A 72,089-nucleotide genomic window follows, 5' to 3' on the forward strand; every position below is an offset into this window, starting at 1 on the left:
TATTGTATCTGTAATACCTTATTTAACAGTTTCACAACTTGCTTAGTGAAATAAGTATCTTTATCGATGGAGACTTTTTAGAAATGTCCCATGAGGCAAACATATTTCCTTATATCCTTTTACATACTGTTATAACATCAGCCTTCTTGCATGAGAAAGCTTTTACGCTACCAGAGAACATGCACTGAAAATAGCAATTGAATACAATTTCTGTATAAATGCTTAAATAGCCCATCAGGTAGCAGAAGTGTACATGAAGTTTGGATTGTCTTCTCAGGATTATATGTTTGACAAGAAAACATTGGTCTTAACCTATTTTAGTAATTTATTTTATAATAATCACCACACACACACACACACACACACTTAATTTATATTCTTAATTACCTAGTAGATGGGCCAAGAGATATTTCCCAATGCCCTCTGTAGATAGGGCTCAGAATCATCAAAAGAGTCACAGAACCTAGGGGCTAGGCCCAGCTGTATGTCACAATTACCCCAGTTGGCAGAGCCTTGATATGAGAGGGAAGTCACGTCACTTGGGTGCTGTGCACAATGATTTGTCACAATTATCTCTGCAAGAAAAGCCCAGGTGTGGGAGACACACCACCTGGTTGGTGAACCCGGAGATATGTCACAGTCTTCTGTGCGGGCATGGAGCAGCCAGAAGAGGAGAGTCACACCTCCAAAGTGATGGATGCAGAGATCTGTCTCAAGGTCTCCTGTGGGCAGGGCCTAGGCAAGTAACACAGAGTTACTGATGTCATATCTGGCCAGGCTCGGTGGCTCATGCCTGTAATCCCAGCGGTATGGGAGGCCAAGGTGGGCAGATCAGCTGAGGTCAGGAGTTTGAGACCAGCCTGCAACATGGTGAAACCCCGTCTCTACTGAAAATACAAAAATTAGCTGGGTGTGGTGTCACACAACTGTAGTCCTAGCTTCTTGTGAGGGCTGAGGCAGGAGAATTGCTAGAACCTGGGAGCCCAGATCACGCCACTGCACTCCAGTTTGGATGACAAAGCGAGAATTCATCTGAAAAAAAACAAAACAGTCCTATCTAAAAAAATTTTAGTACTGGCTGATTTAGCATAACATGTCAAAATACGTTGCCCATTGGAATACACATAGAGTATTTTTCTAATACTCAATTAATTCTTGTTTTGCCTGGGTTAATTATAAGAGTCAGTTTCTTAATTAGGATTCAAACAATGCTTACCTAGTCCAAACAATATGATCCCAAAATGATCAGAAAGCTGTACTCAACTTGTCTGGGCCCTTTCCATCTTTTCATGAACCTTCTTAGAGACACAGTACTATAGGATTTTGCAAGCTTTTCAGGCTTTTAGAAATGAAATCAGAATTAAACCATTAACTGTGGAAATGACTTAAATGATTATAAAGAAACAATGTAAAAAGTTGTTTGTATTTGTGGCCTATAATAATTTATCATAATAACCATAATTAAAATGACTAGCATATACTCAAGTATATTAGATTTTAAATAATTTCATAGGTTTGAAATCAATATTAATCACATATTTATTAAAATATAAGTTGATTGGGAGGCCGAGGCGGGTGGATCACGAGGTCAGGAGATCGAGACCATCCTGGCTAACATGGTGAAACCCCGTCTCTACTAAAAAATACAAAAAATTAGCCGGGTGCGGTGGCACGCGCCTGTAGTCCCAGCTACTTGGGAGGCTGAGGCAGGAGAATGGCGTGAACCTGGGAGGCGGAGCTTGCAGTGAGCCGAGATCGTGCCACTGCACTCCAGCCTGGGCGACAGAGCAAGACTCCGTCTCCAAAAAAAAAAAAAATAAGTTGAAGAAAGTCAAACATTTTTATTTTGTATTTTTAAATTTTTTCTATTGTTTGAGATAGAAATTTTTTATTTTTAAAATTATTCATTTAATTTTTTATTATTCTGTCACCCAGGCTGGAGTGCAGTGGTGCAATCTCGGCTCACTGCAACCTCCACATTCCAGGTTCAAGTGATTCTCCTGCCTCAGACTCCCGAGTAGCTGGGACTACAGGTGCATGCCACCACATCTGGCTAATTTTTTATTTTTTTTTGGTAGACTTGGGGTTTCACCATGTTGGCCAGGCTGGTCTTTAACTCTTGACCTCAAGCAATCTGTCCCCCTCGGCCTCCCAAAGTGCTGGGATTGCAGGTGTGAGCCACCACGCCTGGCCCAAACATCATTTTTAATTTGACAATGCTTCCTGTGTAATTTAACATATCAAGTTATTCTGTTTATTATTCTTCTAGATGCTGCATTGGCCCTCTGTAGCATCCAAAAGTTAGGAGTTAAAAAAAAAAGACAATTTTTAAGCTGAAAGTTGATTTTGGGAAGCCTGTAAAATATGACAAAGTGTTAAAATACTTTTTGATATTTGTCAGCTGTTTATGATTTTCAACACTGACTAGAACTACTGTGCCTGAAACAACTTTTTACATTGAAATCAAGTGACTATAGACAGATCTGCTAAAAAGACATTTTATTCTGCTTCAATTTAGCAAAATAGCTGAGTATATCTTGAAGTTGTCTCTTTTTCTTATTTTTTGAGACGGAGTCTCACTCTGTCACCCAGGCTGGAGTGCAGTGGCATGATCTTGGCTCACTGAAACCTCCTCCTCCAGGATTCAAACAATTCTGTGACCTCAGGCTCCCAAGTAAATGGGACTACAGGTGCATGCCACCACACCCAGCTAATTTTTGTATTTTTGGTAGAGACAGAGTTTCACCATGTTGGCCAGGATGGTCTCAATCTCTTGACCTTGTGATTTGCCTGCCTTAGCCTCCCAAAGTGCGGGATTACAGGTGTGAGCCACTGTGCCCAGCCATCTTTTGATTTTTACAATGGCAGAGCTGCTTTTCAAGATCCCAAAGTCAGAAGCAGCCATGGGGGACAAATCTTAGCACCACACATGGAAATCTCACATAGTGAATGCATCCCTCACCCTGAACCAATTGTTTTTACCCTAGTTGGCATGTAAAAATCAGCTGGGGGGTGATTTTAAAATCCCCCAAACACAGATTGCCACACACCAATTAAATCAGAATTCCTGGAGTGGAATCCAGGCAACAGTGGGGTGATCTAGGTGATGACAGAGTGCAGCCAAGCTCAAAGCCACTGCTGTAAACCTACTTTTAGGTGACCTAGTTGCAAATTATTTCTCAAATGAATGTAAAAATGTTTGCCGCTAAGTCGTGGCCTTTCAGTCTTACCAGAATTACCAAATTATTATTCTTTGTAGAACCAACCCTGCTATTGGTTTTGTTCCTAAATCAACCCAGCTCCGTATATACTGAGTGCACCCTATGTGCAACGCACTGTGCCAGGTGCCCTGGCATTAGTGATCATTACTGTTACAGAAAAATTTTCTGGATAAAAGATTGCATTTCCCCAAAATTGAAAACATGCCACATACCAAACTGAGGCAAACATGAAAACAGCTATGGTCTCACCCAAAGGTTAGGGCTTTAATACTCCCTTTGAAATATTAAAATCTGTATGATCATGTCCTGAGTGAGTCTGTTCCACCATAAAACAACAAAAACAAAAAATGCTACCAGTATTCTGAGATACTGAATTAGCATTTTGTGCAAATATGTACTATGTAATCTATTATCAATATATATAATGCATACAAAAATAAGTGCACAAAGCATTCGTTCATATAATGCTAAATAAATTGTTTCAAAGAATACACTTGTGTAATCAGAAAATAAAACTAGGCTGGGTGGGGTGGCTCATGTCTGTAGCACTTTGGGAGGCCGAGGAGGGCGGATCACTTGAACTCAGGAGTTTGAGACTAGCCTGTGCAATATGGCAAGATCCTGTCTCTGCTTTACAAAAATACCAGAAAAGAGAGCCAGGCTTGGTGGTACATGCCTGTGGTCCCAGCTGCTCATGAGGCTGAGGTGGGAGGATTACTTGAGCCCAGGGAGTAGAGGTTGCAGTGAGCTGAGATCACACCCCTGCATTCTAGCCTAGCCGACAGAGTGAGATCTTGTCTTTAAAATAAAATAAAATAAAATAAAATAAAATAAAATAAAATAAGCCTCATTCATGTTCGAACAATTGCTTTCTTTTTTCTTCTCCAACAATAACCATAATCTTAAGAGTTAACATTATAGATCAATTTTGTGTTCTTATTCAAGTGTTTTATTACAAAAACTTAAACATATGCAAAACAACAACAACAAAAATAATTTAATAGACCTGTCATGAAGCTTCAACAACTACTAATCTTGTGCCATTCTGGTTTCACCTATTCTTCTCTACTTCAGTCAGCCCTGGTCAACCCATTGCCCACCCTCCATTACTTTCTTCAGTTTTGTTTTTTGTGAGGTCAAACATACATACATTGAAAGGCACAAATCCTAACTAAAGATTTTAAACAAACAAACATACCCATACAACCTTCATATCTTTTAATAATAAATAAAATATTTTCCTTCTCTATTAATAGAATTTATAATAAAATGATAGAATACTTTTATTAGTCCCAGATAATTCCCTCCTACTTTTTTCAGACAATTTTATTCTCTACCAAGGCTATTTGATAATTTTTTTTTAACCATTAGTTCGTTTTTCCAGACGTTATACAATTTGTATTATTTTATTTCAAGCTTGTCTCAGCAGGTTTATGAGATTCATCCAGGGTGTGTGCTTCAGTAGTTTGTTTCTTTCTATGGCTGAGTAGTCTTCTCTTGTATGAATGAGCTACAATTTGTTTATTCATCTTCCTAGACATGGACATTTGGGTTGTTTTCTGCTTTAACCAATTATTACTAAAAGGTCTACGAACATTCTTGTACAAATACTTTTTGATATATAATTTAATTTCTTTATTAGCATTTAAGTGACAACTCTTTACATTTTTAGTGGTTTCTTCAGGGATAACCATATGCATCTTTAACATATCACAATCTACCTAAATACTGTACAATTGTAATAAATGTAAAATATGAATTCCTTGCTATTCATGAGCTTGTTACCTCCTTTTATTTTTGTGCTATTCATAAATTTTACATGTACACATTCTATATCTCAAAATAGTTACATTATAACTTTTCCTTTAAATAGTCATAAGTCTTATAATGAAATTAAGAGAAAATGGTATTTATAAATATTTGGAGGCAGATACTTTGAGCTATGTAAATACACTGTGTCTCCTTTAAATTTTACCCACAATTTCTGCATTCTTTTTTTTTAAGATGGAGTCTTGCTCTGTTGCCAGGCTGGAGTGCAGTGGCACGATCTCAGCTCACTGCAAACTCTGACTCCTTGGTTCAAGCGATTCTCCTGCCTCAGCCTTCTGAGTAGCTGGGAATACAGGCATGCGTCACCATGCCCAGCTAATTTTTGTATTTTTAGTAGAGATGGGGTTTCACCATGTTGGCCAGGATGGACTTGATCTCCTGACCTTGTGATCCACCTGCCTTGGCCTCCCAAAGTGCTGGGATTACAGGCATGAGCCATGGTGCCCATCCAATTTCTGCATTCTTCAATACATCTTATATACAGTAATTATTACTGTGGTGTCCTAGTAGTGATTTCGTATTTTGCATTATCCATCTACATTGATTAGTACTTAGAATTCTGTTAAAAAGATTTTTTTCTCTTTCTTCTTTCCTTTATTTCTTATATATTTTGTCTATATCTGCATGGACTCATGTATAGCTCTTTTATTCTCTAGGTTATAATCCAAGGGTATTATTATTTTGTTTCTCACATTGTTTCAGCTTGGGCTGCTGGAAACTCTTTCAGGTTGGCTTCCTCTGACATGTCTCTTTCAGTTGTTCATAAAGCACTTTTTAACTTTCTAGCTTTACAGAATACTCTACCTTAAGTTTGATTTTTCACTCCAGTCCCAGAATTATCTATTTGTCCAAGTAGTGTTGCTGCCTCTTATTAAAGAACAGTACATAGAAACCATAATATGAGAGCTAGCTGTTCTCATTAATAGTTGGGTGTTACTGCTTCTGATACCTCTTAGCAGACAGAGTTTGGAAATGTGCTTATTAATATACACACATATATAAACACATCTCTCTTCCTTTCTCTCTCTTTCTGTGTGTCTCCCTGTCTCTCAAGGAATAAATTATGAGACATGCATTTATCCAAATATTCCTGGCCAGGCATGGTGGCTCATGCCTGTAATCCCAGCATGTTGTTTAGCTCAGAATGATTCATCCTGACCCTCACAGCAGAACAGTCAGGTGGAAAGGATACACGTAATTATGGTCCCTATTGCTTTTTTTTTTTTTTGGAGACAGAGTCTCTCTCTGTCACCCAGGCTGGAGTGCAGTGGCGCAATCTCGGCTCTTTGCAACCTCTGCTTGCTGGGTTCAAGTGATTCTCCTGCCTCAGCCTCCTGAGTAGCTGGGACTATGAGCACACGCTTCCACATCCAGCTAATGTTTATATTTTTAGTAGAGGCAGGGTTTTGCCATGCTGGCCAGGATGATATCAAATTCCTGACCTCAGGTGATCCACCCACCTTGGCCTCCCCAACTGCTAGGATTACGGGAGTGAGCTACCACGCCCAGACAGTCCTTATAACATTTCTTGTCTGACTGTTCATTGCTAGTTTAGTTTAAAAAGTTGACCCTCACCCTCACCCTCACCCTCTCTCTCACCCTCTCCCTCTCCCTCTCCCCATGGTCTCCCTCTCCCTCTCTTTCCACGGTCTCCCTCTGATGCCGAGCCAAAGCTGGACTGTACTGCTGCCATCTCGGCTCACTGCAACCTCCCTGCCTGATTCTCCTGCCTCAGCCTGCCGAGTGCCTGCGATTGCAGGTGCGCGCCACCACGCCTGACTGGTTTTCGTGTTCTTTTGGTGGAGACGGGGTTTCGCTGTGTTGGCCGGGCCGGTCTCCAGCTCCTGACCGCGAGTGACCCACCAGCCTCGGCCTCCTGAGGTGCCGGGATTGCAGACGGAGTCTCGTTCACTCAGTGCTCAATGTTGCCCAGGCTGGAGTGCAGTGGCGTGATCTCGGCTCCCTACAACCTCCACCTCCCAGCCCCCTGCTTTGGCCTCCCAAAGTGCCCAGATTGCAGCCTCTGACCGGCCGCCACCCCATCTGGGAAGTGAGGAGCGTCTCTGCCTGGCCGCCCATCGTTTGGGATGTGAGGAGCCCCTCTGCCTGGCTGCCCAGTCTGGAAAGTGAGGAGTGTCTCTGTCCGCCCGCCATCCCATCTAGGAAGTGAGGAGCATCTCTGCCCGGCCGCCCATCATCTGAGATGTGGGGAGCGCCTCTGCCCCGTCTGGGATGTGAGGAGCACCTCTGCCCGGCCGAGACCCCGTCTGGGAGGTGAGGAGTGTCTCTGCCCGGCCGCCCCGTCTGAGACGTGAGGAGCCCCTCCGCCCGGCAGCCGCCCCGTCCAGGAGGGAGGTGGGGGCTCAGCCCCCGCCCGGCCAGCCGCCCCGTCCGGAAGGGAGGTGGGGGGTCGGCCCCCCGCCCGGCCAGCCGCCCAGTCCGGGAGGTGAGGGGCGCCTCTGCCTGGCCGCCCCTACTGGGAGGCAGGGAGCCCCTCTGCCCGGCTGCTGCCCCGTCTGGGAGGTGTGCCCAGCAGCTCGTTGAGAGTGGGCCATGATGATGATGGTGGTTTTGTGGAATAGAAAGGGGGGAAAGGTGGGGAAAAGATTGAGAAATCGGATGGTTGCTGTGTCTGTGTAGAAAGAAGTAGACATGGGAGACTTTTCATTTTGTTCTGTACTAAGAAAAATTCTTCTGCCTTGGGATCCTGTTGATCTATGACCTTACCCCCAACCCTGTGCTCTCTGAAACATGTGCTGTGTCCACTCAGGGTTAAATGGATTAAGGGCGGTGCAAGATGTGCTTTGTTAAACAGATGCTTGAAGGCAGCATGCTTGTTAAGAGTCATCACCACTCCCTAATCTCAAGTACCCAGGGACACAAACACTGCGGAAGGCCGCAGGGTCCTCTGCCTAGGAAAACCAGAGACCTTTGTTCACTTGTTTATCTGCTGACCTTCCCTCCACTATAGTCCTATGACCCTGCCAAATCCCCCTCTGCGAGAAACACCCAAGAATGATCAATTAAAAAAAAAAAAAAGTTGACTTTTGTTTATTGAAGCTGTATATAATGAACTTGCTAAATTCTTTATTACACTGGCTGGGATCGCCAATGGAATGTAATAGAATCAATAATAGCAGGCATCCTTGTCTTTTTCCTGATCTTAGAGGAGAAACGTTTAGTAGTTTACAATTGAGAATTATAATACCTGGCAAGGCACAGTAGCTCATGCCTGTAATCCCAGCACTTTGGGATGCCAAGGTGCATGGATCACTTGAGGCCAGAAGTTTGAGACCAGCCTGGCCAACATGGTGAAACCCCATCTCTACTAAAAATACAAACATTAGGCCAGACACGATGACTCACACCTGTAATCCCAGCACTTGGGAGGCCAAGGCGGGCAGATCACAAGGACAGGAGATCAAGACCATCCTGGCTAACATGGTAAAACCTCATCTCTACTAAAAACACACACACAAAAATTAGCTGGGCATGGTGGCAGGTACCTGTAGTCCCAGTTACTTGGGAGGCTGAGGCAGGAGAATGGCATGAACCCAGGAGACGGAGCTTGCAGTGAGCCAAGATTGCGCCACTGTACTCCAGCCTGGGTGACACAGAGAGACTCTGTCTTAAAAAAACAAACAAAAAAACCCCACAAAAATTAGTGGTACATACCTGTAATCCCAGCTACTTGGGAGTCTGAGGCAGGAGAATCACTTGATCCTGGAGGTGGAGCTTGCAGTGAGCCGAGATCATGCCACTCCACTCCAGCCTGGGTGACACAGCGAGACTGTCTCAAAAAAACAAAAAAACCCCACAAAAATTAGTGGTACATACCTGTAATCCCAGCTACTTGGGAGTTTGAGGCAGAAGAATCACTTGATTCTGGAGGTGGAGGTTGCAGTGAGCTGAGGTCACACCACTGCACTCCAGCCTGGGCAACAGAGTGAGACTCTGCCAAAAAACACACACAAAAAATTATGATACTTACTGTAGATAGTCTAAAAGTAGGTACCTTTTATTAAATTAAGTAAGGTGTCTTTCATTCTAGATTGTTACTTTTTAGAAAATTATGAATTGGCATTCAATTTTTTTTTTTTGAGATGGAGTCTTGCTGTGTTGCCTAGGCTGGAGTGCAGTGGCGTGATCACGGCTCAATGTAGCCTCTGCCTCCCGGGTTTAAGCAATTCTCCTGCGTCAGCCTCCCAAGTAGCTGGGATTACAGATGCTGCTGCCATGCCCAGCTAATTTTTTTTTTTTTTTGTATTTTTAGTAGAGACGGGGTTTCACCATGTTGACCAGGCTGGTCTTGAACTCCTGACCTCATGATCTGCTCACCTTGGCCTCCCAAAGTGCTGGGATTACAGACGCGAGCCACCATGCGCAGTGTTCAATTTTTAAAAATGCTTTTCCTACATCTGTTAAGATAATCTTGTAGATTTTTCTACTTATTCTGTTAATGCAATAATTTCATGAGCGGTTCTCAACCAAGGGTAATTTTTCTCCCTAGAGAGCATTTGGCAATGTCTGGAGACATTTTTGATTGGCTCAGTTGGGTGTGTGTCTGTGCTACTGGCATCTAGTGGGTAGAAGCCAGGGGTGGTGACAAACATTCTACAATGCACAGAATGTCTCCCCACAACAAAGAATATTCAACCAAAATTGTTAATAGTATTGAGGTGTGGAAACCCTAATTCACATAGCTTAATCTTTGAGTGTTAAATGGAACTTTTCTTTTGAAAATAAAAGCAACTTGGTTGTGATATATTCTTTTTATATATCACTGTATCTAATTTTGTAATTTGTTTATAATTTGTATATCTATGTTCATGAGAGAGACGGGCCAATAATTTTTCTTTCATGTAATGTCCTTGTCAAGTTTTGTCATTAAGAGTTCTTTTGTTCTCATAAAATGAATTAGAACATGTTCTCTCTTTTTCAATTCTCTGGAAGAATTTGTGTAAGATAGATGCACTCTCTGCCTTCCTTTACAATCAAACCTGCCTCTGGTGACCTTTTCAACTCCAGAAATCATTTATGTCCTTTGACCCTAAGACATTTGCTGAACCAAACAGGATTAGTATTTCTTAAAGATCAGAGCTCACTTGAGCCTACTGGATTTCTGCAGGAATGGAGACAGGTAAAGACTCACTTTAGCCTCAGGCTTAAGTATGTTTTTATTTATTTTTATTTTTTTAATTTTTGAGACAGAGTCTCACTCTGTCGCACAGGCTGGAGTGCAGTGGCACGATCTTGGCTCACTGAAACATCCACCTCCCAGGTTCAGGTGATTCTCCTGCATCAGCCTCCCGACTAGCTGGGACTACAGTCATGTGCCACCATGCCCAGCTAATTTTTTGTATTTTTACTAGAGATAGGGTTTCACCATGTTACCCAGGATGATCTTGATCTCCTGACCTCAAGATCTACCGTGTAGGCCTCCCCAAGTGCAGGGATTACAGGTGTGAGCCACTGCGCCTGGCAGTATGTTTTTATTTTTTATTTTTTTGAGACAGAGTCTCACTTTGTCACCCAGGCTGGAGAGCAGTGGTGCAATTTTGGCTCACTGTAACCTCCGCCTTCCGGGTTCAAGCGATTCTCCAGCCTCAGCCTCCTGAGTAGCTGGGATTACAGGTGTGTGCCACCACACAGGGCTAATTTTTATATTTTTAGTAGGGACGGGGTTTTGCCATGTTGGCCGGGCTGGTCTTGAACTCCTGACCTCAGGTGGTCTGCCTCCCTTGGCCTCCCAAAGTGCTGGGATTACAGGCATGAGCCACTGTGGCTGGCCAGACCTAAGTTTTATACTCTTGTCTATAGCACCTTGGGTAGGAACCCTATGGGAAGAGCAAGGCAGGATGAAGCCTTCCTTGGGATGCTGGCCATAACACTATCACAGCAGTGATGAAATCTTACCTTCAGCCACTCCCATCCAATGTGTCTTCTGTTGTTAACTAAATATTCAGCTCCTTTCTTGGGGTGGAATGCCTTTTAGTTTATTCTACACCTTGACTGTCACAGGGGGTCATTAATAGGGGAGAACACAGGTTTTTGGATGAGATAAACCTGGGTCAAATTCCAGTTTTGCCACTATTAGTAGAGTTACCCCTAACAAAACATTTAGCTGTTTACTCATCTGTGGAGTGGGAATCATAATGTCTACTTGTGTGGGTTAAGAAGACAAAAATTCATTAACCTATTTCCCATTTGCACTGAGAATACTCATGTTTCTAATCCTAATGTGACATCATATACTATTCTGTTACATTAGGATTAGAGACAAGTTCTGTTTAGAAATAACTTCACAAACAGTTTTTATATTTTATTTTCAAGATAAAAATCATTCAGATTTGCTTCAGCCTCAAAGAGGATGTTCATGTAAAATTAAATGAGCACTGGCAACCAGCTGCACCTTTTCTTCTAAATGGGAAATGTGTTAAGTGGTTTAGATGGCTCACAGCCTCAAAGGGCTGAAGACAGAAACTCTAGGCTCAATTTCCAGAAATGGCTCTCAACACCACACAGAGCTGGTCTATTAGGAGAAGCACTAAATCAGAAGATTGCCTTAGAGTTAGGAAGCCAATGATGAACTCAAGCCCACAAAATATCCTAATCCTGCCTCTTTGCTCGATTCAAAATCCCATTCACGTGCAGCTAATTGGAGAAATAAACATCACATTTGTTTTTTGGTTTTTTGTTTGTTTGTTTTGTGATGGAGTGTCACTCTGTTTCCCAGGCTGGAGTGCAATTGTGCAATTTCAGCTCACTGCAACCTCCACCTCCCGAGTTTAAGCAATTCTCCCACCTCAGCCTCCTGAGTAGCTGGGATTACAGGCATGTGCCATCATGCCTGGCTAATTTTTGTGTTTTTCTAAAAACAGGGTTTCACCATTTTGGCCAGGCTGGTGTAAAACTCCTGACCATAGGTGATCCGCCCACATCGGCCTCCCAAAGTGTTGGGATTACAGGCGTGAGCCACCGTGCCCAGCCCACATTTGTATCTCTGGCTGTAATCAAGTCTGTAAAACATGTTTTTTTTTTTCTTTCCAGCCTTTGCATGCTGGGAAGGGGTTGGAATTGTTGATGGGAAAGCCTATCCAAGTATTCACTACAGTTTATCTTATTTTCATTCCTGTTTTCTTCCATAGTTGTTTTGTGCATTTGTATTCTCAGGCCCTGCTAATAAATCCTGATTATTCTTGGTCAGTTATGAAAACTCTCTTCCTTTTACAGCTATTGGTAGTCACACGACCCAGTTCTGACCAGTGAGAGTAAAGGGAAGCCTGCTGGGGAGGCCATGGGTGGAGGATTCTGGGAAGAATTTTGCTTTCCAATAAAATAAACAGTTGCTGCTTATGCCAGCCATTTCCCTTTTGTTCTGCCTTGAATGTCGAGCTGCAACCACCACTATGTCAGCACAAGGCAACAATTATGAGGTTGATTGGCCAAAGAAAAGGCTGGCAGAACAGAAGTATGGAAGATCCTGAGCTCCTGTTGGCAATGGTGATCTGCCGAGCCAACTGGAATAAATGCTTCCTTCTAGACTTATTGTTACACAAGGAAAATACATTTGTATTGATTTAAACAACTGCTAGTTCTCTGTTATGGTAGCTGAAAGCCTTTTTAACTGATAGATAATTCTTCCCATGGCTGGGAGCGGTGCTGTAATCCCAGCACTTTGGGAGGCCGAGGCGGGTGGATCACCTGAGGTCAGGAGTTCAAGACCAGACTCAACATGGAGAAACCCTGTCTCTACTAAAAATACAAAATTACCCGGGCATGGTGGTGCATGCCTGTAATCCCAGCTACTCGGGAGGCTGAGGCAGAATTGCTTGAACCTGGGAGGCAGAGATTGCGGTGAGCCAAGATTGTGCCATTGCACTCTAGCCTGGGCAACAAAAGTGAAACGCTGTCTCAAAAAAAAAAAAAAAAAATTCTTCCCATTAGCAAGGTTATGGCTAAGCTGCTGATAATGTGGTCCATGAACAAGATTATCTAATTCACAAATAGACTTAAAAGTTTTCATATCCTCTCTTGGGGCTTAAAATTCATGAGATTTTCCCTGGGGATAGGAGGGGACATCTCCTGGAGGCTGAGAAGAGGGGCTGGTGGTGTGAGCAGGAGATACCTGTGACTCTCAATCTGATCTGAGAAGGCATCCTCAGGAAAGCAATGCCTCCAAGGCGTGGAAAGGATGAGAAACCAAGGTGTTAAGGATGTCTCTATGGGTCAGTAGAGAAGCTCACAGACATTTAGAAGATAGATAGAGCTGAAGACTGGGGATTTCTGACTGCACAACTGAGAGAGGTAACATTTGAGCAGCTAACATCATTGTGGCTGATCTGGAGGTCCTGGTGGAAGTTTCTAACCAGTAAAGAAAGGTACTGTCAGGCAGGTGGACAAAAGACACCAAAATAGAGAACAGAGTTGTATCCTTGGGACCAGGAAGTGATATTGGGGAGATGGCACTCAAGGGAGGTGACTCAGGTAGAAATGGCGTGTCCAAGTGACTCTGCCTCATACACAAGCTGTTCTCAGTGCTTATCTTATGATCTACAAAGTGGGATGCACTTGGGGTGAGGACAGCTTTGAGAACCAGGGATCAAGTGGAGAACTGTGTAATTTACAAACACCAACCTTCTTATGCTTGTTGTGTGCATCCACTTATTCCTCACTCATCCACATGGGCAGCAAGCACTGGTCCTTACTCTGTGTGAAGCTCTGTGCCAGGTACCAGATAAAGGAGGGGGAAGTTCCCATCTCTAAGGAAGCAAGGCTAGTCCTGGGGAAGCAGAGAGGTGAACTAACTTATTTTTGGGAGCCCAAAAGAGGGGCGCTCCTTGGATCTGAGAAGGCATCCTCAGGAAAATGATGCATCCGAGGTGTGGAAAGGATAAGGTGTGGAAAGGATGAGAAGCCAAGGGACGTATTAGTGGAGGGAGCAGCAATGAACAGGCTCAAGGGCAGGAAATATTCCAGTTCCCAACTGATCATGGCTGAAGCATGGAGTTCAGGGGAGGGTGTGAGGATGTGGACAGCACAAGAATGACAGGGCTGAGCTATAGCCTAGGGCAGGAATCAACATTTTCTATAAAGTTAAATATCTTAGGCTTTGTAGGCCTAAAATATTTACAATTTGGATCTTTATAGAAAATGTTGGCTGACTCTTTTAGGATCTTCAATCTGAGAATCTTGTTTCTATTGGTGTTAAGGATGTGCTCAGGTATCTTTCTATAAAGATACTCCTGCTACAGACCTTGCTGGGCCTTGGCTGCTCAATGCAGGCCTTGAGACATCCCTGTGGAAATGTATCGTGTTCCTAGGCAGGGAACAGAGCAACCCACCATCACATCGCCCATGCTAGCCATGACATGGTGGCCTCCTGTGTGTTGTTTGGAGATGGTGTGGGGGTGAGGACAGGGCATGACATGTCCTTATGTGCCCTCTAGATGCTGTACACAGGGGAGCCAGATATATAAGCAAATAATTAGCATGCATGGGCTATGGAAAGGTGCTCACGATGGATTGTGTTCAATAAAAAAACTGTAGGCTGGGCGCGGTGGCTCATGCCTGTAGTCCCATTACTTTGGGAAGCTGAGGCGGTCAGATCACGAGGTCAAGAGATCAAGACCATCCTGGCCAACATCCTGGTGAAACCCCGCCTCTACTAAAAATACAAAAATTAGCTGGGCGTCGTGGTGCGCACCCGTAGGCCCAACTACTCAGGAGGCTGAGGCAGGAGAATCGCTTGAACCTGGGAGGCGGAGGTTTCAGTGGGCCGAGATCGTGCCACTGCACTCCAGTCTGGTGACAGAGTGAGACTATCTCAAAACAAAAACAAAAAAACTATATGCAATGCATGCTCAGGGTTTTGTAAAATAAACGTATGGAAAAAGTTGTATCAAAAATGTCACAGTGATGGGTGGTCTCTGGGTGCTAATGAGGCTTAAGTCCCTGGAAAAGAACACTGGACCCCTGTCCTAGAGGACGGAGAAAGAATGTTCTTCCAAGATCATGGATTCTCCCATTGCTTCTCTCCTACTAACAGATTTAAAAAAATAATAATACCTAATATCACCATGTACTTATTATGAGCCAAGCACTGTTGCTAAGCATATTATATAACTCATTTAACCCTCATGGCATCTCTACCAGGCCTGATTCCAATGCTTATTGCCCAATGTTTCTCCAAGTGTGGCTGCATTTAGGGGAATGTTTTCCTCCTTTGTAGGGTTTGAAACTGTTCTTTATCTGTGAAGAGATATTTTCTGACTTAACTGACTGATATTTTCTACTTTTTCTGCAATGTCCAGCTATCTTTTTTCCACTCGAAAAAAGAAGGCAGGCTTGCAAGTTTATTTTTGTCATTATGCCAAGAGGTATGATGTACGGACCTGGGAAGTCTTGTGGAAGTGTAGAAGACAGACTGGTTCATACCACTTTAGGAAACTGGAGAAGCCACCCACAGAAGGTGACCTGAATTTTAAAGGAAGTGCATGAGCTCACCAGATGAAGGTAGAACTTTTGTGGCCAAGGTGTGACACTGTACTTGGGACACAGTAAACAGTGAATACAGGAGTCACATGGTGGGGAGTGCAGGAAGTGAGACTAGGAGGGGGCCAGGGACCTGGTCACAAGGGTGTGGATGCTTAGGAGCTGGGGTTTTTCCAAGGGCCAGTTGTGGTGGCTCACGCCTGTAATCTCAGCACTTTGAGAGGCTGAAGCAGGTGGGACCTGAAGTCAGGAGTTCGAGACCAGCCTGGCCAAAATGGCAAAACACTGTCTCTACTAAAAATACAAAAAAATTAACCAGGCATGCTGGTGGTCACCTGTAATACCAGCTACTCACAAGCCTGAGGCAATAGAACTGCTTGAACCCTGGAGTCGGAGGTTGCAGTGAGCCAAGATGGCACCACTACACTCCACCCTGGTCAACAGAGTGGGTCTCCATCTCGAAACAAACAAAAAAAAAAGCACAGCCAGGTGAGGGATTGTTTGGGGTGCTGTTTTGGAAGCTCAAGCTGGTGCTTCATGAAGGGCAGGCAGCCTGGGGACAGAGAGGCCAGTGAGAGGCAGGAGCAGCAGCCCAGGCTGTCACTGAGGAGGGGACAATGTGGCAAAAATGGAGAAGTGCATAGGAATCTGGAAGGTCCAGACAGATGTGGGTTTCCCCACCTCCTCTCCCCACTCCCCACTCACTTATTAGCTGTGAACCCTGAGTGAGGCACTTCCCTCTGAGCCTTTATGACTTAGCCAAGGTGACAACTAAATGGGAAAAGTGCCTGAGTGGTGACCCATAGTAAGTAGGTGAAGTGGTAGCTTATTTCCCTGCCCTGTTGAGGTGGAAGCTGGTGACCAAGGGTTCCCTCTGAGTGACCCAGCTGGTGGCAGGGAAAGTCTGAGGCTGCTTGTTCAGAGAGGGTCACCACTATGCATGGGCAGCATGGCAGACTTGCTGCTGGGACAAGTGCTGGAGGTGAGAGACCTGGAGGGCTTGGTCTCTGATGGCTGAACAAAGAAACGAACAAAGAAAAAAGCCAGTTGAGGCAGAGGTTGCGGAGAGCTGATGTTGCGCCATTGCACTCCAGCCTGGGCAACAACAGCGAAACTTTGTCTCAAAAAAAGAAAAAAGAAGAAAGAAAACTAACACAGGAACAGAAAGTCAAACACATGTTCTCACCCGTAAGTGGGAGTTGAACAATGAGAACACGTGGACACAGGGAAGGGAACAACACACACTGGTGCCTCTAGGGGGATACGGGGTAAGGGGAGAAACAGCTAATGCATATGGGGCTTAAAACCTAGATGACGGGTTGACGGGTGCAGCTAACCACCGTGGCACACGTATACCTATGCAACAAACTCGTACATTCTGCATATGCATCCCCAAACTTAAAGCTAAAAGAAAAATAAACTTTTTCACATTCTTCACCATTTGTAGGGTTTATTTTCCAAACGAATTCTTATATTTAGTAAGAGTTGAGTACTGGTTGAAGGCTTTGCCACATTCTTCATGTTTGTCGGGTTTCTTTCCAGCATGATTTCTCATGTTTAGCAAAGGTTGAAGACCAGTTATAAGCTTTGCCACATTCTTCAAATTTGTAGGGTTTCTCTCCAGTATGAATTCTCTTATGTCTAGTAAGGTGTGAGGAACAGTAAAAAGCTTTGCCACATTCTTCACATTTGTAGGGTTTCTCACCAGTATGAATTCTCTTATGTCTAGTAAGGCTTGAAGAGCTTTTATAAGCTTTGCCACATTCTTCACATTTGTAGGGTTTCTCTCCAGTATGAAGTCTCTTATGTTTATTAAGGGTTGAAGAGCATTTATAAGCTTTGCCACATTCTTCACATTTGTAGGGTTTCTCTCCAGTATGAATTCTCCTATGTTTATTAAGGGTTGAAGAGCAGATATAAGCTTTGCCACATTCTTCACATTTGTAGGGTTTCTCTCCAGTATGAATTCTCCTATGTCTAGTAAGGGCGGAAGAGCATTTATAAGCTTTGCCACATTCTTCACATTGGTAGGGTTTCTCTCCAGTATGAATTCTCTTATGTGCAGCAAGGTGTGAGGACTTCCTAAAGGATCTGCCACATTCTTCACATTTGTAGGGTTTCTCTCCAGTATGAATTCTCTTATGTGCAGTGAGGTGTGAGGATCTCTTAAAGGATCTGCCACATTCTTCACATTTGTAGGGTTTCTCTCCAGTATGAACTCTCTTATGTTGAGTAACGGTTGAGGACACACTAAAGGCTTTCCTACATTCTTGAGATCCGTAGGGTTTCTTTTTAGTATGAATTATCTTATGCCAAGTTAGGTGTGAGGAACAGTTAAACGCTTTGCCACATTCTTCACATTTGTACGGCTTCTCTCCAGGATGAATTCTCTTACATTTAGTAAGGTTTGAGGACACACTACAGGCTTTCCTACATTCTTCAGACTTGTGGGGTTTCTTTTTAGCATGAATTATCTTATGCTGAGTCAGGTGTGAGGAAGAGTTAAACGCTTTGCCACATTCTTCACATATGTAGGGCTTCTCTACAGGATGAATTCTCTCACGTTTAGTAAGGTTTGAGGACACACTAAAGGCTTTCCTACATTCTTCAGATTTGTAGGGTTTCTTTTCAATATTAATTACCTTATGCCGAGTTAGGTGTGAAAGTATACAAAATGATTTGCCACATTCTTTACATTTGAAAGGTTTCTTTCCAGTATGTCTTGTCTTGTGTGTATTTAAATTTGAAAATTGAAAGACTTTCTCATCTTCATTACATTGATGAAGTTTGCTCTGGGTAGTTGTCAAACGTTGGTTAAGTCCATTAAAACCTTGTTTGTGCACCTTACACTCATCTACACTTTTACAGACTTTTCTTAATGGTAAGTTCTCATGTTCACATTTATCATATCTCCTCAGTATCACTTCAGGGAAATAATATTTTATGTCTTGTTCCGGGCAGAGGTCTTTGGCAAAATGAGAACAGATAACTAAAAGAAATCAAAATAACAAATTACTTCATTTACTAGATTCAGGCGAATATACTTTACAAATCTACCCTATAAAATTATACAAACTACATAAGCAAGATGGCAGAGCAAATTACCAAAGGCTCTGATTTTTAAAATAAATATACACATGTAACATATACTGACCAAAATACATTTGTGGAAAATTTATAAATGAGTTAAGTGTGTGCAGTGCCCCAGGTGAGTACAATGCAAAGAGCCATAGAGAGAGAGAAAAAAAAAGTCAGTTACCTTTACCCAAAACAGGTCTTTTAACTCCCCAATATAACATAGTGCCTTTAAAAGTAAATTGCCAACTCCTGGTTTCTGTTTTAAAAGTCAAGAAAAATACTGGCACATACATCCTTATTTCTCATTTCTATGGGTCTTTCCTGACACTGTTTCTTGTCTCCCATGACATAAAGTGCTGAAAGAAATGATGTTATACTTTGGCATGACAGTTTCAGTCTGATGAGATCGAAGGTAAATGTTACAGCAGCAGAGAGACTGCAGTATCACAGACAGGGAACAGGTGTAACAAATGGGTAGTACTAAGAAGAAACAGGAATAAACTCTTTTAACTAAAATATAAACACACACTTTTAGACAAGAAACATCCTAAGAACATGTTTGAGAGTCTCCTAGAATCTTTAGCAAAGACAATTGGTTTCAGACTATGACAGGAGAAAGCAACATTATAAATATTGTGACAGGTAGCATTTTTATAATGTCCAAATCTCAATCAAAGATTACAGTGTATACAAAATATTAGGGCAACATGGCCCCATCGTAAAAATTATCAAATTTTCAGAAAGCAGCCACGAAAAAAGATGTATAGATTAATTTAAGGACTGTAAAATAAAGTGAATAATACTAAATCAGTGAAACAGAAACAGACAACTGTTGAAAATCAGACAAATAATAACACCAAAAATATTGAAAATATCAAAAAGCAAACTGAATAGGTTAAAAATAGAAAAAGAAATAACTGAAAAATTCTAGTAGTGAGAAAAATGATATAAAAAAGTTCAAATAACAAACTAGTATACACAAGATATTTATAACACATATATAAGCACAATTTCAAAAGTCATAGACGAGAATCTTAGAAGCTGCAAGACAAAAGTGATGTATCATTTATAAGCATAGTCTTATATGATAACCTGTGAATTTATCAACATAAATTCTATGGGCCAGAAGGAAACTGTGTGATGTCGTCAAAAGTCCTGGAAAAAAACAAAAACAAAAACCTAACAAGTGAGAATAATACCATCAGCAAAAATGTCCTACCAAAAAAAAAAAAAGAGGAAAGAAAAGACCTTCCTAATCCTGAGAAAGTATGTTGGCACTGCACATACCCTATATATCAAAGATGCAGAAAGGGTTCTTTCCCTGAAAAAAACATGATGCAAAAATACAACACATAATCGTAAGAAAGTACATAACTTTCTGGGAAAGACATGCACACACACAAAAATAAAATTCCTTAGCATTATCATAATGGTGCAGAAAACATCTTATTCTCTAAAATGTGAAAGATAAAAGCATAAAAGTTATTATAAAAATGTGTTAATGAATATACAACACAAAAAGACATAATTAGCAATATGAACAACAAAGTTGAGGGCACATGTAATGAGGAAGAACTTTTGTCTGCAACTGAAGTTAATTTTTTACCAGACTGAAATACATTGTTGTATCTTTTAGAGGTTTTATATAATCCCCGAAGTATCGCAAAGTAAATATCCGTATAGATACACAAAAGAAAGTAAGAAATAAGTGAAAGCATATCAATACAAAAATTAAAAAGACACAAAGGAAGACAAATAGAGAAAATGAGGGACAAAGATATAAGAATTGAAACAACAAAATTAGTAAGTTTTTCTCTTTCATAAAATTATTTAAGTATATATAAAATTAACTTTCCAATCAAAAGACATACTTTTAATAAAAGGATTTTAAGAAAATAAATTGACAAGATACAACTTGCCTTTCTACAAGAGTTAGTTGAGATCTAAGGATAAAAATTACTAAAAGTGGAAAGATAGTAGAAATTCCATGCAAATATTAAAATGAGAACAGAAGAAGTCAAAATAATATTACACAAGCTACATCTTATGTCAAAAACTGTCATATTTTATAAGATGTACTTGAAGTCAAAGCTCCAAAGAGACAAAGAAGGACATTAAACAACGATAGATTCATTCACCTAAGACAAATTTGTATATGCAAGTGTGTGTGTGTGTGTGTGTGTGTGTGTGTATGTGTGTGTGTATCTCACATTAGGGTCCCCTATATAAAGCAAATATTGATAGAACTGAAGAAACACAGAAAGAGCAATAAATTATAGTAGGATATTTTAATACTTCACTTTCTGTTATGACAATAAAACAAGACAAAATATTAGTAAGGAAACAGAGGACTTGAAGGCAGTATAAAACAATTATTCCAAGTAGAAGTATAGAGAACACTCCTCAACAAGATCAGGATACACACCCTTCTCAATAGCTCATACAACATTCTCCTTAATAGAGCACCTGTTAGGCCAAAAGAAAAGTCTTAACACATTTTTTAAAACTGAAATTTTATGGATTACTTTCTCTGACCAAAATGGAATGAGTATTAATAGAAGAAACTGAAAAATTCACAAATATACAGAAATTAAGCAACACACCCTTCAGCATGCTCTTACTGAAAGGTTCAAATAATTAATATTGTGAAGACTTTCATACTGCTCGATGTAATCTACGGATTTTATGCAATGCTTTTCAAATTTCTCATTGCACTTTTGAATAGAAACAGCAACCCCAAAAGTATATGGAATCTCAAGAGACAATAAAATACTCAAGAATCTTCAAAAAAGGACATAATATTGGTGGCATTACAGTTCCTTAAAGTACATTAGAGGCCAGGTGCAGTGGCTCACGCCTGTAATCCAAGCACTTTAGGAGGCCAAGGCAGGCAGATCATGAGGTAACGAGTTGAAGACCAGCCTGACCAACATGGTGAAACCCCATCTCTACTAAAAATACAAAAATTAGCTGGGTGTGGTGGTGCGCACCTGTAATCCCAGCTACTCAGGAGGCTGAGGCAGGAGAATCACTTGAACCTGGGAGGCAGAGGTTGCAGTAAGCCAAGATTGCGTGCCATTGTACTCTTGTACTCTAGCCTGGGTGACAGCTATCTCAAAAAATAAAAGCACGTTGCAAAGCTACAGAATTAAAACAAGGTAGTAGGAGTATCAAAGTGAAAAAGTAGACTAATCAAATATAATGTAGCACATATATAAACATTCATACATATGGTGATATGAAAACTCATTTGCATACCCATAATTATTGAAACACTGTTGCTGAAAGCCAGTAGGTAAAAACAATGCAAATTTTTGTCAGCAAATTATCCAGTAGATATAATTTGAAATATGAAAGTACTAGAATATAACCCAGGTTTTGAAAAGCAGAAAGTATTCTAAAAACTAAAAATAAGGCTCAATGACCTTTTCCAAAAAAAATGAGCCTGCTATGGGTTTGGAGAACATAGACACCCGAATCATATTATAGACCAACTAGGCTTAACAGATGCACACAAAACTTTCCAGTCAAAGAAAAAGGCTCTCTCCAGTCAAAACCACAATATTCTAATTTGTACCTGGTATATGCTGTTCAAACACATACCAGCTCTTATTAAATTTATCGGCTGGGTGCAGTGGCTCATTCCTATAATCCCAACACTTTCAGAAACCAAGGTGGGAGGATCACTTGGGGCCAGAAGTTTGAGACCAGCCTGGGCAACATAGTGAGACCCTGTTTCTACAAATAATAAAAAAATTGGCCTGACCTGGTAGTGCATGTCTGTAGTCCCAGCTGTTTGAGAGGCTGAGATGAAAGAATCACTTAAGCCCAGGAAGTTAAGGCTGCACTGAGCCAAAATAATGCCATTGCACTCCAGCCTGAGTGATGGAGGAAGATCCTGTCTCAAACAACAACAAATTTAAGATGACCAAAATTATACACTGTGTGTTTTCTGACCAAAACTCAATGAACCTAGAAATTAAAAAGCAAAAGTGAAACAGGTAAATCCAAAAACAAAGGAAAATAAAACACACTCTTCAACATTTTCTTGCTTAGGGTTCAAAACATTTAATTTTTCAAAGATGTCAATAAAACCTACAGTGTTCAAAAAATAATGTTGAAAACTGGATTATTAGCATTAATAAATTTGGATTATTTCCTTGAACAATATACAAAATATATTTTAAATAAAATACTTAATACATTAAAAAATAATTAACAAATCTCTTAGAAAAAATATAGGGGAAACACATGACATTGGGCTTGGCACCATTTTCTTAGATACGACATTAAATGCATAAGCAACAAAGAAAAGAACAGTAAATCTTAACTGCACTGCACTTCAAAATTTCTGCACATCAAAGAAAACATTCAAAGGAGTAATAATGCCTCCTAGGAAATGGGTGAAAATATTTGCAAATCATGTGTGTTAACGGTTAATATTCAGAATATATAAACAACTCTTAAAACAGAACAATAAAGTTGAATAATTTGATTTAGAAATAAAAAATTGAACTAAATTTTCATCAGTAAAGATACACAAATGGGAAAAAGCATTTAAAAGGACATGCAAAGTTAACAATTTGTAGAGAAATGCATAAAAATCAGAACGAAAAACAAAATCACCTCGTAGCCATTAGAATGAAACTATAAATCTTTTAAACTCCAAATCTGTTGATGATGCAATGAAAATGAAACCCATTCTTATTGTTGGTGGAAAACAAGAATGCAACCAATATTTTAAAATGTTATAAATGATCTTCGAATAACTAAAAATGAAATTATTGAATACAGCATCTCATTTATGAATCTATATTTGAAATATGCAACACAGGGCCTGAAAGAAATATCTGAACATCCATGTTTACTGTAGCAGCATTCACAAAAGCTGAAAGGCCGAGGCAACCCAGATCTCTCTTGATTTACAAAAACATGAAAAAATGTAATGTATATACAATAAAATATTATTCAGCCTTAAAAAAAATTGTCACATTTTAAGATAAACTTTAAGTATGTCACCTGAAATAAGCCAGTTACAAAATGATGAATACTGTATGATTTCACTTGTATGAAATATCTTAAGTAGTCACACTTATATAAACAAAAAGTGGAAGGGTGTTTGTCAACAGCTGCTGAGAATGTAAAATGGGTTGTTGTTACTTAATGGGTATCGAGTTTTAGTTTCACAGATGTAAAATTTCTAGAAGTCTTTTGCATAACAATGAAAATACACGTAACGTATCTGAAATGTACAGTTTTCTTTTGAGACAGGTTCTCACTCTGTCATCCAAGCTGGAGTACAGTGGCACAATTATGGTTCACTGTAGCCTCAAATTCCCAGGCTCAAGTAATCCTCTCCCCTCAACCTCCCAAGTAGGTGGGACCACAGGTGCAAACCACCATGCCTGGGTTATTTAAAAAACATTTTTTTTTTATTAGAGACGGGGTCTTTACATGTTGCCTAGGCTGTTCTCAATATTTTGGGCTCAAGTGAGCTGCCTGTCTTGGCCTCCTCAAAATCCTGGGATTACAGATTTGAGCCACCATGATGCCGGAGCCTGAAATGTACACTTAAATGGATTTCAAATGGTAAATTTTATTTTATGTGTTTTTACAACAATTTTTTCAAACAAACAAACAAAAAAACCCTAAAAACATAGAGAACTATAAGTCTTTTAAAAAATTAACCTCAAATCACAGAAGTATTTCACACAAAAGAAATACATATTCATGGCCAGGTGCGGTGGCTCACGCCTGTAATCCCAGCACTTTGGGAGGCCGAGGCAGGCAGGCAGATCACGAGGTCAGGAGATCGAGACCATCCTGGCTAACATGGTGAAACCCTGTCTCTACTAAAAATAGAAAAAATTAGCCGGGTGTGGTGGTGGGCGCCTGTAGTCCCAGCTGCTCAGGAGGCTGAGGCAGGAGAATGGCATGAACCCGGGAGGTGGAGCTTGCAGTGAGCTGAGATCGTGCCACTGTACTCCAGCCTGGGTGACAGAGCGAGACTCTGTCTCAAAAAAAAAAAAAAAAAAAAAAAAAAAATACACATTCATCATTAAATACAGGGTAAAAATAAGACTATTCTCATGACTACTCACTTAGACAAGATAAACAACCATTGCAAATCAGCTAAGAAAGAATATATACAAGATAAGCCATAACTGAAATTGAGGTTATATTGATAAACACACACACATATATAATCTGATTATGATAAGACATATGGCTGATTTATCTACTATTTAAACCCCACATTGACTTAAAGTGTACAAGTGGAATTGCAAATTGTCTAAAATTATAATACATAAGTAAAACCAAAAAACACAATAAACTGATGTTAAAAAATAAATAAACTACACTGGCAGGGCACAGTGGCTCATGCCTGTAATCCCAGCATGTTGGGAGGCCGAGGCAGGTAGATCACAAGGTCAGGAGTTCAAGACCAACCTGGCCAACACAGTGAATCCCCGTCTCTACTAAAAATACAAAAATTAGCCAGGCAGAGTGGTGCATACCTGTAGTCCCAGCTACTCAGGAGGCTGAGGCAGGAGAATCGCTTGAACCTGGGAGTTGGAGGTTGCAGTGAGCTGAGATCAGGCCACTGCACTCCAGCTTGGGCAACAGAGTGAGACTTCGTCTCAAAAAAAAAAAAAAACAAAAACAACAACAAAAAAACCCTACAAAACAACAACAGAAAACTAAACTACACTGAAAAACACACTAATATGTAAGTGCCAAATACTACTAGGAGAAATGTTTATTCATAAAATCTAGTAAGCAACATTGGTGTACCATTAAAAAACAATTTAAATACTACTAGGAGAAACGTTTATTCATAAAATCTAGTAAGCAACATTGGTGTACCATTAAGAAACAATTTGTAGAGTTAACTATAATATTTGACTGTAACTGTGTACTCATGAAAGGCAGGTATTTTGAATCATTGGCATGCACTGTATGGAAGCAAAATTTCACAGAAAATGCAGTATAATCATAAATAGAAGATTCTAATGGGAAACTTTTAATAAATAAGCATTTTTAAAAATGAGTTAATTTTTATGTTTTACATATATGCTATACTTAGACAAAATGAAACTGCTGTAAACCAACTTAAGAATAGCCTTACATTATTAAATAAAAATTCTATCTCACAATATAGTTAGAACGCTTGATATATAAAACTCATATTTGGGAATATATTAGGTTATTATTTAGATATAGGCTGAAGAAAGTAGGTAAAATCCTGTAATTCCTTTTTCCCTGCAGCAAACTTAAATTTATAAATAGCTATTTTAGTAAATATTGAGTGACTACTAGTTATCTAATTTGCTTCAAACATAACATGTAAATGCTGGCATATTGTCCTAAATGTCTGAATCTAAAATTACATACAAATTTAAAACAGAAAACAGAGGTAAAGGCCGGGCACGGTGGCTCACACCTGTAATCCCAGCACTTTGGGAGGTGGAGGTGGGTGAATCACCTGAGGTCAAGAGGTCAAACCCCATCTCTAAATACAAAAATTAGCTGGGCGTGGTTGCAGGCGCCTGTAATCCCAGCTATTTGGGAGGCTGAGGGATGAGAATCCCTTGAACCTGGGAGGCAGTGGTTGCAGTGATCCGAGATGGCAACACTGCACTCCAGCCTGGGCGACAGAGTGAGACTCCGTCTCAAAAAAAAAAAAAAAAGAAAAAGAAAAAGAAAATAGAAGTGAAAACATATAGGGAGAGTGACATCAGTAAGATAAAGAAATAAAAATAAAAGGTGCCCTATTTACTTATCCCCCAAAGGCAAGAAAATTTGTCAGCCATCCCTGACAAAAATGCTTTTCTGAAAGAGCCAGGTATCATGGCTCACACCTGTAATGACGACTACATGGTACATTAAGATCAGAGAATTTCTTCAGGCCAGAACTTCAAGACCAGCCTGGGTTATGTAGCAAGATCCCATCTCACAAATAAGTGCCTTTAAGAGAGCTTTGAGATACAGGCAGGGAGTCGTGAAACTCTGCTAAAGCCCAGAATTGAGCAGTGTTCCTTTTCAGAGGGCAGGTCCTAATTCAGGGGGCAATCTCTGGGACCTCTGTTCTTGGCTCCAGATCAGGAAATGGCCCACTCAACTTTGTCCCACTGAGAATTCTGAACTTACTCTGTAATCATCCCAAATTCCTCCCAGCCACAGTCTGGGAGAGGTCCTGTCCTTCCAGAGGCCTGGAGGAAGACACCCATTTATAGCCATGCAGCTGGCCTGCAAGACCTTGGCCTTTACTGTGGTCCCTGAAGCAGTTCAATGACTCAGTTCCAGCTCGCTGAGCCACGGTACATGGGCAGTTCTGCCTACGTAGAACCACACAGTGACCTGGGGAAATGCTCTCTGGTTCTTAGTGAAAGCCATACTCTTCCACATCCCAATGTAAGAGGCCCAGCATTTGCAGACCCGACTGCAAAAACCTGCCCTAGTGTCTCCCCTACAGAGCAAAGTCCTGAAGGACAGTCACTCTGTCCAACAATAAAATGAGAATTACAACTACCCAAGCCCCTTGTAATGAGCCAACTAAAGGTGGACCCTAGTGAAGACCCAGCAGCCTTGTGATCAAGCTACAGCCCCTCTATACTACAAACCCAGAGGGCATCCCATCACTCTGAGGGCCCAACAAAGAGGACTTTTACCTCTTGAAAGCAGTTTCTAAAAACTTGAAGGGGTGTTTGCTCCTTCAAATTCGCAGACACCGATGCAAAACTATATTGTGCCCATTGTTAGTGCTTCTATTTTAATATAGCACTGGAAGTGTGTGGCAAAACAATCAGTCAAAAAATAAAAATATTCATTGAAATTGAAGACAAACAAGTAAAAAGTTGCTGTTCATGGACTATATAATGTTAGATATAAAAAACCACCAGCAGTATATTAAAACCTTTCTAAACTAATAAATACACTCAGTAAATTAGCAAAATATAAAATTAAGATACATTTTATGGTTCCATATACATAAAACAAACTGATAAAATTGAGGAAGAAAACAATCTGATATACAATAGCATTGAAATAATAAATTTCTGAAAACAAATTTAATGAAAAAGGTTAAAAATCTTTACAATTAAACATATATTAAAGAAATTAGAAGACACATAAATTAAAAATATTTCATGTCTATGGGATTGAAAGAATACTGTTAAAGTGCCATATTATCCAAAGTGATCTATAGATTCAATAAACTCCCTATCAAAATTCCAGCAGTATTTTTTTCACAGTAATAGAAAATAAAATCCTAAAATTTGCATGAAACTACAATAAACTTTGAATAGCAAAAGCAATCTTGAGAAAAATGAACAAAGCAGAGGGACATCCTACTTTATAATTTCAAACTGTATTTCAGGACTATAGCAATGCAAACAAGATGAAATATGCAGAAAAAATTAAAAACAACAAAAAAACCATAATGGAACCAAAATCACTACTCTCACACATTTCAGACAGGATGCAAAAAGAGAACTTAAAAAACAGTTTAACACAGTTTCTCAAAATTATGCAGATATTTGTGTGTCCCCAAAAATAATGAAGACACGGTCAAATCGGGCAGTCTCTTACATGCCATAAAGAGGACTTTGGCTCTCACTGTAAACTTGAAGGAAGTTCACTGAACGGAAAGTAGAATCCTCAGATAATTTTAAAGCATAAGACAGAATATGCCCCTATGTGACAGAAAAATTTAAAAAACAAAAACAAAAACAAAACAGCTTTCAGAAACTATTTCTTTTGGAATAGAGCTTCCCAAATTACATTTTGAAAACTGGTTTTCAGCCGGGCACAGTGGTTCATGCCTGTAATCCCAGCACTTTGGGAGGCCGAGGTGGGAGGATCACCTGAGGTCAGGAGTTCAGGACCAGCCTGGCCAACGAGGCGAAATCCCGTCTTTGCTAAAAATAGAAAAATTAGCCAAGCTTGGTGGCATGCCCCTGTAATCCCAGCTACTCGGGAGGCTGAGGCAGGAGAATCACTTGAACCCAGGAGGCGGAGGTTGTGGTGAGCCGAGATCGTGCCACTGCACTTCAGCCTGGGAATAAGAGTGAAGCTCCATCTCAAAAACAAAAAACAACAACAAAAAAAAACTGGCTTTCTCCTTGACCTTTGGGCCTCTCATCTGTGCCGTCTGTTGTGTTAACTTTCACCTACCTGGGGATTCATCTACCATCTTGTGTCTCTTCATATTGCAGGGATATTTTTCTTTCTCTAGACAGGTGATTAAATCTGGCTTAGAGACAGCAATACCTGTTTTATTAAAAATAAATAACATAAATCTTGCTCATATTCTGTAATTACCAACTTAGTAATGTGCTCAGTAAAGAGAATGTAATCGAATATTACAGTAAATTAACCCCAAAATACTGATTTATAACAGAAATTTCTAAATATTCAGAAAATATTTTAAATCGTAGGTTTTTAATTTCAGTAACCAGTACTACTAAATCAAAAATTGATGGTGGCAATCAGATTTTAAGGTGTGGGCAACAATATTTTATGCCACTAAATTTCTGGAATTACCACTAATCTAGATTGAAGGATACAGATCAGCTCAGGAATGTAGAAAGCTCAGGTCAAGATGAAAACATAATGAAGAAATTCTTTTTTACATGGACAAATCCCCAAGATTTTCTTGAAAACAAGGATCTGAAACTCATTTGTGCAAAGCAAAAATTACAAAAAAAATTCTACAAAGAAATGAAACATTTAGGGTATATTAGAAATTATTACCCTCACCTAGGAAGACCAGGTTTCCGTAGTTTTCTAACATCACATTTCTATACAAATTCTGCTGTGCTGTGTTCAGGCATTGCCACTCTTCCAGAGAGAATTCTATGGCCACATCCCTAAATGTCAATGGTCTCTGAAAACAAATCACACACAATACACACACACACTTTTAGCAAGTGACCATGGGCAGAATTTCAAATTTGACTCAAGGGGAAATGACAGAGTAAAGAGAACTGGTTCTGACTTACAGGAGTGACTAAACTTATCCAATAAAATAATTTTCAACACAGAAATATTCCCTAATGTATTCTCTAATCTGAGAAAAAACAATGGCATAAGATCCACAACATCGGTGTATATATGATATTTTTCTGAATAATAAAGTTTTAAATTAGAGGCATGAACACAAACATGTACATTTTTTAGTGCTATATTTACACCATACAGAATAAATTGTGTGTATTTTTCAGATCAAAGAGACGTGCTGAGTTAGCAGGTACCTCTCAAATTTTAATGTGTACAATAAAGCTGAAAATCTTGTTAATGCACATTATTTTCTCAGAGGATCTGGAATGAAGTTTGAGTTCCTGAATTTCTAACAAGCCCATCAGTAATGCCACATGTTTTTGGCCCAAAAATACTACTTTGTCAAATATCCAGTAAGTATTTTTCCCGGTTTTTCTGGCCTGTAAACAAAGATGACAGCCTTCATTTTCTAAAGACAGATATAAGCAAAGAAAACCTAAGAAGGCCAGCCACGAGATTAAATATGATGATTCATGCACATCAGCTGCATAAAGATACTTAACGATAAAAGAAACATAATTAACTCTACAGTGAAAAAATCTGTGAGAGAGCTCTTTAAGCAAGTCAATCATTAACATCAAGTGCACTAGGACAAATTTTTATGATGTGCTGATACACGCAGAAAGACACAGCATCACTGCTGTGATACTGCCACTCCAGAAGCAAATTATAGTCTGAATTTAATCATAAAGAACCATCAGTTTTATGCGAAGTTCAAGATACAGATATCTCCCATGTTCTGTAAATTTTAATAGTGATTTTAAGTAGTCATTCTAAAGTACTCTAGAGAGCAGGTATCTCCTAATATTTTTTTTCTAGAACTTTCTGGGTAATAAATGCCATCCAGTTTAAATAAGCATTTTCTTAATACTGTTCCACATAGAGCTAACAGAAAACACAGATCAAACCTTAACATTAAACGTCCTCCACCTTTACTAAGAACCCCAGCTTTTACCAATAGGAATATTGAGTATCCAAACCTTCCCATGTTCAATAGCAACGAAGGGAACATTTTTAATGATTTTAAAAAGTAGTTAAACTCACTAGAGAGGAAAAGCACAAGTAGAAAAGTAAAAGTTTGTCTGGGCGTGGTGGCTCATGCCTGTCCCAGCACTTTGGGAGACCGAGGCGGGGGGATCACCTGAGGTCAGGAGTTCGAGACCAGCCTGGCCAACGTGGCAAAACCCTAACTCTACTGAAAACATAAAAATTAGCTAGGCATGGTGGCAGGTGCCTGTAATCCCAGCTACTCGGGAGGCTGCGGCAGGAAGAATTACTTGAACCCAGGAGACGGAGGTTGCAGTGAGCCAAGATTACACCACTGCACTCCAGCCTGGGTGACAGAGTGAGATCTTGTCTCCAAAAAAAAAAAAAAAAAAAAAAAAAAAGGCACAGCACAGAGTCCCTTACACTCAGCACTCCTGTCTGTCACAACACAAATATTTCTGGTATAAATAAAGACAAGCAATCTCCATCCTAAACTTTCATATTATTTGCTGGCTCTTTAAAGTTTACAGAGGAAACAGAAGGCAGCAATGTCTCAATGAGTCTGCATTAGAAAAACAACATGTAGGCTGGGTGGTGGCTTATGCCTGAAATCCCAGCACTTTGGGAGGCTGAGGCGGGCAGATCACAAGGTCAGGAGTTCCAGACCAGCCTGGCCAACATGGTGAAACCCCATCTCTACTAAAAATACAAAAATTAGCTGGGCGTGGTGGTGGGCGCCTGTAATCCCAGCTACTTGGAACTTGGGAGGCTAAGGCAGGAGAATCGTTTGAACCCAGGAGGTGGAGGCTGCATTGAGCTGAGATCGCACCATTGCACTGCAGCCTGGGCAACAGTGCAAGACTACGTCAAAAAAGAAAAAAGAAAAAAGAAAAAAAAACCACATACACATGTACTAATGCAATGTTTTCTTAGGAGGTAGTATGTGCTCAAGAGTATGTTACAAAGCACTGTGTTGGGAATAACACATTATATGATTTAATCCTCATAACACCCTGAAAATTGGTACTAAGAGATGAACAATTCCCAAAGTTTAGATAAAGAGCCTGGCATTTTTATTTCTTCTTCTGTTTCTCTATTATTGGTTTTTAAAAAACTGTAGAGAATAAAAGCTAAATATAGAAAAGATAGGGGAATACAGAAAGGAAAAGTTTAATGTAGTTTAGAAAAATTTTTATTGTGTTTATATTTAATTTTTGTGACTTGTGGAACAACTACTGGATCTGCAGGAATAGAAAATAAGTTGCTAAATGGAATGTCTCTGCAAGCACTAGTTTTAATAGAAATTAAGACCCTAAAATACGTACTTTATTTTTCCTATTTATCTGCTTTTGGGTTTCAGGAAATCGTGAGCACCAGCTCCAGAAAGATATCAGAATTCCCGAGAGATGAGCCAAACTCATCTCTTCTAACCAGCTCTGTGAGGCAAGACTCCAGGGCTGGGTCAGATCTAATAAGGCCTCCAAAAAGGGTGAATCCGAACAGAACTGGAGTACACAGTGGACCCTATATGGAATTCTGTTCTCTATGCCACAGGGGTATTTCCAGTTAGCTACAATAGCCAAGTCTCTGGATCTGCTCTTGAATTCTTGGACATCTGAATTTCAGTAGACATGGGATTCACACATTTAAATAGTAACCTCGGGCACCCTGTGTGCACTTAAAAGAATGTTTATGAAGAAAAAAGCAGAAGAGAGAAAGTGTTTTAAAAAATCTATGGGTGCACATGAATTTTAAAGCAAGTCCTTAGAGACCTATGAAGAGACTTCGATTCTGACACAGTAATACAACACCCCACAGACACTATTAGACAAATCATTGAGGCAGAAAATTAACAAAGACATAGGACCTAAACTCAACACTTGACCAAATAGTCCTAATAGACATTTTAAAAACTCTCTATCTAAAATCAACATAGTATACATTCTTCTCATTACCACATGTCACATACTCTAAAGTTGACCACACAATCAGAAATACAACAATTCTCAGCAAATTCAATAATCCCCAAATCATACCAAATGCTCACTTAGACCACAGCTTCATAAAGATATAATTCAATACAAAGAAAAACACTTGAAAACACACAATTACATGAAAACTAAACAACTTTCATCTGAATGACTTTTGGGTAAATAATGAAATTAAGGCACAAATCAAGAAGTTCTTTAAAACAAAAGGGAACAGTGATACATAGACTCTTTCCAACACAGGTAATGTGGTGTTAAAAGGGGAATTTATAGCACTAAATGCTCACATCAAAAAGTTAGAAAGATCTCGATTTAACAACCTAACATCAAAAATAAAAGAATGAGAGAAGCAGGAGCAAACCAACCCCTAAGCTAGCAGAAGACAATAACCAAAGTCAGATCAGAACTGAAGGAGACTTAGACATAAAAAGTCAGATAAAAGATCAAGAAATCCAGGAGTTAAATCTTTTAAATAAATTAATAAGATAAACCACTAGCAAGATTAGTGAAGTAAGAAGAGAAGATTCAAATAAACACAATAAGAAATGACAATGGGATATTACCACTGACCACACAAAAATACAATTAACTATTGAAGTCTACTATGAACACCTCTATGCACACAAACTAAAAAATCTAAAAGAAATGGATAAATTTCTGGACAAACACATCCTCCCAATATTAAACAAAAAGAAATTGAAGCCCAGAATAGAACAATAACAAGCTCCAAAATTGAATTAGTAGTAAATAGCCTACCAGCCAAAAAAAGCCCAGGACCACACAGATTCACAGCTGAATTCCACCAGATGTACAAAGAAAAGCTGGTATTATACTTCCTAAAACTATTACAAAAAATTGAGGAGGGACTCCTCCCCAGCTCATTATATAATAAGAGCCATCATTCCGATACCAAAACCTGGTAAAGATAAAGCAAAAAAAGAAAACTTCAGGCCAAAATCCTTCATGAACACTGATTCAAAAAAAACCAAATGCAGCAGCACATCAACAAGCTAATCCACTATGATCAAGTAGGCTTTATTCCTGGAGTCAAGGTTGGTTCAACATAAACAAATCAATAAATGTGATTCATCACTTAAACAGAACTAAAGACAAAATCCGCAAGATTATCTCAACAGATGCTGAAAAAGCTTTCAATAAAAATTAATATCCTTCATGTATAAAACCCTCAACAAACTAGGCATTGAAGGTACATACTTCAAAATAATAAGTTATCTGTGACAAATCCACACCCAGCATACTGAATGGATGCAAGCTGGAAGCATTCCTTCTTAAAAACTGGCACAAGACAAGGATGTCTTCTCTCACCACTTTTATTCAACAGAGAATTGGAAGTCCTGGCCAGAGCAGTCAGGCAAAAGAAACAAAAGGTCCAAACAGGAAGAGAGGAAATAAAACTAACGCTGTTGGCAGATGACATCATTCTGTATCTAGAAAACCTTCTAGTCTTGGTGGAAAAGCTCTTTAAACCAACAACTTCAGCCAAGTTTCAGGATACAAAAGAAAAGTATAAAAATCAGTAGCATTCCTGTACTTCAACAACATCCAAGCCAAAAACCAAATAAAAAACACATTCTCATTCACAATTGACACAAAAAGAATAAAATATCTAGAAATACAGCTAACTAGGGAGGTGAAAGATCTCTGTGACAAGAGTGGTCATACTGGCCTGGCAGACTGGCCCTCATCTACAATCCCAGCACCTTGGGAGGTGGAGATGGGTAGGTAACTTGAGGTCAGGAGGTGAGTACTGGCGTGGCCAACATAGTGAAACCCTGTCTCCACCAAAAAAAATACAAAAATTAGACGGGCATCTTGGTGCACGTCTGTAGTCCCAACTACATGGGAGTCTAAGGTGGCAGAATCACTTGAACCAGGGAGACGAAGGTTAGGGTTAGCCGAGATGGGGCAACTGAGCTCTAGCCTGAGTGACAGAGTAGAACCTTGTTAAAAAAAAAAAAAATGGCCATGAGGCCCAATGAAATTTAATTTCATTGATTTTATGCTATTTCTATCAAACTACCAAAACATTTTCTTTTTTTTGAGACAGAGTCTCGCTTTGCCTCCAGGTTGCAGTGCAGTGGCAGGATCTTGGCTCACTGTAACCTCTGCCTCCCTGGTTCAAGTGATTCTCCTGCCTCAGCCTCCCAAGTAGCTGGGATTACAGGTGCCTGTCACCACGCCCAACTAATTTTTATATTTTTAGTAGAGATGGGGTTTCACCATGTTGGCCAGGATGGTCTTGATCTCCTGACCTTGTGATCCGCCCACCTCAGCTTCCCAAAGTGTTGGGATTACAGTCATGAGCCACCGCACCTGGCCCCAAAACATTCTTAACAGAACTAAAAAACACTATTTTAAAATTTACGTGGAACAAAAAAATGCCCAAATAGCCAACCAATCCTAAGCAAAAAGAACAAAACTGGAGGCATTACATTATCTGACTTCAAACTATATTACAAGGCTATAGAAACCCAAAGCAGCATGGTACTAGTACAAAAGCAGACTCATATACCGGTGCAAAACAACAGAGAGACCAAAAATAATGCCACCCATTTGCAACCATCTGATTTTTGACAAAGCTGACAAGAGGAATGTGGGAAGAATTCCCTATTTAATAAATGGTGCTGGGATAGCTAGCTAGCACTGTGTAGAAGATTGAAACTGGACTGCTTCCTTACACCATATACAAAAATCAACTCAAGATAAATTAAAGACTTAAATGTAAAATTTAAAATTATCAAAAAAAAAAAAAATAGGCCGGGTGTTGGGGCTCACACCTGTAATCCCAGCACTACAGGAGGCCAAGGCGGGTGGATCAACTGAGGTCAGGAGTTTGCGACCAGCCTGGCCAACATGGTGAACCTCTGTCTCTACTAAAAATACAAAAATTAGCCTGGCGAAGTGTTGGGTGCCTGAAATCCTAGCTACTCGGGAGGCTGAGGCTGGAGAATTGCTTGAACCCAGGAGACAGGGGTTTTAGTGAGCCGAGATTGCACCATTGCACTCCAGCCTGGGCGACAGCGCGAGACTCCATCTCAAAAAATAAGATAAAATAACTTAAATTTATAAGAAAAAACTACCTTATTAAAAAGTAGGCAAAGGACATGAACAGATGCTTTTTAAAAAAATACACATACGTGTGGCTAAAAGCATATGTAAAAAATGCTCATCACTAATCTGTAGAGATATGCAAAGAAAAACGACAATGAAATACTATCTCACACCAGTCAGAATGGCTATTACTACAAAGTTAGAAAATGACAGATGCTGTCAAGATTGTAGAGAAAAGGGAATGCTTATTCTCTGCTGGTGCTTAGTTCAACAACTGTAAAAAGCAGTGTGGCGATTCCTCACAGAACTAAAAACAGAATTACCACTTGACCCACCAACCTCATAAATGAGTATATGCCCAAAGAAATATAAGTTATTCTGTCATAAAGACACATGCATGTTCACTGCCCCACACTATTCACATAGCAAAGACACGGAATCAACCTAAATGCCTATCAATGGTAGACCGGATAAAGACAATATGGTATGGCTGGGCGAGGTGGCTCATGCCTATAATTCCAGCACTGTGGGAGGTCAAAACAGGTGGACTGCCTGAGTTCGAGTTTGAGACCAGCCAAGGCAACATTGGGAAACCCCATTTCTACAAAAAATACAGAAAGACAAATTACCCAGGCATGGTGGCATGCACCTGTAGTCCCATCTACTTGGGGAGAGGAGGTAGGATTGCACGAATGCAGAATGTTTTGGCTTCAGTGAGCCAAGATTGTGCCACTGCACTCCAGCCTGGGTCTCCTCCCACAATAAAATAAAATAAAAATTTAAAAGAAAATATGGTACATAAACATTATAGAATACTGTGTGGCCATAAAAAAAGAACAAGATTATGTCCCTTGCAGCGACACGAATGGAGCTGAAGCCCATTATCCTTAGAAAACTAATGCAGAAAGAGAAAACCAAATGCATGTTCTCATTTATAAGTTAAGAGCTAATAAAGAAGAAACAAGAAACAAGAAAACATGGACACAGGCAGGGCATGGTGGCTCACGCCTGTAATCCCAGCACTTTGGGAGGCCGAAGTGGGCAGATCACCAGAGGTCAGGAGTTCAAGACCAGTCTGTCCAACATGGCGAAACCCCGTCTCTACTAAAAATACAAAAATTAGCCGGGCATGGTGGTGCATGCCTGTAATCCCAGCTACTTGGGAGGCTGAGGCAGGAGAATCACTTGAACGAGGAGGCAGAGGTTGCAGTGAGTTAAGATCGCACCACTGCATTCCAGCCTGGGTGACAGAGTGAGACTCTGTCTCAAAAAAACAGAAAGGAAAAGAAAACATGGACACAAAGAGAAGAATAACAGACACTGAGGCCTAGTTTAGAGTGGAGAGTGGAAGGATAAAGAAGATCAGAAAAAGTTGGGTGCTATGCTTAGTACTTCTGTGATAAAATAATATACACCAAATTTCCATGACACAATTTAATCTATATAATAAACTATATAATAAACTTGCACGTGTACCCCTGAATCAAAAATAAATGTTAAAAGGTAAAAACTCCATCAGTGGGGGAAAGTGCAATGTAGGTGGAAGAACTGGTTTGTGCTATTTATTTCTGGGTCCATGCAGACCAATGAGATTATGAACAGGAGGCCCAGAATCCTAGGTTGGTGGAGAAAACAGGTTGCTGCTGCAGATTCAGTGTCTGTGTGTGGCGATATGCCAGGAGACTTATAGACACTTTGTGAGTTTTTGGCAAGAAACACTAGAGTCAAAAATGCCGTGGTGAAGTTCGTGACAGTGGTGCCTAGTCCTGAGAGGGATGTGGACATGTCAATGTCTAGGATGTGTGTTTGTGAGTGGGTGGGACGCCTGTGGTGGCAGCTATGGGAAAAGGGGGACTGTCATCAGAGCTCCTTTCCTTTAAGTTTTCATCCTCTCTCACCCTGGGAGAAGACCTGGAATCACAGGAAAATGGGCAATAGGACAGCCTGTGTACAGGAGAGCAGAGCCTTCATTTTCAGACACCCAGAGTTTGGTCCAGGACAGGATTCCATGATATCTTTTCTCTGGCACCAAATCTGTAGTTTGCTGAACACCAAGCAATTCTGCAACACCAACTCATTGTCTAACATTTGAATTCTGACACTACCCAGAGTCAGCACAGATCCTGATTCCAGGCTTGGTCTCAATACACTGTCCTCACTGCAGATGCCAGTTACAAACCCCTTGTTCCCATCTGTGTTTGTAAGCTACTGTTTAAAAATTCAGAACTCATATAAGCTACCGCGAAGTTCAATAATTTGATAAAGTTACTCACAGACCTCAGCATGTTTACTAGTTTATTATAAAAGCTACAACCCAGGAAAAGTCAAATGGAAAAAACGTATAGGACCAAGAAAAGAGCTAGGAAAAAATGAAGGTCATAGATAACCCTGGAAAATAGTTGTGATTAATAAAATTATCCATCCATCGTGTGCTCCAGGAACAGCTTATGGAAAGAAACACCCTTCCCATTATGACTTAGATGGTGCTCTCTTTTCTTACCTATCACATAGCCAGACAAACACTCCACATTTTCTCCTTGTTCTCATAAAAAAAGGGGCCAGGCGTGGGTGGTAATCCCAACACTTTGGGAGGCCGAGGCGGGTGGATCACCTGAGGTTGGGAGTTAGAGATGAGCCTGAACAACATGGAGAAACACCATCTCTACTAAAAATACAAAATTAGTCAGGCGTGGTGGTGCATGCCTGTAATCCCAGCTAGTTGGGAGGCTGAGGCAGGAGAATCGCTTGAACCCGGGAGGTGCAGGTTGCAGTGAGCTGAGATCACACCATTGCACTCCAGCCTGGGCTACAAGAGCGAAACTCGGTCTTAAAAACAAACAAACAAACAAACAAACAAACAAAAAAAACCTGAATTTGTCTTCAGTGGTCGAAAGAAAACACTTATAAATCGAACTTCACTTAAGTTTATCTACTTCCCACAGCCTCCTGAACTTTTAGCTACCTTCAGTTTGAGTGAACATATAACCCCATTTTATATCCCTCCTAAGAACATGCTGACTTCAGGGTAAAACATTCTCTGATCTAAAATCTGATTTTTTTACCCTCCACTTGCCATTGCCATCCCAACTTCTTTTTTTTTGAGACGGAGTCTCGCTCTGTCACCCAGGCTGGAGTGCAGTGGTGCGATCTCGGCTCACTGCAAGCTCCACCTCCTGGGTTCATGCCATTCTCCTGCCTTAGCTTCCCAAGTAGCTGGGACTATAGGCGCCCGCCACCACACCTGGCTAATTTTTTGGGTTTTCAGTAGAGATGGGGCTTCACTGTGTTAGCCAAGATGGTCTCAATCTCCTGACCTCGTGATCCGCCTGCCTCGGCCTCCCAAAGCCTCCCAACTTCTTTCTAATTTTGTTTGCTCCTCCCTATGAAGAAAGCCCTTGTCTGCCTAAACTTTGCAATCCTTAAAGATCTTATACTTTACTTCCTCCTGTTGCAATACCCCTTTGGACACTGAATTTTCTTACATAAATCTAACTTTATTTTTAAAAGTCTAGAAACTGCCTCAAAACAGTAATAACTTCATCTTCAGTAAGATTCTCCCAGTCTCCTTTTATCTTAACCTTACTAGCATCTGCCTGTGGGCCCCCAGCTTTCCAGGGCTCTGTAGCTTCCCTTAGGATTAAGGCTTCTTTTATGGCTGGGGTGAGCAGGCTGGGACTTCTGCAGGGGAGGCTCCCCAGAAAGAACTAACTGGGCCTTTAATAACCTCCTTTTGCAGGCTCAATATTAGCCTTTTCTCGGAGTCACTGGGCTCAAGCTTTAGTTTCCACGTCAGAGTTACACACTTGATTTTTGAAACTAAGTGTTTGAAATATTCAGCAAAACTACTCAAACATAGTGTTCATATAAGGGAAAGAAATTATAAGGTGCTTATTTTTTTGTTGTTGTTTGAGACAGAGTCTCACTCTGTCACCCAGGCTGGAGTGCAATGGTGTGGTCTTGGTTCACTGCAACCTCTGCCTCCCAGGTTCAGGCAATTCTCCTGCCTCAGCCTCCCGAGTAGCTGGAGCTACAGGTTCGCGCCACGACACCTGGCCAATTTTTGTGTTTTTTGTAGAGACGGGGTTTCACTATGTTGGCCAGGCTGGTCTTGGACTCCTGACCTCATGATACGCCTGCCTCCGCCTCCCAAAGTGCTGGGATTACAGGCGTGAGCTACCAGCCCGGCGTACATTTTATTCCTCAATGAGAACAGCAAAAGTATCTATTCCTTTCAGATAATGTTTATTGTTGTATTATTTCTACTAAAAATAATATAGTAAACAATTAGTCATAGGGAAACACTTGTAGGAGGTACCAAGTTTCAATTCATGAAATTTATCATGAAACTCAGAAATCAAGATAACAAGATATAGAACAGAGATAGCTAATGTCACAAATTTACCCTGCAGAAAGATGAACTGACGTTTTTATCAATCTATGTAACTCACCAATTATCTAAAACATTTTTCTCGTCGAAATGTACTCATTTTCTACAGCCAAAATCGAAGAGAGATTTTCCCTATTATTTTCCTTGGTAGCACTCTAAAACCTGAGCCATGGAATTCTGTTTGAAATCACCCAGTCACAAAAAACACACCTAAGAAAATTTCTAAACTCACTCTGGGAAAGAATAAGGCAAATAAGAATTTTTAACATATAAAATATATGATTAGATATTAATATTTTTTTGAAACCCACCACTTTTATATCCTTTGTAAATATTTTTGAACCTTTCAAGCTCTACTAATAAAATGTAATTTACAGTTAAAAAAATTGAAATCGGCAGGGCATGGTGGCTCATGCCTGTAATCCCAGCACTTTGGGAGGCCGAGGCGGGTGGATCACCTGAGGTCAGGAGTTCAAAACCAGGCTGGACAACATGGTGAAACCCCGTCTCTTCTAAAAACACAAAAAAATTAGCTGGGCGTGGTAGAGGGCACCTGTAATCCCAGCTTGAACCCGGGAGGCGGAGGTTGTGGTGAGCCGAGATCACACCACTGCACTCCAGCCTTGGCGACAGAGTGAGACTTAGTTTAAAAAAAAAAAACAAAAAAACTAATATATATATAAAATTGAAGTCAATATAAGTGAATAAATCTTTTCAAGGTGACAAATCCAACGAGTGGCGGTGCTGATCAAAAAACAGATGTGTCTGACTCATGTGTCAAGTCATGTCATTCAATCACATCAGAGATTTTCCCACCCATCCTGCTCACTTAAGTGCTCAATAACCAACCTTCAGGAGACACTGCACTATGTTCCAGTGAGTACCCCAGGAGCATTTTACTTTTGCAAATTCTTGCAGCGACTCTCTGGTGTCAGTTTTTGTTTTGTTTTGGATACTATTTTTTTCTTTCATAAATCTTAGAAAATCCAGGGGACACAAATTGTTTGTTTTCCCCTTAATACCAGCATCTGATTGGCTGACAAGCAATGTGTCTCCAAGATATGAAAGCTGGGTTGGGTGAAGACAATGTTAATGTCTCAAGGGGTTACTTTTTTAAAGGAAGAGCACACCAGGAGATTCCTGTCAGCCCCAGGGCATCCACCTGCTTCCTTGAGAGGCTACACTCCATACCTCAGGCTGTCCTATGAAAGAAAATGACCCAGGACCTGAGATTCCCTAGACACTCTAGCAGACATAGCCGTGGCTGATATCTTGGTTTATTCACAGGCAGTACTGAAACCCAGGACCAAGAAAAAAACTAAAGGGTGGTTGAGGACACATCACCCAATAAAGCTTCCCACCACCAAAAAAAAAAAAACCTTTACCCCAAAGCATTCTCGTAAGAGCTCTGTGCGTAGGGAAGATAAAAGAAAAAGAGGCACAGAGACTTTTCACAACACAGTGTCAGGGGTTATTCTTTGCTGTCTTCTCATGGGAAATATTTACAAACAGAAAAGGAATCTTTTAAAATGTGCCATCCAATGGTTTGTAAAAAAATAATTAAAATACAGTATTGAAAATATACACTAAACGACAAATAGGTGACAATGTGAACTAGGGAAAGGAGGCTGGCATTTGGGATTGTCAGAAGGAACTGGAAATTTAGTATTTTACTTCAAGTCTGAGTTAGGCTGGAAGAATGGGGGATGAGGGGTAGACTTGAGACCGCACGTGGGACACATTTAAAAAATTCAGGGGAAAAAAAATCAGTCTCCTGTGGAGTGTGTATGCTCAAATGTATATATTTTTTTTTGTGTAAATTTTTGTAAATTGCATTGGGGAAAACAAAATTAAGGCTTAATCAACTAACTGTAAATGGTCAATTAAGCTCTGATTACATAACCAGAAAATTTACACGCTCAAAGTGGAAATTAAGAAAGTACGTGACTGCCTATAGTCCCAGCTACTCGGGAGGTTGAGGCAGGAGAATCGCTTGACAACGAGAGGTTGCAGTGAGCCGAGATCGCGCCACTGCACTTCAGCCTGAGTGACAGAGCAAAACTGTCTCAAAAAAAAAAACAACAAAAAAAAAGAAAGTACGTAACTGTACCTAACCGATTATTGAATTTGTTTTTTTTTTTTAACATGGACCTTATAAAAGTCTTTCCTTCAAGTTCCTCCCATGAACCACAAACTAAAACCCATAGCTGGGTACTCTACAATTTTTGAGCCACTCTTTGATTAAATTCTTTAATATTTTTGCGGTGACTCCATAAATTTTTAATAGATGAAAAGAGGGACTAGGAACCCCACCGACCAAAACTCTTCCCATTCATGAACCCTCACCCGAGTCGGGATTCTCCCCTGACTACCCTCCCGTGATCACTGCACAATCGGCCAGAGACAAGGCGCTGCGGCCTGCAGAGCTGCCCAGAGAGGCCTCCAGGCCAGGGGACCGTCACTGGGTCACTGCGCAGGAAAGAGACAGAACGCCCAGGGTCCTGCTGTCAGCGCAGCCGCCATGTTATGGCGGAAGGGGACTGAGACCGAGTTGGGCAAGAAGTCGGGGCGCAGACTGTGGAGCTGACTGACGGGAGACCCGAGTCCCACCACAGCCGCTTCCCACCAGTTCCAATCAACTCCTTCCCTTTTCTCAGGATGTCGGACCCGGCACTCTCACCATTTCTAGGCTTCCAGGGGGTCCTGGCATCTTAGCTGTGGATCTCCCAATACCTGCAGGTCACAAGGTCACGGAGACTGGGCCTCTGAAGACTAGACTTAGAGCTCCAGGGGCAGCGGGAGACAAAGGCCCCCATATTCCGGAAGCTGTCCTGCCCGCTCCAGCTGAGTGCCTGATTGGAGGGTTTCCAGCCCAGTGTTGCTGATTGGATAACGCTTAAATCCCCGCCTCCTCAGTTCGTGATTGACAGAAGACGTGACCAAACGCTGGGCTGAATGAAGAAAGAGTGACCGCCTAAGCTGCAGCCTGCTCAGGAAGGGCTTCCTCCCTGAGCTGAGCCAGGCCCGCCCCAGAGGGTGTTTGCATGTAATCTTGTGTATAAGGTTATATGCATTTATAAATAATATACTGTGTGGCTATTCACAAATGAAACGTTATAATAATAATGATTTTGAAATTTCAGGTTTTATAACCTTCCTGGCTTTGAGAAGGCAGCATGAGGTTTTTTGTTTTTCTTTGTTTTTGTTTTTTAAGACGGAGTCGCTCTGTTGACCAGGCTGGAGTGCAGTGACGCGATCTCGGCTGACTGCAAGCTCCGCCTCCCGAGTTCAGCCATTCTCCTGCCTCAGCCCCCGGAGTAGCTGGTACTGCAGGCGCCCGCCACCGCGCCCAGCTAATTTTTTGTATTTTTAGTAGAGATGGGGTTTCACCGTGTTAGCCAGGATGGTCTCATCACCTGACCTCGTGATCTGCCGGCCTTGGCCTCCCAAAGTGCTGGGATTACGGTTGTGAGCCACAGCGCCTGGCCGAAGGCAGCCTGAGATTTTTAAAAGGCCATCTTCTGAAATAAAACGTGAGCCACATATGATTTTAAATTTTCTAGTAGCCAAACTTTAAAAACAAACAAGAAACAGGTGGAATTGTGACTTTTTTTTTTTTTTTTGAGACGGATTGTCACTCTGTCGCCCAGGCTGTAGTGCAATGGCGCCATCTCGGCTGACTGAAAGCTCCGCCTCCCAGGTTCACTCCATTCTCCTGCCTCAGCCTCCTGAGTAGCTGGGACTACAGGCGCGTGCCACCATGTCTGTCTAATTTTTTGTATTTTTAGTAGAGACGCGTTTCACCGTGTTAGTCAGGATGGTCTCGATCTCCTGACCTCGTGATACGCCCGCTTCAGCCTCCCAAAGTGTTGAGATTACAGGCGTGAGACACCGCATCTGTCTGTTGTAACAATTTAATTAAAGCAATATATCCAAAATATTATTTTAATATGTGAGCAATGTATAATTATGAATGAGATATTTATTTATATATAACATATAATTATGTATCTATATATTGCATTATTCTATGTATTTTTATCCATATTATATATAGATATTTTTATCTATATGTTGTATATATTTATATTTATGGAACTAAATCTTTGAAACTAACTCTGCATTTTACCTCTCTTGCAAATTGCAGCTCAGACCAGCCACATTCCAGGCACCCAGGAGCCACACATGGTCAATACCTGCCACATTGAAGTGCAGCTCTGTTGTCAGGTCTGTGAAAGGCCTGAATATCCCTTTTCTTCCTGTTAGGAATAACGCTCAAAATCCTAAGGAAATTGAACACTCGAACAAAGGATTCCTAGCAAAGCAATTTTAGTTCTGCACAGAGGGGTGCGTTCTTGGCCAGTCGCCATGAGAGCACACCTGAACAAAGGGGCACAAGAGCCTTTATTCCTGACACAAGTCCTGCCCCTGTACCCTTTCCCCATTGGCCAGGGTCGAGTCGTACAATCTAAACTAATCCTGGTTGGCTAAACATTTGATTTTTTTAGATAAGGTGGGCATGCAAAAGAACGCAGAGAGGAAGGGGAAGGGGTGTCTGCATTGAGCTAGAAAGTTAGTCCGTCCTCTTTCCAGATAAGGGAAGAAATGTGAGCTGGTACTGATAATGCCTGGTACTGTGGTGTGCCTGGGCATCTAACAAAGGCAGAAAGGAAAAAGGAGAAAAAGGAAAAAAAGGAGTGTGTGTGTGGGTACTATGAATTAAAGAATAAAAGATTGATCAGGCTATTTGAAGAGAAACCTCATCATATCCCACATGCCCGACATGAGGGAACAGCCTCTTTCTACTAACATCTGTCTTCAGTTCCAAGGGTGGAACAGATAGTGGTCATAGAAAGAGCAGAAGGTAACAAGAATAAAATAACCACAGGTAGACCACTGAAGAATGATGGGGCCACAGGAGAACAAAATTCTATGTCTTCAGACCTGTCCACAGTATTGACCTCCAATTTTTAGATATGAAGAAAATAGATTAAAGGCAAACTTTGGCTATTTGGCCTTGGCCATCATGGTCAGGCTCTGGTTATTGGTTTTTTCCTGTGGTGCGGGGGACTGTGTGCATATAAGCACCAATCACATGCATACATGTCTACAAGTATTCCTGCATTGGTCAACATTGCCTTACAAGAGATTTAACTTTAAATCGGGAAAAATGTCAGTACCTTTAGGGTGCCCACTGTTAGAAGGTGACTAGTAATCAAACTGTCTTTAAATCTTGGCACCCAATCTGCACTGGGTGCATGTATTAGTTAGGTATGGCAGCATAACAAATCATCCAAAACTTATTAGCTCATAATTGAGATGGTCAGCCATTTAGGCTAGACTCAGTGGGGCCATTCTTCTGTTCCCAGCTGAGCTCCTTCAGACATGTATTGTCAGCTGTTTGTTGACTAGGCAGCTGTGCTTCTGGGAGTGAGCTTCTGCTTCAGGATCTGTCAACAGGGGCACCTTGCCACTCCTCCTTGTGGTATCTTATCCTCTAGGTGGCTAACGTGGGCTTTATTTATGGAGACAGCAGCATTCTTAAAGAAAAGCAGAAGCATTCAACAGCATTTGAGCCCAGGCCCCAAACTAGCCCACTGTCATGTTCACAAGTATCTAATGCCTTGAGCAAATAGGGCCAGCCAGATCTAGGGTTGGGAAAACAGATTCTGTATCTCAATGGGAACAGCTGTAAGAGCACCTGGAAATAGGCATGGATAGGAGGGATGAAAAATTGCTACCATTTTTGCAATCAATATCATTATGCCTTTTTGCATATGTGGTTTATACAACTCTTTCGCATCAAGAAGCTTGTCCAAAGACTCACAGCTACTAAATGGCTGGCCTGAGACTCAGTACCAACTCTTCTGACTCTAAAGCCCATGCATCAAACTCTTGGCTGCTGCAGACCCTTGAAATCCTGGAGAGAGATGCTGCTACAGTAAAAGCAAGTTTTTAAAAAATTTGTGTCCATATAGTACTGTTTATGATTGGGAATAATCCTTCCAAGAAATTGCAGAAGCACAGGGTGCCTCACACCTGTAATCCTAGCACTTTGGGAGGCTGAGATGAAAGAATCACTTGAGTTCAGGAACTTACGTGCAACCTGGGCAATATAGAAAGATCCTGTGTCCATGAAAAAAATTAAAAAGTTAGCCAGGCATGATGTTGCATGTCTGTCGTCTCAGCTCCTCGGGTGGCTGAGGCAGGAGGATTGGTTGAGCCTGAAATGTTAAGATTGCAGTGAGACATGATTGGTTGCACCACTACACTCCACCCAGAGTGATACAGAGAGACACTGTCTCAAAAAAATTGCAGAAGCATTTGAATGGACATATAATAATTTTGGAAAATAACTGAGGAATGAGTTTAGAAAATCAAAGCCCAAGAACACATTATTTATTTTCATCATAGAAAAAAGAAAAAGAAACTTTAGAGAAATTAAATTTATCAGAGTTTAATTGAGAAAAGAATGATTTGCAAATTGGGTAGCCTGTGGATCCAGAGTAGGCTCAGAGAGTCTCCAGCATAGTCACATGGTGGTAAAAAATATATGAACAGAAAAAGCAAATTGACATGTGGAAAATAGAAGCCAGGTACAGAAACAGTCAGATTGATTACCGCTTGGGAGTTGCCTTATGGTTTGAACAGTTGACGTCCTTTTACTGGCCAAAACACAGTGATTGGTACAAGAATGGGTACAGTCTATTTACATATCCAGGTAGGTTTCAGTTTAGTATTTTAAACAAAAACTATTGACCGAAATTAAACATGAAAGGGGGCAGCTTTATGGTGTAATTAATTTAATAATTTGTCCCTTTGGTCATCTTCTTAATTTTGAGAGATAGACCAAAACTTTAGACATTGACTGGGCATGATGGCTCACGGCTGTTATCCTAGCATTTTGGAAGGCTGAGGTGGGTGGATCACTTGAGGTCAGGAGTTTGAGACCAGCCTGACCAACATGGTGAAACCCCGTCTCTACTAAAAATACAAACCAATTAGCCGAGCCTGTTGGCGAGTGCCTGTAATCCCAGCTACTCGGGAGGCTGAGGCAGGAGAATTTCTTAAATCCAGGAGGCAGAGGTTGCAGTGGGCTGAGATCGCGACACTGCACTCCAGCATGGGCAACAGAGCCAGACTCCATCTAAAAAAAAAAAAAAAAACTTGGACATTGATATTACTCTCTCACCATTAAAAAAAGTACTTATTTAGTCTGAAATCCCACTGTGAAATAGCATAACTGTGGATTTTTTAAATTAGAAACAAGGACTTCAGGTTATTATTATTTTATTATTATTATTTATTTTTAAAAGAGTAGAGGGAAACTCGTTGTGTTGAAATGTGCTGTTTACAGAAAAAAAAAAAAAAAAAACACCTGGTCTGTTTTAGGATGTACCTATTTTCTTTTTTCTTTCTTTTTTTTTTTCTTGAGATGGAGTTCCACTATTGTTGCCCAGGCTGGAGTGCAATGGTGCCACCTCTGCTGACTGCAACCTCCACCACCCGAGTTCAAGTAGTTCTCCTGTCTCAGCCTTCCAAGTAGCTGGTATTATAGGCATGTGCCACCACGCCCGCCTAATTTTGTATTTTTAGTAGAGATGGGGTTTCACTATGTTGGTCAGGTTGGTCTGGAACTCCTGATGTCAGGTGATCCACCCACCTCGGCCTCCCAAAGTGCTGGGATTACAGGCGTGAGCCACTGCGCCCAGCCCTACCTATTTTCTGAAATTTTCAATTTGATTATGTCACATTTAGCACGAGTGACTCACTTTTTTTGTTTGTTTTGTTTTTCTGTTTGAACCTAGTGCAGAAGTTAAGAATGACAGCCTCCGATAATTTTGCTTAAAAAATTCTCCCATTTTGGCAAAGTTCTCGTGTAGATCAGAGTGTGATAAAAACTCAGGATATTTGTGCCACTGTCAATTTCCATTATTTTTGGATTTTGTCCATGTTATGTAATTCATAGCTTATGGTATCTTCATAGTCACATGTCTGAGATGTTGTCATTCTAGTTAAAGAGACACCATTTGTCATTCTAGAGATGATTCATGCATGATAACCTTTATAACTTTTGAGAGAATACAGTGCAGTAGGGAGACTAGTATTTTGAGTATCAGGAGGATAATACCAAGAGTTTGAAACGTGCTGTTTAGCCAGGGTCCCCATAAACAACCAACTAAAATTAAATAGATCAAATAATTAGCTAGATAAATGGTCTCTCCATTTCAACCAATCAGCCTATTCATTAATCCCCTACAACTGCATCTCTGTAATAACCAATGTATTTCTCTATGTGCAACTAAAAGTATTAGCAACTGCACAGATACTTCTCTGTTTATTCAGTATGTAATCTAAAAAAATTATTTAGCACAACTTTAGTAAGAAAATTTAAAATCTATTGTGGGGTGGGCATGATGGCTCACACCTATAGTTCCAGCACTTTGGGAGGCCCAGGTGGTTGGATTGCTTGAGGCCAGGAGTTCGAGACCAACCTGGTCAACATGGTGAAACCCCGTCTCTACTAAAAATACAAATCAATTAGCCAGGCATGGTGTGGGCACCTGTAATCCAGCTACTGGGGTGGCTGAGGGAGGAGAATTGCTTGAGCCTAGGCTGCAGAGGTTGCAGCGAGCTGAGATCATGCCACTGCACTCCAGCCTGGGGGACACAGTGAGACTCCGTCTCAAAAAAAAAAAGTGTATAGTGTAACCATAGCCTTTACAGTGTAATCTGCTATAGAACCCTATTATGAGGAAAAAATTTCTAACCATTGCCTAATTTACTCTAAACCAAGGGAAAAAATGATGTAACAAATGATGGTTATTCAGAACAGTAATGGCCTCCTAGCAATGCTCTTTATCCTATTCTGAGTAAGTTTTCTTTAACTTACAAAGTAGGTTAAAAACAGTGGATCAGTATTCTGTTTCTAATATTATGAGGCAACAAATGTCCCATTAAAATTTCTCACCCACTTTGGCCCTTCATCTTTTACCTTTCAAGACTTAATTTTGTTCATATATAATGTTGGCTGCAAAATCTTCTACATATAAGATTACCCCATGAGTGCACACAAGAGACCCCTCTTTTATATCTGTTTGTAGGAGCATTTTAAAAATGTGAGCTAACACTGTCATAACAGCAGAGATGTCTTGATTTTTGATCTTGTGAAAAAAGCTATCTACATTAAGGTTTTCATCTGCTTTTGAGGAGAAGCTTCCCTAGTTAGCTTTACCTTAAGATCTCCTATGGGTATACAATTGCAAGAGTTTGGAGGGGCCCTTCTAAGTTGTGAGATTATGAACCCAAGGTTCAAGATCTTGAAGTCTTGCTTCAGTGTAGATGGCAGGCAGACTCAACCTCTGGGTTCTATATTATAAAGAGTTTTACTGTCCTCAGTCAGTAAACTATTAAAGGCTTTCTTCACCTGGTGAAAATATGCTTTGTCATAATGCATTAAAGCCTTGTTTCATTTAGTAATATTAGACTTCAGTAGCAGAAGATACATGAGGTTCTGTTAGGTGCATAGGCCTTCCAATGACTATTTTATAAGGGCTGACATATTTTTTCCACTCTCAGTGAATCTGATTGTCCTCAGTCTGCAATTATGAAAGCAATCCAGTAAATTTAGTTAGTGTTGCACAATACTATTGTATCTGTAATACCTTATTTAACAGTTTCACAACTTGCTTAGTGAAATAAGTATCTTTATCGATGGAGACTTTTTAGAAATGTCCCATGAGGCAAACATATTTCCTTATATCCTTTTACATACTGTTATAACATCAGCCTTCTTGCATGAGAAAGCTTTTATACTACCAGAGAACATGCACTGAAAATAACAATTGAGTAAAATTTCTGTATAAATGCTTAAATAGCCCATCAGGTAGAAATGTACATGAAGTTTGGATTTTCTTCTCAGGATTACATGTTTAACAAGAAAACATTGGTCTTAACTTATTTTAGTAATTTATTTTAGAATAATCACCACACACACACACACATACGCACATACTGCGGCATCTGGCCAGCAGCCTGCAATGCAACAGGGCTCTTTCTTTGTTCCCATGCAGATCGTCAGGTCGAGAAATAATAGACACACACAAGATAGTGAAAGCTGGGTCCAGGGGGGTCACCGCCTTCTGGTCCCGTGATGCCACCAATGCACTGGATATGCCAGCATTTATTAATAATTTTAGTGAGGGTGGGGGTAGGTTAGTGAGGGATTTAGGGTCATTTGATTATGAGGTGAGATAGTCACATGGGGATGAAGTAATTCTTTAACATAACATCAGTATGCAGAAGTAAGAATACAGAGATAAGAATTTACAATATAGTGTGTGCATCAGTAATATCTAACAGAGCCTTAAAACAGAAATACAGTTCTCTCCATAACCTATGATTAGCAAGATATTAATCAGCAGTAACAGTTACAGCAAAAGCTGCAACTTTACAATCCATAGAAATAGGACGTCAAGCTAGACAACCGGTTAGACCAGAAATTTTCAGAAGGGAGTATGCCTTAACCCTAAAGAGGCCTAGGAGAGCTGTGGCAAGATGAGGGCGTTTATAGCCCTATCTTATCCATATGAACAGGTGCCCCTCATGCGTCCGTTTATAGGCTCTCCACAAGAGTTGCATTCCATTCCCAGAGCTATGAATATCTGCTTTTCAGGGATAGGAATCTTGGTGATGTGAAACTTCCCTGACTGCACATTGTTCATAGACTCTCTGCAGGGGGAAACACATCACGAGCTGTTGGCACATTCTGGCAGTCCAACCTGGCATTGTCATTACACAATCCTGCATGCAATTTTGTATTTACAATAATCAGGAGAATTTTATCTTTTATTCTGTAGCAATAGTTTCAGGGGGTCTCCCTACACACACACACACACACACACACACACACACACACACACACACACAATTTACATTTCATTTAGATTATTTTATCTCTTCTGCAATGAGTAATGGAATGCAGAGCTTTTCATAATGGAAGCTTTAAGAACTCAGGAATGAACAAGTGGCTGTTGGCTGTCTAGGTTCTTCATGAGTCCACACTTAACATTAAATTTATTTTCTCTTATATACATGTTTGTTTCTCCAATTTAGGAGCATAGCACTGATAACTGAGGGGCTATCATAGGTAATTTGACTTAGACCACAGAGTTCATTCAAATGTCATATCTGGCCAGGCTCAGTGGCTCAGGCCTGTATTCCCAGCGGTTTGGGAGGCTGAGGTGAGCAGATCACCTGAGGTCAGGAATTTGAGACCAGCCTGGCAACATGGTGAAAACCCATCTCTATTGAAAATACAAAAATTAGCTGGGTGTGGTGGCACACAACTGTAGTCCCAGCTTCTCAGGGGGCTGAGGCAGGAGAATTGCTTCAACCTGGGAGCTGAGATCACATCACTGCACTCCAGTTTGGATGACAAAGCGAGACTCTATCTGAAAAAAAAAAAAAAAGTCCTATCTAAAAAAATTTTAGTACTGGCTGATTTAGCATAATACATTAAAATACGGTGCCACATTGCAATACACATAGAGTATTTTTCTAATATTCATAATTCTTGTTTTGCCTGGGTTAGCAATTTTATAAGAGTCAGTCTTTTCATTAGGATTCAAACAGTGCTTACCCAGTCTAAACAATATGATCCGAAAATGATCAGAAACCTGTACTCAACTTGACTGGGCCCTTTCCATCCTTTCATGAACCTTCTTAGAGACACAATACTCTAGGATTTTGCAAGCTTGTCAGGTTTTCAGGAATGAAATCAGAATTAAACCATTAACTGTGGAAATGACTTAAATGGTTATAACGAAACAAATTTAAAAAGTTGATTGGGGCCGGGCACAGTGGCTCATGCCTATAATCCCAGCACTTTGGGAGGCTGAGGTGGGCGGATCACGAGGTCAGGAGATCAAGACCATCCTGGCTAACATGGTGAAACCCCATATCTACTAAAAATACAAAAAATTAGCCGGGCATGGTGGCAGGTGCCTGTAGTCCCAGCTACTCGGGAGGCTGAGGCAGGAGAATGGTGTGAACCCAGGAGGCGGAGCTTGCAGTGAGCTGAGATGGCACCACTGCACTCCAGCCTGGGCGACAGAGCAAGACTCCGTCTCAAAAAAAAAAAGAAAAAAAAAAGTTGATTGGCTGGGCACAGTGGCTCATGCCTATAATCCCAGCACTTTGGGAGGCTGAGATGGGTGGATCACGAGGTCAGGAATTTGACACCAGCCTGGCCAATGTGGTGAAACCCTGTCTCTACTAAAAGATACAAAAAATTAGCTGGGCATGGTGGTGCATGCCTGTAATCCCAGGTATTCGGGAGGCTGAGGTAAAAGAATCACTTGAACCCGGGAGGCAGAGGTTAAAGGGAGCCAAGATCACACCATTGCACTCCAGCCTGAGTGACAGGGCAAGACTCAGACTCAAAAAAAAAAAAAGTTGATTATATCTGTGACCTATAATAATTTATCCCCATAATTATAACTACTAGCATATACTCAAGTATATTTAAATAATTTCATAGAAGTTTGAAATAAATGTTAATTTACTTTAAATATTTATTTAATGTTAATTTTAATTTTAACATGAAAATTAAATGTTAAAAAATTTAAATTTTTAAATTACAAGTTTAAATTTTAAAAATTTAAAATTTTAAAAATTTAAAATTAAAATTAAGTTTAAAATTTTAAAAATTTAAAATTAAAATTAATTTTAAATTTTTAACTTTTTTTAATTTAAAAAAAGTTAATTAATTTTAAATATTTATTAAAATACAATTTGAAGGTCAAACATCGTTTTTATTTTGTATTTTTAAATTTTTTCTATTTTTCAAGATGGAAATTTTTAGTTTTTGATTACTTAATTTTTTATTATTCTGTCACCGAGGCTGGAGTGCAGTGGTGCAATCTTAGCTCACTGCAGCCCTATCTTCCAGGTTCAGGTGATTCTCCTGCTTCAGCCTCCCGAATAGCAGGGACTACAGGTGCACGCCACCACACCTGGCTAATTTTTGTATTTTTAATAGACATGGGGTTTCACCATCTTGGCCAGGCTAGTTTTTAAACTCTTGACCTCAAGTGATCTGTCCCCCTCGGCCTCCCAAAGTGCTGGGATTACAGGTATGAGCCACCACGCCTGGCCCAAACATCATTTTTAATTTGATAATGCTTCCTATGTAATTTAACACATCAAATAATTCTGTTTATTATTCTTTAAGATGCTGCACTGTCCCTCTGTGGCATCCAAAAGTTAGAAGCTAAAAAAAAAAAAAAAAAAAAAAGACAATTTTTAAGCTGAAATTTTATTTTGGGAAGCCTGTAAAATATATCGAAGGTTAAAATACTTTTTGATATTTGTCAGCTGTTTATGGTTTTCAACACTGACTAGACCTAATGTGCCTGAAACAACTTCTTACCTTGAAATCAAGTGACTATAGACAGATCTGCTAAAAAAGACATTTTATTCTGCTGCAGTATAGCAAAATAGCTGAATACGTCTTGAAGTTGTCTTTTGAATGTTTTTTTTTTTTTTTTTGAGACGGAGTCTCACTCTGTCACCCAGGCTGGAGTGCATTGGTGCAATCTTGGCTCACTGAAACCTCATCCTCTCCGATTCAAGCAATTCTGCTGACTCAGTCTCCTGAGTAACTGGGACTACAGTCACACGCCACCACCCTAGCTAATTTTTGTATTTTTGGTAGAGAACAGGGTTTCACCATGTTGGCCAGGATGGTCTCAATCTCTTGACCTTGTGATCCACCTCAGTCTCCCAAAGTGCTGGGATTACAGGCATGAGCCACCGCGCCCGGCCATCTTTTGACTTTTACAGTGGCAGAGCTGCTTTTCAAGATCCCAAAGTCAGAAGCAGCCATGGGGGACAAATCTTAGCAGCACACATGGAAATCACACATAGTGAATGCATCCCTTACCCTGAACCAATTGTTTTTACCCTAGTTTGCATGTAAAAATCAGCTGGGGGGTGATTTTAAAATCCCCCAAACACAAGTTGCCACACACCAATTAAATCAGAATTCCTGGAGTGGAATCCAGGCAGCAGTGGGGTGATCTAGGTGATGACAGAGTGCAGCCAAGCTCAAAGCCACTGCTGTAAACCAACACTTTTAGGTGACCTAGTTGCAAATTATTTCTCAAATGAATGTAAAAATGTTTGCCGCTAAGTGATGGCCTTTCAGTCTTACCACTATTAGCAAATTATTATTCTTTGTAGAACCAACCCTACTATTGGTTTTATTCCTGAATCAACCCAGTTCCATATATACTGAGTGCACCCTATGTACAAGGCACTGTGCCAGGTGCCCTGGCATTGGTGATCATTACTGTGATGGAAAAATTTTCTGGATAAAAGATTGCATTCCCCCAAAATTAAAAACATGCCACATACCAAACTGAGGCAAACATGAAAACAGCTATGGTCTCACCCAAAGGTTAGGGCTTTAATACTCCCTTTGAAATATTAAAATCTGTATGATCATGTCCTGAATGAGTCTGTTCCACCATAAAACATACAAACAAACAAAAAATGCTACCATTATTCTGAGATACCGAATTAGCATTTTGTGCAAATATGTACTATGTAATCTATTATCGATATATATAATGCATACAAAAGTACATGCACAAAGCATTCATTCATGTAAAGCTCAATAAATTGTTACAATGAATACACTTGTGTAATCAGAAAATAAAACTAGGCTGGGTGGGTGGCTCATGTCTGTAATTCTAGCACTTTGGGAGGCGGAGGTGGGCGGATCACTTGAGCTCAGGAGTTTCAGACTAGCCTGTGCAACATGGCAAGTCTATGCTTGAAAAAAATACCAAAAAAAAAGAGCCAGATGGGGTGGTGTACGTTTGTGCTCATGAGGCTGAGGTGGAAGGATTACTTGAGCCCAGGGGGTGGAGGTTGCAGTGAGCTGAGATCACACCCCTGCACTCTAGCCTGGCTGACAGAGTGAGACCCTGTCTCTAAAATACAATACAATACAATACATAAAATAGCCTCATCCATGTTCCAACAATTACTTTCTTTTTTCTTCTCCAACAATAACCATAACCTTTTTTTTTTTTGAGACAGAGTCTCGCTCTGTCACCCAGGCTGGAGTGCAGTGGCGCAATGTCGAGTCACTGCAACCTCCACCTCCCAGGTTTAAGAAATTCACTGCCTCACCCTCCCAAATAGCTGGGACTACAGGCACGTGCCACCTCGCCCATCTAATTTTTTTGTATTTTTAGTAGAGACGAGGTTTCATCATCTGGGCCAGGCTGGTCTTGTACTCCTGACCTTGTGATCCTCTTGCCTCAGCCTCCCAAAGTGGTAGGATTACAGGCGTGAGCCATTGCACCTGGACAATAACCATAATCTTAAGAGTTAACATTGTAGCTCAATTTTGTGTTTTTATTCAAGTGTTTTGTTACAAAAAATTAAACATATGCAAAACAACAACAACAAAAATAATTTAATAGAATTATTAAATTCTATCATGAAGCTTCAACAACTACTAATCTTGTGCCATTCTGGTTTCACCTATTCTTCTCTACTTCGGTCATCCCTGGCCAACCCATTGTCCACCCTTCATTATTTTCTTCAGTTTTGTTTTTTGTGACGTCATATGTACATACATTGGAAGTCACAAATCCTAACTGAAGATTTTTGACAATACACCCATATGACCTTCATATCTTTTAAGAATAAATAGAATATTTCCCTTCTCTATTAATAGAATTTATAATAAAATGATAGAATATTCTTATTATTCTCAGATAATTCCCTCCTGCTTTTTTTGGACAATTTTAATCTCTACCGAGGCTACTTGGTATTTTTTTTTACCATTAGTTCATTTTTCCAGACATTATACAATTTGTATTATTTTATATCAAGCTTGTCTCAGCAGGTTTATGAGATTCATCCAGGGTGTGTGCTTCAGTTTGTTTCTTTCTATGGCTGAGTAGCCTTCTCTTGTATGAATGAGCTATGATTTGTTTATTCATCTTCCTAGACATGGACATTTGGGTTGTTTTCTGCTTTAAGCTATTATGACTAAAAGGTCTATAAACATTCTGGTACAAATACTTTTTGATATATAATTTAATTTCTTTACTAGCATTTAAATGACAACTCTTTACATTTTTTAGTGGTTTCTTTAGGGATAACCATATGCATCTTTAACATATCACAATCTACCTAGAGTTAATACTGCACAATTGTAATAAATGTAAAATATGAAGACCTTGCTATGGACGAGCTTTACTTACCTCCTTTTATTTTTGTGCTATTCATAAATTTTACATCTACACATTCTATATCTCACAATACTTACATTATAATTTTTCCTTTAGTCATAAGTCTTATAAAGAAATTAAGAGAAAATGGTATTATAAATATTTGGAGGCAGATATTTTGGGCTATGTAAATACACTGTTTCTCCTTTAAATTTTACCCACAATTTGTGCATTCTTTAATACATCTTTATCTACAGTAATTATTACTGTGGTGTCCTGGTAGTGATTTCCTATTTTGCATTATCTATCTACATTGATTAGTACCTAGAATTCTGTTAAGAAGATTTGCTTTTTCTCTTTCTTCTTTCCTTTTTTCTTATTCTACTTTGTCTATATCTGCATGGACTCATGTATAGCTCTTTTATTCTCTAGGTTATAATCCAAGGGTATTATTATTTTGTTTCTCACATTGTTTCAGCTTGGGCTGCTGGAAACTCTTTCAGGTTCACTTCCTCTGACATGTCTCTTTCTGTTGTTCATAAAGCACTTTTTAACTTTCTAGCTTTACAAAATACTCTACCTTAAGTTTGATTTTTCACTCCAGTCCCAGAATTATCTATTTGTCCAAGTAGTGTTGCTTCCTTTTATTGAAGAATAGTACTTAGGAACCATAATATGAGAGCTAGGTATTCTTATTAATACTGGGGTGTTACTGCTTCTGAAAGCTCTCAGCAGACAGAGTTTGGAAATGTACATATTAATATACACTCACGTATAAAAACATCTCTTCCTTTCTCTCTCTTTCTGTGTGTCTCCCTCTCTCTGAATGAATAAATTATGAGACATGCATTTATCCAAATATTCCTGGCTAGGGATGGTGGCTCATGCCTGTAAACCCAGGATGTTGTTTAGCTCAGAATGATTCATCCTGACCCTCACAGCAGACCAGTCAGGTGGAAAAGGGTACAGGGAATTATGGTCCTTATTACTTGTTTTTTTGTTTTGTTTTGTTTTGTTTTGAGACAGAGTCTCACTCTGTCACTCAGGCTGGAGTGCAATGGCGCAATCTCATCTCACCACAACCTCCGCTGCCCAGGTGCAAGCGATTCTCCTGCCTCAGCCTCCCGAGTAGCTGGGACTATAGGAGCACACCACCACGTCTGGCTAATTTTTATATTTTTAGTACAGATGGGGTTTTGCCATGTTGGCCAGGCTGGTCTCAAATTCCTGACTTCAGGTGATCCACCCACCTCGGCCTCCCAAACTGCTAGGATTACAGGCATGATCCACCATACCCGGCCAGTCTTTATTACTTTTATTGTCTGATTGTTTATTGCTAGTTTAGTTTAAAAAGTTGACTTTTGTTTATTGAAGCTATATGTAATGAACTTGGTAAATTCACTTGCAAATTCTTACAGATTTGCTACACAAGACAATCATTATGTGCAAATGACCGTTTTATTTCTTCCTATTAAATTTTTTTTTCCTTACCTTATTGCACTGGCTAGGATCTCCAATGAAATATAATAGAATCAATAATAGCAGGCATCCTTGTCTTTTTCCTGATCTAGGAGGGGAAACTTTTAGTAATTTACCATTGAAAATCATAATAACTGGCCAGGCACAGTGGCTCATGCCTGTAATCCCAGCACTTTGGGAGTCCGAGGTGGATGGATCACTTGAGGCCAGGAGTTTGAGACCAGCCTGGCCAACATGGTGAAACCCCATCTCCACTAAAAATACAAAAATTAGTAATGCACGCCTGTAATCCCAGCTACTTTGGAGTCTGAAGCAGGAGAATCACTTAAACCTGGGAGGTGGAGGTTGCTGTGAGCCGGGGTCACACTGCTGCACTCCAGCCTGGGCAACAGAGCAAGACTCTGCCAAAAAAAAAAAAAACACAAAAAGAATTCTGATGCTTACTATAGATTGTTGAAAAGTAGGTACCTTTTATTAAATTAAGTAAGTTTTCTTTCATTCTAGATTGCTGCTTTTTAGAAAATTATGAATTGGTGTTCAATTTTTTCTTTTTTTGAGATGGAGTCCTGTTCTGTCACCCAGGCTGGAGTTCAGTGGTGCAATCTCGGCTTACTGCAGCCTCTGCCTCCCGGGTCCAAGTTGTTCTCCTGCCTCAGCCTCCCAAGTAGCTGGGATTACAGGTGCTGCCACCATGCCCAGCTAATTTTTTTTTGTATTTTTAGTAGGGATGGAGTTTCACCATGTTGGCTAGGCTGGTCTTGAACTCCTGACCTTGTGACCTGGCTGCCTCAGCCTCCCAAAGTGCTAGGATTACAGGTGTGAGCCACTGTGCCAGGCCAGTGTTCAATTTTTTTTTTTTTTTTTTAGATGGAGTTTCGCTCTTGTTGCCCAGGCTGGAGTGCAATGGCATGATATCAGCTCACCGCAACCTCCGCCTCCCAAGTTTAAGGGATTCTCCTGCCTCAGCCTCCCACGGTGTTCAATTTTTAAAAATGCTTTTCCTACATCTGTTAAGATAATCTTGTAGATTTTTCTACTTATTCTGTTAATGAAATAATTTCATGAGCGGTTCTCAACCAAGGGTAATTTTTCTCCCCAGAGAGCATTTGGCAATGTCTGGAGACATTTGTGATTGGCTCAATTGGGTGTGTGTCTGTGCTACTGGCATCTAGTGGGTAGAAGCCAGGGGTGGTGACAAACATTCTACAATGCACAGAATGTCTCCCCACAACAAAGAATATTCAACCAAAATTGTTAATAGTATTGAGGAGTGGAAACCCTAATTCACATAGCTTAATCTTTGAGTGTTAAACGGAACTTCATGAGAGAGACGGGCCTATAATTTTTCTTTCATGTAATGTCCTTGTAGTTCTGTCATTAAGGATTCTTTTGTTCTCATAAAATGAATTAGAACATGTTCTCTCTTTTTCAATTCTCTGGAAGAATTTGTGTAAGATAGATGCACTCTCTGCCTTCCTTTACAATCAGACCTGCCTCTGGTCACCTTTTCAACTCCAGAAGTCATTTATGTCCTTTGACCCTAAGACATTTGCTGAACCAAACAGGATTAGTGTTTCTTAAAGATCAGAACTCACCTGAGCCTACTGGATTCTAGCAGGAATGGAGACAGGTAGAAAGACTCACTTTAGCCTCAGGCTTAAATATGTTTTTATTTATTTATTTTAATTTTTGAGACAGAATCTCGCTCTGTCGCCCAGGCTGGAGTGCAGTGCCGTGATCTCGGCTCACTGAAACATCCACCTTCCCAGTTCAAGCCTCAGCCTCCCGAGTGGCTGGGACTACAGGCATGTTCCACCAGGCCCAGCTAATTTTTTGTATTTTTAGTAGAGATGGGGTTTCACTCTGTTAGCCAGGATGGTCTCAATCTCCTGACCTTGTGATCTGACAGTCTCAGCCTTCCAAAGCGCTGGGATTACAGGCATGAGCCACCGCACCCAGCAGTGTGTTTTTATTTTTTATTTTTTTGAGAAAGAGTCCCACTCTGTCACCCAGGCTGGAGTGCAGTGGTGTAACTTTGGCTCACTGTAACCTCCACCTCCTGGATTCAAGTGATTCTCCTGCCTCAGCCTCCCAAGTAGCTAAGATTACAGGTGTGTGCCAGCACACTCCACTAATTTTTATATTTTTAGTAGAGATGGTGCTTTGCCATTTTGGCCAGGCTGGTCTTGAACTTCTGACCTCAGGTGATCCACCCACCTCGGCCTCCCAAAGTGCTGGGATTACAGGCATGAGCCACTGTGCTCGACCAGGCCTAAGTTTTATACTCTACCTCAGACTTTTATCATTTTGGCAGTTATTGGACACTAAGTCAAATACTAACAAAGTGAGCCAGTGATTCGCATTTAGCCATTGTTCCTTGTCTATAGCACCTTGGGTAGGAACCCTATGGGAAGATCAAGGCAGGATAAAGCCTTCCTTGGGATGCTGGCCATAACACTATCACAGCAGCGATGAAATCTTACCTTCTACCACTCCCATCCACTGTGTCTTCTGTTGTTAACTAAACATTCAGCTCCTTTCTTGGGGTGGAATGCCTTTTAGTTTATTCTACACCTTGACTGTCACAGGGGGTCAGTAATAGGGGAGAACACAAGTTTCTGGTTAGATAAATCTGGGTCGAATTCTACTTTTGCCACTATTAGTAGAGTTACCCCTAACAAAACATTTAGCTTTTCCAGTGAAGCCTCTGTTTACTCATCTGTGGAGTGGGGCTTATAATGTCTACTTGTGTGGGTTAAGAAGACAAAAATTCATTAACCTATTTCCCATTTGCCCTGAGAACACTCATGTTTCTAATCCTAATGTGACATCATATACAATTCTGTTACATTAGGACTAGAGACAAGTTCTGTTTAGAAATAACTTCACAAACAGTTTTTATATTTTATTTTCAAGATAAAAATCATTCAGATTTGCTTCAGCTTCAAGGAGGATATTTATGTAAAATTAAATGAGCACTGGCAACCAGCTGCACCTTTTCTTCTAAACGGGAAATGGGTTAAGTGGTTTAGATGGCTCACAGCCTCAAAGGGCTGAAGACAGAAACTCTAGGCTCAATTTCCAGAAATGGCTCTCAACACCACACAGAGCTGGTCCATCAGAGGAGCTCCTGCTTCATCCAAAGGCAGGAAGCACTAAATCAGAAGATTGCCTTAGAGTTAGGAAGTCAATGCTGGACTCAAGCCCACAAAATGTCCTCGTCCTGCCTATCTCTTTGCTCGATTCAAAATCCCATTCATGTGGAGCTAATTGGAGAAATCAAAATCACATTTTTTTTTGAGATAAAACAGACAAAAATTTCTGCTCTTGAGAAATGTATATTTTAAGATGAGACTTGTTAATAGAGACCTCTGTCTTATTTTGTATGTATGTAAAGCCATGGAAGTCTAGAGCTTTGATGTATGATGAATATGTGTTTCAATCTTCTCTGTTCTATAATCTTGGGCAGCTATTTTAACTTCTTTGAGCCTCAGCTTTCTCAATCCTAAAGTGAAGATACAAATTCCTATCTTATCCTCAATCAGTTAAATGTAGAATTAACTATATGATCCTGCAAGTTCATCCTTAGGTTACATACCCAGGGAAAATGAAAGCATACATCCACACAAAAACTTGTATGTGAGTGTTCATAGCTGCAGTATTCATAATGGCCAAAAGTAGAAACAAGTCAAATGTCTGTCAATTAATGAATAATTAAGCAAAATTTGGTATATCCATGCAATGGAATATTATTCAGCAATAAAAAGGAATGAAGTACCAACACATGTTAAGACATGGATGTACCTTTCACGTAGCATATTATGTGAAAGCCAGACACAAAAGGTCACATTTTCTATGTTTTCATTTATATAAAATGTTTAGAATGTGCAAATCCACACTCAGAAGTTAGATTAGTGATTGCCTAGGGCTGGAAGCTAGGGAGTAATTAGGGTGTCATGGTTAAGGGGCATAGAATTTCTTCTGAGGGTAATAAAACTGTTCTAAGATAGATTCGATTTTAGTAGTGATAGATGCACAACTCTGTGAATTTACTGAAAGCCATTAAATTGTACACTTTAAATGAGTGATTTTTCTAGTATGCAAATTATATTTCAAAAAAGTTGTAAGAAGAAAAAGTTCTACCATGTAGGATTCTTTGAGGATTAAATAAGCTAGGAATACAATATACCTAGTGTACCTAGTATACATAGTGCCTGGCATTTGGTAGGTGTTCAAAATATGCTAACATTTATTCTGTTGGTAATCCTTAACAGGCTGGTTTATACAAAAGCTTACAATTATGTTCATTGTTAACATAATACTGATGTATCCTTTCGTAATCAATGTGTGCCTTGAGCAGATAGCCCTTCTTTACCCTCAGTTCCAGCCCTTTCTTTGCTTCTTGAAATTTTACGTGTATCACAACCCAGCTCAGATGTCACCTTTTCAAAGCCTCCTTGTTGGTTCAGCTAAAAATCCTGGGCTTTCTGTATAGCATCCCCAACAAGGGGCATTCAGAGGCAAGCTCTGGTCACCATCTGGCTTGTTTCCAAATTATTTGTGAATGCACCACCTGTCCCTGTGTCCTGCCCTCTGTTTCTGGCATGGTGGCACCTGGCATAGAGGGAGTGATCCTGTAAGGAACGTGTTCACAGCACATGTGCTCTGAGTCCCTTGGCACAGCACCTATGGTGGGCAGAATTCTGAGATGATTCTCCTGACCTCTGCCCCCTGGTGTTAATGCTATAATTATGTGACATGGCAAGAGAAATTTTGTGGATGTCATTAAAGTTAGTAATCAGCAGACCTTATGCTAGGGAGATGGGTGGGCCTAACCTAATCACAGAAGCCCTTTGAAAGCAGAGTCTTCTTTGGCTAGTAGCAGAAAAGGCCATCAGAGGTTCATAGCGGGAGACAGATTTGACTTGAGGCTGGTTTTCAGTTACTGAGTTGGAGGGGTCCTTGAGACAGAACTGAGAACAGTCTCTAGGAGCAGAGAGCAGCACCTTGGCTGGCAGCTATAAAGAAGGACCTGGGTCCGGGCGCAGTGGCCCATGCCTGTAATCCCAGCACTTGGGAGGCCAAGGCAGGTGGATCACCTGAGGTCAGGAGTTCGAGACTAGCCTGGCCAACATGGTGAAACCCCGTCTCTACTAAAAATACAAAAATTAGCCAGGCATGGTGGCAGGTGCCTGTAATCCCAGCTACTCGGGAGACTGAGGTAGGAAAATCGCTTGAACCTGGAGGTGGAGGTTGCAGTGAGCTGAGATTGGGCCACTGCACTCCAACCTGGGCAAGAGAGCAAGACTCCATCGCAAAAAAAAAAAAACAAAAAAAAAGAAAGACCTGGGTACTACAATTGCAAGGACCTGAATTCTGCCAATGACCTGAATGAGCTTGGAAGCGGATTCTCCCCAAGAGCCTTCAGAGAAGGGCCCAGCCCAGCCAACACCTTGACTTTGGCCTTGTGGGACCCTAAGCAGGAAGCCCGGTTAAACCCACCTGGACTTCTGACTTATAGAACTATGAGGAAGTCAATAGGGATTATTATAAACTGCTACATTTGTCATAGTTTGTTGTGCTACAGTAGAATACAAATATATCCCTCATCTCTGGAGAGCAGTTTTATTCCTATTTTACAAGTGAGGAGACCCAGAGGGGTGAAGTCACTTGCCCAAGATTGCACTGCACATGAATGACAGGGCTGAGCTACAGCCTAGGGCAGGAGTCAACAAATATTTTCTTTTCTTTTTTTTTTTTTTTGAGATGAAGTCTCACTCTTGTCCCCCAGGCCTATCTGATTCCAGTGCTTAGTACTTGTTTCTCCAAGTGTGGCTGCATTTAGGGGAATGTTTTTCCTTCTTTGTAGGGTTTGAAACTGTTCTTTATCTGTGAAGGGAGATATTCTGATTTCTTTTAACTGACTGATATTTTCTAATTTTTCTGCAGTTTCCAGCGTTTTTTTTTTTTGAAATGGAGTCTCACTCTGTTGCCCAGGCTGGAGTGCAGTGGGACCATCTCAGCTTACTGCAACCTCTGCCTCGCGGGTTGAAGCAATTCTCCTGCCTCAGCCTCCTGAGTAGCTGGGACTACAGGTGCATGCCACCAAGCCCAGCTAATTTTTGTATTTTTAGTAGAGATGAGGTTTCACCATGTTGGCCAGGATGGTCTCGATTTCCTGACCTCGTGATCCACCTGCCTCGGGTTCCTAAAGTGCTGGGATTACAGGCCTGAGCCACTGTGCCTGGCCTAGCTATCTTTTTTCCACTGGAAAAAAGAAGGAAGGCTTGCAGGTTTATTTTTGTCAGCATGTCGAGGGATATGATGTATGGACCTGGAAAGTCCTGTGAAAGCCTAGAAGAGAGACTGGTTCATACTACTTTAGGAAACTGAAGAGAAGTCACCCACAGAAGGTGACCTGAATTTTAAAGGAAGTGCATGAGTTCACCAGATGAAAGAACTTTTGTAGCCAAGGTGTGACATTAGACCTGGGACACAATAAACAGTGAATTCAGGTGCAGGAAGTGAGACGAGGAGGTGGCCAGGGACCTCATCACAAGGGTGTGGATGCTTAGGAACTGGGATTATTCCGAGGGCAATGAGGAGCCACTGAAAGGCACAGCCAGGGCTGGGCACGGTGGCTCACGCCTGTAATCCCAGCAATTTCGGAGGCTGAAATGGGCGGATCTCCTGAGATCAGGAGTTTGAGACCAGCCTGGCCAACATGGCGAAAACCTGTCTCTACTAAAAACACAAAAAAATTAGCCAGGCATGGTGGTGGTGGCCTGTAATACCAGCTACTCGGGAGGCTGAGGCAAGAGAACTGCTTGAACCCTGGAGTCGGAGGTTGCAGTGGGCCCAGACTGCGCCATTGCACTCCACTCTGGTCAACAGAGTGGGTCTCCATCTCGAAAAAAAAAAAAAAAAAAGGCACAGCCAGGTGAGGGACTGGTTGGGTGCTGTTTTGGTAGCTCAAGCTGGTGCTTCATGAAGGGCAGGCAGCCTGGGGACAGAGAGGCCAGTGAGAGGCAGGAGCAGCAGCCCAGGCTGTCACTGAGGAGGGAACAATGTGGCAAAAATGGAGAAGTGCATAGGAGTCTGGAAGGTCCAGACAGATGTGGGTTTCCCCACCTCCTCTCCCCACTCCCCACTCACTTATTAGCTGTGAAACCCAAGCAAGGCACTGCCCTCTGAGCCTTTATGACTTAGCCACTTTTCACTAAATGTGAAAAGTGCCTGACTGGTGACCAGTAATAAGTAGGTGAAGTGGTAGCTCCTTTCCCTGCCCTGTTGAGGCGGAAGCTGGTGACCAAGGGTCCCCTCTGAGTGACCCAGCTGGGGGCAGGGAAAATCTGAGGCTGCTTGTTCAGAGAGGGTTACCACTATGCCCAGGCAGCACGGCAGACTTGCTGCTGGGACCAGTTCTAGAGGTCAGAGACCTGGAGGGCTTGGTGTCTGACGGCTGAACAAACAAACAAGCTGGTTGAGGCGAGGTTGCCGTGAGCCGAGATCGCGCCATTCACCCCAGCCTGGGCAACAAGAGCGAAACTCCGTCTCAAAAAAAAAAAAAAAAAAAAAAAAAATGCCGGTTTTGTCAAAGCAGCAGGTGGCAAACACTGAGTCAAAAGACTTTCCCGGCCGGGCGCGGTGGCTCACGCCTGTAATCCCAGCACTTTGGGAGGCCGAGGCGGGCGGATCACAAGGTCAAGAGATCGAGACCATCCTGGCCAACATGGTGAAACCCCGTCTCTATTAAAAGTATAAAAATTAGCTGGGCGTGGTGGCGCGCGCCTGTAGTCCCAGCTACTTGGGAGGCTGAGGCAGGAGAATCGCTTGAACCCGGGAGGCGGAGGTTGTAGTGGCCGAGATCACGCCATTACACTCCAGCCTGGGCGACAGAGCGAGACTCCGTCTCAAAAAAAAAAAAAAAAAAAAAAAAGACTTTCCCCTCTTTGGGCCTCAGTTTCCCTTTCTGTAAAATGCAGGTGAAGAGGCATGAGCTCAGGATTCCTAAAGCCCTACGGGGCTGAGCAAGGACGGTGCTCTGCGTTTGCCTCCCTTCCCCCAGCCCGCCCGAGAGGGTTTGCTGGGGCAGGGTGGCCCCCGGGACGGGTTCCAGACAGTTCCAGGCGCTCGGGTCCGCAGCTGTGCTACCCCCGCCGCCCGGGACGCCCCGTCCCCGCCAGAGCCCTCTCACTGTAGCTTTAAGGAGGGCTGGGGCCGGGTGCAGCGGCACCTGGAGTCTCGGTGGAACCCGGCAGCGGTGGGCGCGGACCCCGGAGAGGCCGCCCCGAGCCCGAGCACCCCCTGACCGGGCGCTCACCACGGGTGTTGGGACAAGCAGCGGAGCCTGCGGGCTGGAGCCAGGCTCGGACCCTCCGCGCCAGGGCGGCCGGCCGAGCGGACGCAGCTGGCAGTGGCGGCGGGAGAGCGCCCCGGACCCGCCCGGTGCCCAACCCCGTGGCACTTCGGCTAGCTGGGCAGCGGCGCTGGGGACAACGCCGGGCCTTCTGCAACGAGCGCCTGCGTGGGACTCCAGGGGCCGGCGCCCCGCTCCGCTCCCCCCAGGCCTCAACCCCGCTGGCTACCCGCGCTGAAACCTCACCTGCCGCCGGCTGCAAACGGACTGCGCTCCAGGTGAGTGGAAACGTCCTTCTCCTACTTTTCTGGGCGCACTCGGCTCCCTGTGACGCGATCCCGCTTGCACCCTTGCCCTTCACGTTGACCGCAGTGGCTGGTGGGCAGTGGGGGACACCCTGGGCTCCGCCTGGGTTTTCTCTTGCTGGTGACTTGGGCCGTGGCGCTCAGTGTCCCTGGTCGTTAGACAAGGGTGCCTTGAGCCACTTGTTGCTCAGGCGGTTTCTTCTTTACAGAAAGTGGCCCCCCACACGCCCTTCCTGGTGGCAGGAGCAGGGCAGTGGGCAGCGTTTCTGCCCTGCTCCATGGGGCTGGGGGAGGAGGCGGCTCTCCCATGCCTGCTGTCCGGACAGGAGCGGGGCCTTTTTATCCGCAGACTTTTGCTGAAGACACTGTCCCCGGCCCCCGCCCCCACGCCAGCGGCAGAGAAGAGATCCAGGCTGGCCCCGCTCCTGGTTGGTGGGCACGGCAAGCTGGAGGGGGGGCAGGTACTAAGTGTTGCTGTGGAAATAAAAATCATTGTAACAGGAGAATAAATGGTTTTCGTATATTTTAATTCTATCAAAAGGATATTCTTCTGCCCATTTGACAGAGGAGGGCACCAGGTGGAGAAGCTTCATAACATGAGGGCCAGGGCCCATCCTCTGTCCATCCCTGTGTAACCTGCTTCCCTTACAGCTCGCTGTCTCACGCTCTCATCTTCATAACCTGCATCCCCTGGAGCAGAGATTCGAGCTCAGAGGTGTTGAGCAGCCTGTGCAAGGTCCCAGAGTTCAGAGGAGGAAGGACCACCATAGTGACAGGGAGTGACAGGTGGAGCCATCTGGTCAGGGAGCACCCTCCCCTGGCTGGAGGGAGATGGCGACAGCCGCAGACAGGCTTCAGGGAACGGGTGAAATGAGGGCCCTGGATGGGAGCAGAGGGCTCCCTGGAATGGGGCACAGGCCTAGTAGAGGCTTCCAGGTGATAGGAGTTTGGGGGGAGGACATTTGAGGGAGGCAGGGCCACCCTTCGAGGCCCTGCATGAGTGCTAGGGTTGGGGGTGGGACTTCTCAGGGACAGGGGAGTTCCTGGCTTGCCCTGGGGTGGGCTTATGCATTCCAGGGCAGGTAACTCTTCTTTTCCTAGCAGGGTACAGGTTCTGGAGGTACACAGTGTAAGGGACCAGTAACCTGCTTCACCAATTCTCTGATATGGCTCAAGGAAATTCTTGGGGTGGGACACCCTGCTGACAGTTACTGCAAAAATAGTCACTGCAAAACAAAACAGGCTGTCCTTCATCCAGTAGACACTGACCCTCTCCATGTGCCCCTAATCCCCCAGATGGCAGGTTAGCACGTGCCCTGCCTGCCATGGGGGAGCCACATGGAAGGAGGGAGACCCACATAGAAGGAGATGACCATGATGCCACGTGAGACCATGCAAAGGGCAATTGCAGGGACTGGTCCAAGGTGTGGGAGAGGTTAAGCCAGTAAGGCAGGCAGTGCATTCCAGAGTGAGAGCTGCCTATGCCAAAGACTTAACACCTGCACCCATTCACAGCATGGCCTCAACTTTATGTATTAAAAGATAGTGGCTGGGCATGGTAGCTCATGCCTGTAATTCCAGCACTTTCAGAGGCCAAGGTGGGCAGATCATGAGGTCAAGAGATCAAGACCATTCTGGACAACATGGTGTGTTGGGAGCAAGCCCCCCAAAGTCTGGCCATAAACTGGTCCCCAAACTGGCCATAAACAAAATCTCTGCAGCACTATAACATGTCCATAATGGCCCTAACGCCCAAGCTGGAAGGTTGTAGGTTTACAGGAATGAGGGCAAGGAACACCTGGCCCGCCCAGGGTGGAAAACCACTTAAAGGCATTCTTAAGCCACAAACAAAAGCCTGAGAGATCTGTGTCTTAAGGGCGTGTTCCTGCTGCAGTTAACTAGCCCAACCTATTCAATTAATTTGGCCCATCCCTTCGTTTCACATAAGGGATACTTTTAGTTAGTTTAACATCTATAGAAACAATGCTAATGACTGATTTGCTGTTAATAAATACGTGGGTAAATCTCTGTTCAGAGCTCTAAGCTCTGAAGGCTGTGAGACCCCTGATTTCCCACTTCACACCTCTGTATTTCTGTGTGTGTCTTTAAGTCCTCTAGCGCCGCTACGTTAAGGTCTCCCGACCGAGCTGGTCTCGGCAATGGTGAAACCTCATCTCTACTAAAAATACAAAAAATTAGCTGGGTGTGGTGGCACGTGCCTGTAGTACCAGCCACATGGGAGGCTGAGGCAGGAGAATTGCTTGAACACGGGAGGCGGAGGTTACAGTGAGCCGAGATCACACCACTGCGGTCCAGCCTGGCGACAGAGCGAGACTCCATCTTAAAAAAAAAAAATAGTGATAAGCTGGGCACGGTGGTTTATGCCTGTGATCCCAGCACTTTGGGAGGCCGAGGTGGGTCGATCACTTGAAGTCAGGAGTTTGAGACCAGCCTGACCAACATGGTGAAACCCTGTCTGTACTAATAATACAAAATTAGCTGGACGTGGTGGTGCATGTCTGTAATCCCAGCTACTCGGGAGGCTGAGGCAGGAGAATTGCTTGAACCTGGGAGGTGGAGGTTGCAGTAAGCCAAGATCATGCCATTGCACTCCAGCTTGGGTGGCAAGAGCGAAACTCCGTCTCAACAGCAAAAACAACAACAAAAATAGTGATAAACTTGGCTGTGCACACAGGCAGGGATTTGATTCAGACTAGAGCTGGGTCCAAATCCAGCAGCAACCTTGGACAAGGGGTCACCCTAGGAGTCCCAGTGTTCTTGGGACATAACACTATTGTGAGGAATAAGTGAAGAGATGTCTGTAAAGTGCTTAGCGTGGTGCCTGGCCTCTAAGTGCCCAGCACACACCTGGTGCCACCATCGTCCTGTGTGGTGTGGAGAGAAAGGGAGAAATGCACAGGGTGAGGGAGAAATGGACAAGATACTTTATATGGAGATTATGCTCATCCGTGAGAAGCAAGATTTGTGGGGATTTGTATTTTTCATTCTCATTTTCCTGTGGCTTTCTCTTTTTCCCACAATGAGCAGCAGCTATTGTACTGATAGAAAGTAAAATGTATTGTAAGTTGCCTTGTGCAGGTGTGCCCAGATGTGAGCTCCTCTAGTGCTGACAACCCTGCTGTACCCGGCTACAGGCAAGATTCTTCACCATTTGGGGTTCAGTCTCCTCATCTGTAACATGGGAATTTTCTCCAGCCCAGCCACCTGCCTCAGTGTAGGGAGGCGGGTGAGATGCTGGGGATAAAGAACTGTCGAGTATTGTATCACACAGACAAGGGTTACTGTTCTTAATTTGCTTGTGTGTTTCCCCCAAAGTGTTTTTTCCTCTTTTTTTTTTTTTTTTTTTTTTTTTTGAGACAGAGTCGCCCTCTGTCAACTGGGCTGGAGTGCAGTGGCACAATCTTGGCTCACTGCAAACTCCACCTCCCAGGTTTGAACAATGCTCCTGCCTCAGCCTCCAGAGTAGCTGGGATTAGAGGTGCGTGCCACCACACCCGGCTAATTTTTGTATTTTTGGTAGAGATGGGGTTTCACCATGTTGGCCAGGCTGGTCTCGAGCTCCTGACCTCAAGTGATCCACTGGCCTCGGCCTCCCAAAGTGCTGGGATTACAGGCGTGCGCCACTGCGCCTGGTCAAGTGTTTTCTCCTCTTAACAGCCTTTCCTGGCTGTCAACTTTGAGGAGTGGCGGGTAGTCAGGTTCTTTTTCTCTCTCCATGAAAATGCTTTGATCTGGAGACAGGAAGTACTTGCCCCCAGGACAGATTCACAGGAGGCGAACTGCAGGGAATTTACAAATGGCATTGTATGTGTCCAGTAGTCTAAGGGTTCAAAGATACTGGGGTCCATTCCTAGAGCACTCCTTTTACATGTATACATTCTCTCTCTGTCTCTCTCTCTCTCACACAGACACACACACATGCACACACACACACATTTGTAAACATATTTGAAACTATACCCCTTTGAAATCTAAAGTTTCACCTCCTATATCTTAAAAATGTACCATGCCTTTCACCTCCCACGGGAATATGACTTTGCACCACTGTGTATTGTCGTTTGGCTGGGCAAGCCCAATTTTGAAGGGATTGCTGGTTCCTGACATCTTCCTTAGGGTTTATGCTCCTTTGCTTCCTGCTGCACCAACTCAGCCTCTGGAAGAGCAGATGGCTGGTGTATCTGCAAATCCTCTTCTCAGCCTGCCAGAGAGCCTGCCCTTTAAGTGATAGCAGTCCCAGGCAGTTGAGTGGTTTTCCCCAGGACAAGCTGCAGAGCGAGAACCAAATCCAGGACTGCACTCCCTCAACAGTGCTGTGGCAGCTGGAATCCTGCATTCTTGCCCCTTTCTCAGCTCTTCGCAATGGTGGGGGAGAATTTTCACCCAATGAGCATCTGCTCATCCAGCAGCACTTTCCCTCATTTCGGAAGATTTACTCAATGAACGTTTATTGAGCAGCTATTATGTGCTAGGCACTGGGGGGATATAGTGGTGAACAAAGCCAGAATGGATCCAGCCCTCCGGGAGCTCACAGTCTGGGATAGTGGACAGGTGTAGCAGAAGTTAGGACAGGTGCATGCTGTGGTGAGGACAGCCCAGAGGACTTGGGTGTTAAAGTGAAAAGTGTCAGCAGAGAAGGCGTCTCAGGTGAGGCTGAGCTGGCCCTTGAAGAGAGATAATGGGATAACCTGGACCTAGGCTTCAGCCTCTTACCGTGGTCTGGGGCCAGGTTTTTACCCAGGTTTATCCCCCCCATCCATGGTTTTCTTTACTTAATTTAGATAACACTCTATATATTTCTTGGTATACTTAAGTTGAAAAAAAGTAACATATCGTAAGTGTTTTCTCCTGTTATTAAACCTTTTTGCTGAGCTTGATTTTTTAAAAACTATTAATATTAGTTACTTCATCTAGAAGTTATGTCATATTTTACTTACCATTTCTTTATAATTGGACATTTGAGCATTTTTCAAATGATAACCCTTATAAACAAGGGCATGGTGAACATCTTTTTGCACAAAGTTTTGCTCCATGTTGTTAGTTTCAGTTTCAGACATTTCAATGCTCTGTTTCAATGTTCTGTTTGCCCTAGGTCCCAGTGTCTTCTTTGTCCAGTGGAGTTAACAGCGTGGATCTCATGGGATTGTGACCACGTGAAGTAAGGCAGAGCATAGCCAGCAAACCCTGATGCTGGCAGGCCTGGTTCACCCAACAAGTATTCATTCTCCTCCCTCTCAGCTTCCCATAAGGCATCAGGGTGGGGAATCATTATTATTATTATTGTTTGAGACAAAGTCTTGCTCTTGTTCCCCAGGCTGTTGTGCGATGGCGTGATCTCAGCTCACTGCAACCTTCGCCTCCTGGGTTCAAGCGATTCTCCTGCCTCAGTCTCCTGAGTAGCTGGGATTACAGGCATGTGCTAGCACGCCTGGCTAATTTTTGTATTTTTAGTAGAGATGGGGTTTCACCATGTTGGCCAGGCTGGTCTCGAACTCCTGACCTCCGGTGATCCTCCCACCTTGGCCTCCCAAAGCGCTGGGATTACAGGTGTGAGTCA

At 41.8% G+C, this 72,089-nt stretch overlaps 1 protein-coding gene across 2 annotated transcripts; it reads right to left on the minus strand.

Annotated features, from left to right (window-relative positions):
* Positions 1–16,985: 16,985 nt before the first annotated feature.
* Positions 16,986–43,971, minus strand: LOC103783560 (zinc finger protein 737-like). Of its 2 annotated transcripts, XM_008955524.6 has the most exons (4): positions 42,799–43,971; positions 29,385–29,511; positions 28,800–28,895; positions 16,986–18,534 (listed from the first exon to the last, which is right to left on the minus strand). In XM_008955524.6, exons 1-4 carry the CDS (start codon positions 42,826–42,828, stop codon positions 17,063–17,065), a joined length of 1,725 nt encoding a protein of 574 aa, XP_008953772.5. In that variant the 5' UTR covers positions 42,829–43,971; the 3' UTR covers positions 16,986–17,062. The 2 variants fall into 2 exon arrangements, with proteins under 2 accessions (XP_008953772.5, XP_024782296.3); XM_024926528.4 differs by lacking the exon at positions 28,800–28,895 and having other exon boundaries at positions 42,799–43,970.
* Between the last annotated feature and the right edge of the window lie 28,118 nt (positions 43,972–72,089).

Source organism: Pan paniscus, chromosome 20, assembly GCF_029289425.2.
Source record: "Pan paniscus chromosome 20, NHGRI_mPanPan1-v2.0_pri, whole genome shotgun sequence".
Taxonomy (NCBI): domain Eukaryota; kingdom Metazoa; phylum Chordata; class Mammalia; order Primates; family Hominidae; genus Pan; species Pan paniscus.

Excerpts from the sequence above, each read along its gene's own strand:
- LOC103783560 (XM_008955524.6), bottom strand. The coding sequence starts at position 42,828 with ATGCCAGGACCCCCTGGAAGCCTAGAAATG. Across the intron at positions 28,896-29,384 it reads CGGAAACCTGGTCTTCCTAG|GTATTGCTGTCTCTAAGCCA; the intron begins GTGAGGGTAATA and ends TTAATAAAACAG. Across the intron at positions 18,535-28,799 it reads GATGGTAGATGAATCCCCAG|TTATCTGTTCTCATTTTGCC; the intron begins GTAGGTGAAAGT and ends GATTTCTTTTAG.